Below are 60948 nucleotides of genomic sequence, written 5' to 3' on the forward strand. Positions count from 1 at the left end.
CCTCATCTCACGATTTCTTTTAACAAGACACACACAACGCACAGGCATCTTGTGCTTCTACAGATGCAGGGATTTTTCTTCCTGTCCTTGAAACGACAGCTTTTCTTTCCCCTCAAGTGTCTTTGTCGCAATGCCTGATCAACTGTTTATTTTTCCTAACAGCTTTCCTTTTTAGCTTGAAAAACAAACATTAATCAAAATCGTCCTTGTTTTGCTAAACTATTACTTGTGATGCCATCCCTGGTGCTGGAGTGCCGCCTGCTGGATATATGAGAATTAGCAGATCACAATGCCTTTGGTATGGTAGCAGATAATTGGATTTGGGGGTTATATTCTTACCACAGATGCTTCAGAAACAACTAGTGTGACATTCTTGATGTCATTCCCCCACCAAACTTCCTGCATGAGTACAGTATTCCTAAGAAATACAACATAACATAATAAAACTTTTTTATCATCTACTGAACACAAGAAAATGCCCGGACACAGAATATTTGTAGACAGAAGCCTGGCATGATGGTGTAGGCCTGCAATCCAAACACTCAGAAGGCTAAGTAAGGGACTAGAGGTGTGGCTCAAGTGGTACAGTTCCTGCTTTGCAAGCATGAAGTCCTGAGTTCAAACCCCAGTCTCATCAAAAGAAGAAGAAGGAGGAGGAGGCCACATAAAACAGGAGGATTGAGAGTTTGAGGCCATCCTGGGCTACATGGCAAGATCCTGTCTCCAAAACAAGGCATATGCATACATATATTTGTAGATAGAAATTAATATTCTGTGACATCCTTCACCAAACTATATTTTAATTGCTTACTTTTCATTTTCAATCACTATAAAGCTTCTTAAGGTAAGCAAAACACAAACAAATAGTGTCTATTTCACCATTGGGCCCTAGCTCTTAGCTAATAGGTATTCAAAATGTATTGAGGGATTAATTTGATTACATGGTCAATAGTCATCATTTTTACCACCTATTAGGTACTAAGAACTATTCTAGTATTCAACATTTTCTTTAAATGTTTTAACCTTCCCACTTTACAGACATTGAAACAAATTCAAGGAAGTTAAGTACCTTCCCTGAGATCATGAAGCCAAGAATTGATCCAAATTTGTCTGATTCTGAAACCCACACCCTTTCCATTCTATCAGCTGCCTCTCACAAATCTGAAGCCATGACTCAGATTATAAAACATTCCCTTGAAGAGAGCTCGGAAGCAACTTCTCATCCCCCACCACACACATACAGCTGCCTTTCCTCATGGTAAGTTAAGCCACACACCCACACTCACGCAAATACAGAATTGCCACAAGTGGGGTGAGAGTTTCTCTGAACCAACCATGACATGCAACCAATTAACCATTTCAGAAAGCTCCAAAGTCGTTTTTTTTTTTTTGCACTACTGGGATTTAAACTCAGGGTCTACACCCTGAGTCACTCACCAGCTCTTTTATGTGATGGGTTTTTTTCAAGATAGGGTCTTGCAAACTTTTTGCCCAGGCTGGCTTGGAACCATAATCCTCATGATCTCTGCCTCCTGAGTAGCTGAGATTTCAGGCGTGAACCACCGGCACCCCTGGCTAAGGCCTTTCTTATACTGAAGCTTTTGTCTATAAAACCCAATTCTTTTCTGAGATACTATAAAACATAATAACTTTTCCACAGTTGAGTCTTTCAAATACTTGGAATGTGCTATCGCATCCCCTAAATTTTCAAAATAGTGCTTGTTCCCAGAAAATATAAAGCAGTATAGCAGAAAGCCTGATTCTGATGTGACACCGAGCAAATGACTGCCCCAGCCTCCAAAAGGATTAGTGGCCTTATCCCAACGCTCAGCACTGTTCTATCTTGCGCAAAAGCCGAGGGACAAGTGTTATTTCCGGTAGTTACGCTTTCAGGTGGACTTAGACTGATCTATGTATCACAAAGGCAAATGCCACAGCAAGGTTTTGCCAAGACAGGTTTTGGTAAAAGCTCCTCGTCAACTGTGAACCTTCATGTTCAGGCTTCTCTGTTATCTGACACATTCTTAGCAACTGGGGATGGGGGTAAATATGATCAAAATACTTTATATGCATGTATGAAAACAGAATAATGAAACCCATTAAAATTGAAAAAAAATGTGGGTGGGGAGATAAGAAAGTAATAGAGGGGGTGAATTTGAGCAAAATACATTATAAGCACAAATGGAAATATCACAATGAAACCCCTTTGTACCACAAATATACACTGATTTAAATATCTGAGATGAGTCTAATCAAGAGATATTGTATGTACAGATGTAAATGTCAGAATGTATCCCCTCTGTACAACTACTATATGCTAATAACAATACTTGAGGTAATCAACAAGAACAACAAAAAGAAAACAGAATGGGAAGTGGAATATTTTTCTTCACTTTTTAGATCTGCACTGGACTTGAAATTTTCTTTGACAAAAGTGACACTGCATGCCCCAAGAGACTTTGTGTGCTTCTGCTCTCCTACTAAACCCTGAACTGTCATTGAATGAGCCCAAACTAGCACATGCAAGGATGAATGATCACAAAGACTCCGGCCATCCCAGCCATCCATGTTGAATCCATTATAAACCAGTCACCCCAGTAAGACCACAAGCTGGCCAAAGACACAAGAGCGAGCCCATCCCATATCAACCAAGTTCACCTAAACCAGACTGCTCCAGCTTAGCCCAGTCCACACTGAAGACTGACCTTCAGAATCATAAGTTAAATAAATACCTATGATACTATATGAATCTATAACCTCACCTACAGGGTACTGCAACCATAAATAATTAATTTCTGTTAACTCTTTAGATACAATTTCCAGTTTTCAAAAAATAAAAGGGAGCCAGGTGCCAGGTATATATATATATGCAAACTCTCTTACTTTAATGTGTTAAGTTAGAGAATGTCTTAAAAACCTTAGTGGACATTTTCCTAGCATTTCTCCTAACTTGTTCCTAAAGTCAAAACTAGTATAAAAAAAAGTTTTTAAGGATGAAACCACTGTTTTCGGTGTTTTAGCAAAGGAAGATGAGAAGTTTGATTTCATAGGTGTCAAAGTCTAGCCACATTAGAATCTGTGATGAAGGTTTTTCTACAAAGTCTGTAAATTGATCACTTCTCAGTTAAATGTTTTTAAGGACCACTTCAACAGCTGTACAATCTCATAATTCACTCAATCAAGGTAAATTATCAAAATGACCATTTTTTATCTGAAAATTCTTATTCTCATTGACAAAAGGAAGGATTTAGTAAGAACTTCTGTAAGATTCAGGTAATAAATTACCCATAGGGGTTTGAAGTGGAAATGAAAAAATATGGCAGGATTTCTGGTTTATCTGGTGTCTGGAATCATTTGGGTTTTGAAATTCATTCTAGCTAATATGTTTGGGGTTTTTATATGCATAATATTTCTGAAGGGTCTTCTTCATTTATGAACCCAAGTGTATGAGCAAGGAAAACCGGATTCACATGCTGTTCGATGTACTTCCACTCATTCATTATAGTGCCTTATGGGCTGGTGAAGTGGCTCCCATGGTAGAGCACCACCTAGCAAACATGAAGCCCTGAGTTCAAACTCCAGTAACACCCAAAAAAAAAAAAAAGAATAACATGCAGCACATTACATCTCATGAGGCTGACACTCTCTTTTTTAGGAGATATTTCTTGGTCCAAATGATTCTGAGACTAAAATTTTAGACAACTTTCTTCTTCCAGAGCCCAAATAGCCCCTAAATTTGCTAACCAAATTCATGCCTCTCCACCCAGAATATCGCATTCTTAAATTTTTTAGTTCAAACTTAAAATATTCATATGATAGAAAGACAAGTGCTTCTCCTTCCTCTTTTATCCTTGATTCTGACCCCTCTGGATAAATGGAATGAACAAGCTTTCAATCTTCTCAACAACTGATTGAGGCAGCATGACACTGGAGCATCCATGGGAAGGAAATGAAAGGCATAGTACGAATCATCTCAAGTGATGGCAACATCCAGGAGGCAGATGGAGAACTATTCGTGGTGTGGGTGGAAAACCCTACAACTGCAAATTCAGGCAAGGGTCTCACCTTTCTTGGCTTCTGCTGCTCCCTCTGGACGACGACAGGCTGTCCTTCGCCCAAGTAGTGTTAGATGAGCACTTCCTCCACCCCCGGATGTTGTGCAGCTGAGATTCCGTGCTTGGGCAGACGAGCTAGTGATTCTGAAAAAGGAGCAGGGTTTTTATTTGGTGTTTTTCTTTTGTTTGTTTGGGGGGTGTGTGTGTGTGTGTGATGGAACCCAGGACCTCACACATGCCAGACAACTGATCTACTGGTGACTCAGCCCAAGAAGCAACTTTAAAGACATAAGTGCATTTGGAGAAAGAATAGTGTTTAAGTTTGATGATTTGGGAGGAGGGTTTGCTTTCACTGGGGCTTAAACTCTGGACTTTGTGCTTGCTAGACAGGTGCTCTTCCACTTGAGCCAAGCCCCCAGCCTTTTTTGCTTTAGATATTTTTCAGATAGGATCTTGCATTTATGCCTGGGTCATGATCCTCCTATTTACCCTTCCTGTGTAGTTGGGATCACAGGTGTATACCACTATGCCCAGTTTTTATTGGTTGAGATGAGGTCTTGAAAACTTTCTGCCTGGGCTGGACTCACACTGATCACACTCCTGATCTCCCTCTCCCCAATAGCTAGAATTACAGGTATAAGCCAATGTACCTGGCTAAATTTTTAGTTTCAAAAATTCAAAAAGATGAGTGTGAATGACTATAATTTGTGGATAATATGTTACTAATGTGTAAGTGTCAAGTCTTTTCAATAACTTATTTTTCAAATATGAGTTAAAGTGGATTAGAAGTTATCCCTACAAAAATGCCACTCTTGCCAGTATTTTCTCAATTGGAGAGGAAAATGGGATTCCACCAGGGTCATGGAAATTGTTCTATTTCTATTACTGCATAGCAAAGTATATCAAACTACAAAGTACAAAATGAGTCAGGCCAGTTCTTACTTAGGGTCACACAGAGATTGCAGTCAGGTGCTGCTGGGACCTTCAGACATCTGAAGGGTCAAGCCAGCTACACATCCAAGATGGCAACCTCACCCGCCTGGCACAGATGCTACCACAGGATGGGAGCCCAGCTAGGGCTGCTGCTAACCAGAGAGCCTATCCATGGCTTCTCCAAGGCAACAGGCTCAGAGAAGCTGCATTTCCAACACAGCAGATCAAAGCTCCATCATAAACATCCCAGCAACCAAAGTGGAAACATGTGGCTTTTCATGACTTAATCCTGGAAGTCACATGATCACTCCTCTCATATTCTATTGGTCTTGAACCTTAGGTTCAAGAAAAGTCAAACTATTCCCACTCTTTAAAGGGAGGTATGTCAAGAATTTATAATCATCGTTAAGACCTGGGTGTAGTGATACATACCTATAATCCCAGCACTTCCGGAGGCTGAAGCAGGAGGATAATGAGTTCAAGGCCAGCCTAGGCAACATAGCAAGACCCTGTCTCACAACAAACAAAATCAAAAACTACCTACGTAAAACCTATGGGCAGTCCCACAGAAGTGTTATGTAATTGGAAGTCACCCACTGAGGCACACACTGTTGCTGCCCTGCCCGTGTCTGCAACCACAGTGGACAATGTCTGTGATTCCTCAAAGCTGCCACCTCAGGTGCCCAGGTTAGGGTCCTCCAGCTGCCCCTACTTTTTCATTTGTCTGACAAAGAAATCCAGAGCCCTATGACTATGACTAGGCTAGTTTTTCCAGCAGGCTTAAACCCAAGCTGGGGCCTTAAATATTTCCAGATATTAATAAACTTGTTTATCTTGTTGCCTGAAACACTGAAAGATCAAACATGTTGCTAAACATATAGAAACCCTTACCCTGAGTGGAATTCCTTAAACTCTCCTTGTAATTTCATACCTGAACCCCACACTGTGGTAAAAGCCCTTATCTTGTTGTCCATCTCTAGAACACACTACACGTAAGCTCCTCTGTACTTAAGCTCCCAAACAAATTCTTTAAACTGACCACCCTGGTATTTAGTGCTTCTTTCTTTTAAATCCCACTGACCCTATTAAAGGATGGCTTGGGGAAGTTCCTCACAGTAACTCCTCTGCTGCTGACTTTGGAGTGACTACATCTCAGGTGTAGTCAGATGAAATTCCAGATCTGTTTTTCAGCTTGGGGGTTTTCTCTAGTATTGGGGACTAACTCAGCTCCCTGGAAAAGTACCATCAGTAAGAGATGGAATCAATGGATAAGCACCCCAAATCCCTTGTCCCCTGGTGGGACAATTCTGGGGCACATGCAAGCAGTCCCCAACATGACTGAGCCCCAAGTGCCCTCAGTGGTCTCCGGCTCCTAAGCCACCCTTCTGCTTCCTGGAATCACTTCCCAGGACCCAATTTCTTATCTTCAAGTTGGGAGGACCCATACTAAAAACCCCTATAACGTGTGTTCTGGTGAGAGAAGTCTGAGTACTGTTACAGTAGAGCTCTCCAAGTTCCCTCCCTGGTCCAAGTTCCTGTTGTGGCAGTCCATTTCATACATGTGGTCACCTGAGAAGTTCTGAGACTGCAGTGAGTTCTCTAGGAAATCACAGGATAAATCAAACACTCCAACCCAGGACAGACAGCCAGTGTTTCAGCAGTTGATCTCATCTTCCAAATGAAATAAAAGTACTTCTTACACCAAAGAAAGGAGGCTCTTTTTCCCTTAAAACAACCATAAAGATCAGCATTGAATGATGATTTAAAGCCTGAAACTGAATTGAAACAAAATAAATATATCCCAGTACTGCCTAAACTTTCAGAGGCAGCAAACTTCAAGCAACTGTAATTTCTACAGCTGAGAGGGGTTTTGCTTTACTGAACTTCTCACGCATGCCTCCTTAAAGTTTATGGCAACCCAGGTTCAAGATATGCTCTGAAATCAGCCATCCCTGGCTCCCAAGATCTTTTAGAATTAGCTTTGTAACATAACGCATTCAGGTGGCTATGAGCAAAAGCTCAGAGGAGTGAGAAAATCCATTTAGAGCAGTTGCCAGAATTCCAGTGTTTCCTTAGCCTCGGCCTGCTAATTCAACTTCTTGGCATAACCCAGGATGGATTTCCTGATCTGCCAGGCTTTTCTGGCTTCCTGAAGTTGGAAATGTCTCAAGAATCTGTCTTCTGTTTCTTTGGAGCCTTCTTCTGATGGCCCACCTTAATGAACGCAATGTGGTCCCAGAAACAACAGAAGTTGGTCATTTGTCAAACCTTGAATCTGTGCTGGAGTTTATTACCACATAGATGCCAGCTACCCCAAAGCTTAACTCTGTGTTACCAACAAAAGTAACAAACTTGCAGGGGCGACAGCAATGTTACTGCTTTCTTGAAAGCCCTCCAGAGACCAGATTATACAATTTCTAACATTGGGCTATTCAGAGGCCTGGTAAACACAGAAGCCACAGAGGAGAAAGAAGGGGAAAGAGGCCAGAGCAGGAAGTCAGCTCTAACTTGGCATTCACTTTGCTCTACTCTGACTCATGACAATGTCAGCTCTATGGAAGAAAACCAAATGTGGTTTCTGTCTTTAAGGCCCAGGCAACATTGGCAATGGATAGGTTTCCATAGCAACTTGTAATTCGCCCATCTACTAAATGGAAAAGCAACAATAAAAGTCCCTAGCAAATAAAGCGTGAGACCTCTCAATCACAATTATCTGCTTTTTATGGTCTGACTTTGAGTGCTTACATAGTCTAATACGTAGACTACTTTGGTATATTTGAATGAAACAGGGCTATTTTCTTTTCAAACATCCTCAGAAAATAAGAAACAAACAAGTTTCTTCTGAGGGAGTTAAATGTCAAGCCTCTTAGGTGGTCACAGAAGAATTCTCCCACTATACAAATACCACACAAAAACAGCAAGGAAGAACTTGCCCAGGTGGCTCACACGCATAATCCTAGCTACTCCAGAGGCAGAAATCAGGAGGACTGCAGTTCAAGGCCAGCCTGGACAAAAAGCGAGTCTAATCTCAAAAATACCCAACATAACAAAAAAAAGTGCTGGTGGAGTGGCTCAAGTGGTAGAGCACCTGCCTAGCAAACATGAAGGCCTGAGTTCAAATCCCAGCACTATCAAATAAAAAAAAAAGGCAGTAAGGAAGAGCAAGAAATTCAGAAATCTGCTGAGCATACAGATAAGACCTCATCCAGTAAGTGTCTTACATCAGACTGCAGGCCATCAGGCCTATTACAGTATTAAATCCAGAGATGTGTACCTTGCACACATAAGAAAAATTAATATTATAACCCCCATAAAACATTAATAAGCCCTCTCCATCAATAATCAATCAATTTGAATGACATTAATTTTGCAAGAGAACAGAACTATAAAAGCAAGGAAGACTCAGTCTTTGACCTCTACATACTCACAAATGGGAAATCCAGGGAGGCAGGAGGGGTGCTGCCCAGGGTGCCTGCTCTAGCTGTATACATGGAGAAGTCATCGAAGCTTCATCCTGTAGATGCTAAACCATAAGGGACTCCTGAAACATGGCCCTGAGTGAGTGTCCTGGGATCTGGTCAATTCAACCAGCAGTTCTCTTTCACTGAGAAGTTAGGCCGGTTGATGAGAGGTAAAGGTGTCACCTTCCATCTGGTCAAAGGCAGAGAACTAAGGAGAGAGGATAGAAATATTTGCCCCCTTCTCCTCCCTCCAACCACTCAGTCTACTCGCCCCACCCAGGAACCACACTTTAGAAAACTAACTCTGGCCCTCCCCTCATGCCAAGAGGAAACACCAGCCTAGAACCCATGCTCTCTTCAAGATCAAGCTGCAGGTTTTCAAATGCCCTGCCTAAGCCAGGAGTGACAGTGCACACCTAACAGTCCCAGCATTTGGGAGGCTGAGGCAAGAGGATCACAAGTTCCAGATCAGCCTAGGCAACATGGCAAGGCCCTGTCTCAAAAAACAAAGCAATAAGAATTCCCTGGCTAAATGGCCCTGGATTACACAAGACTCTTCCCCTGGTCCTGCCACAGGCAGTGTGCATAGCCTAGGCCAAAGGGGAGTAAAGGCGAGACTGTGGAAGAAGGGACAGAGCTTGGATCTCAGAACTGTGATGTCCACAAGCATGTGTGAGAGGCTCAGCTCTGTGCTGGTACCAGGGGTGGAATGAGCCCTCATCTGACATTTACTGACTGGTAATCTCTAATGAGACAGGCCAGGACAAAGAAAAGATCCCGACTCTTGGACATGTTAGACTTGACATATTGTATTTCAAATTGAACGTTCTCTCTCCATCTCCCTCTCCCTCTCTGAACCTCATTTTCTATTGCAAATATGCACAGATTGTTCATACCCGAACCCTGGAACAGCCCAAAACCCTCCCCACTCACTGATTGTTGGTGATCAAAAACTGCTCAGGTTTTTCCCCTCCTATAGGTTAGTTCGAGCTTTTAAAAAAACACCTTGTAACAGAGAAAGCTTTCTCTCTGGCCCCCAGCTTCCACCTGGCCCGTCATGGCCTATTAACTGCTTTCTTTAACCTTATCATCACTCTCACAACGTCTACACATCCTGCCTGGATGCATCTATGGATGTAAGAATCTGAGATTTCTGTTTGCCAGCGACTACAACTACTCCCACCATGGCAATGCATATACCGACATGAAGTCGATGGCTTTCATGAACACACCACTGCAAAGGCCCCTCAGGCAATGAGACAAAGGCAGGAGTAGGACAAGGACAGACTGGGGCCTTCATCTGTGTTCTTACCCTGGCCTGGCATACATCAGAGGTAGGTAGGCCTGGCTCCCCACCAGCAGCATCATCCCTCTACCAACCATGTATGTTGTTGTCTGGTCCCCATTGATGGTGGCATTGAGAAGAGCTCAAAAAAGGAGGACCCTTCTTTCTTGATAGTATTCCCTAAAGAAAGCATTATTGTTGGTTGCCTGTGCAATAACTATTCCTTAACCTCTACTCTTTACAGAGGCTGCAAAGTGCTAAGTACTTGCTTCTCCAGGCTCCCTTGCAGCATGAAAGCCAATCTGGCCAATAGGAGCTGAGAGGCAAAGTCTCCAGGGACCTTCTGGGAAAGATCTCCCCCAGCTCTCTTAATAAACAAGAGAAGGGCCTCTCCTCTTCCTCTCTGGACATGGTGCTTCTTCTGCATGATGCCTGAACTGTGGCAGTCATTTTGCAATTATGATGGAAAACTGCAAACACATACAAGATGACTCTTAGGTTCTCTTTTTTTCTTTTAATTAATTGTGGTAAAATACACATAAAATTTACCAACATAACCATTTTTTTTTTAGACATAGAGTCTTGTTATGTAGCCCAAGCTGGTCACTGTACAGCCCACGGAGCCTCCAACTTCTGATCCTCTTGCCTCAGCCTACCAAGTGCTGAGATTACAAGTGTTTACCACTACGCCTGACTCCTCTTAACCATTTTTAAGTGCTCAGTTCAGTAGTGTTAAGTGCAATCACATTATACTACCAATCTCCAGAATTTTTTCATCTTACAAAACTGAAACTTTGAAACAGCTCACCACTTCCTCCTCCCCTGACTCCTGATACCACCTTTCTACCTTCTGTATCTATGAATTTGAAGACAGTAGTCCCCCCTTATCTGCAAGTGATACATTCCAAGATTCCCAGTAAATATATGAACTATATGAAACTGCAGATATATACCATTTTTCCTAAAATACACAGAATACAGTGTGTGGACAAGAAATGATTCACATCCCAGGCAGAACAGAGTGAGACCACATAAGATTTCATCATCCCACTCAGAATAGCACACAATTTATAGCCTATGAATTAGTTCTGGAATTCTCCATTTAATATTTTTGGATCACAGTTACCAACAGTTAGACCACAGAGCAAAGAGAAACTTCAGCTATAGGGTGACTACTAAACTAGCACAGGCCCTCGTGGCTCTTGTGTGACTACGTTCAGTTTGTTGGCCTGACCATTGCTCTGTGCCTTCCAGCCGACCTTGTGCTGCCCCAGAATCCTGAGACAATCTGGCCAGGGCAGCCCTGATTCTTCAGAAGGAAGGCACACATTCAGGAAAGTCACTACAGTGGGAATCAAGTTCAGAGATTCTCACTTACAGATCCTGGGCAGGGAAGGCGCAATGAGTCATGCAAGGCAGGAATGAAGAGTGAGGCAGAGCACACTTGTGGAAACTGGCCATGTATATATAAGGGAACAGGGTGGAGGTCCATCTGCAAAGGCCTGAATGGTCAGTTTCCAGGAAGTGGTGAGAAAGCCAAGCAGGAGTCCAGGCTACGAGACAGGAGAGATGCCTCAAGTTTGTAATTTAACCAGCAGCTTGGGCCCTTTGGATATAGTATTTTCTTTCTTTATCCCTCTCCCGCTCCCCCTCTGCCTTTCTAAAAAAACAGGTCTTGCTATGTGCCCAGGTTGACCTTAAATTTATGAACTCGAGTGATCCTCCCAAGTAGCTGGGACTATAGGTGGGCATCACCATGCCCAGCTTCTGTAGTGTTCTATTTCTAGGCAGCAATTTTTGCTGACAATTCCCATTACCTATATTTATATGTCTTGCTTATCTACTCATACATCAGTGACCACGGGTGGCTTCCACATTTGGGGTATTGTGGATAATGGTGCTATAAACGTGTGGACACAAGTAACCCTTTGGGATACTGCTGTCGATTTTTTTGGGTATACATCTGGGAGTTGGAGTCCTGGGTCAAAATGGCAGTTTTATTTTTAATTTTTTGAGGGCCTGACGTACTTTTCCTGTTCCACAGTGCCTGTGTAACAGGTACTTAAACTGCTCTTGCTGAGGAGCACTGGTTCCTTACTCAAGCCCAGAAACTAACCAAAAGCAATAGAAAAGCTTGGCACCCCTAACTCCATTTTTGTATCTTTGTTTTGAGCCACTCACCTGGCAGTCAACCTGGCATCCAGGAAGGTGATAACATGTTTACAAGGATGGAAGGATCAAACTGCCCCCAAGGAAGGGACAAGCAGAGCCTCCTCAGAACAGACCACCCAGCAGGCAACAAGTGATGACAGTTGATAACTTCTCTGGAACCCCTCCCAAAACCAGGGCTGAGATAATCATCAATGATAAAGCCACACTTTTGACTAAAACTGTCTAACTGTGCCCTAATTCTTCATCTATTTAAACATAAAGCTCACGTCTGTGCCCCAACGACAGCAGAAGAAGCTGAGCGCTTACTCTGCCTCTTCCCGTGACTGCCCGTGCAGTCATAAACCTCCTTTCTCTGCCCTTCACCACTGCTCATCTCTTCATTTGGCATAAAGGGACGAGTGGCCAGCCCTGACATGTGGAACCCCTGGATTTGGGACCTGGGCCCTAAAACTCCAGTTTCATCTTCACTGTTTTACATTACCTCCAACAAGGATACCAATTTCTCCATATCCTTACCAACTCTTCTTTTCTGGGTTTTTTTCTTGATAGTTGCCATCCTTATAGGAATGATATAGTTCTGTGTTTCTGATGACAGTTGTGGGCTAACTGCCCCGTCTCCAGAGGTCTCATGCTAGAAATAAATATCTTTACTGTTGAACTCCTTTTAAACAGGTCTTAAACCTCTTCTAACTAATGCACTACTCTTTCTGCAAGACCCAAAACACAGAGGATTAATTCTCTTCATGATTCAATTCTATTTCTTATGCTTTTTATATATACTGCTTCCTGCACTCTTAGAACTTAGCACAGATTCTACCCCCAGGTCAAGTCACACTAGAGTGCAACTAGGGTATTATTACAGGTTTATTCATAACAACAAACTGAAAAAGCTCAGGTATCCATTTGATAAAAGAACAGAAAAAATAAACCATGGCATATCCATAAAGTGGAATAGTATTTTGCAAAAAAAGGGAATGAACTGTTGTTACCTATGGATAGTCTCAGAAGATATCAGTTTCTTGGCTTCCCGAACAAAGAGTGGGAGAGGGACACACAGATTGCAAAGCAGCAGCAAAGTTTTATGAAAAGTGAAGGGAAAGTATACGCAGGAATATGTAAAGAGAGCAGTGGGCTCCCGGGAGATGGCTCAAGAGCCCGATCTCTTTGCTTAATGGGTAATTTATAAGTTGTAGGGGTAGGGCAATTGATGGGTTTGTTTGACAAGGTCTTCTTACATAACCCTCATGAGGCATTCTGCACAGGCACTTATGCTGATTCCTGGGTTTTTAATTGCGTGCATAAGATGCAACCAATATTCATAAAGTCTTAAGTAGGGGATTTTACCAGAGAGGTCAGTTTGAGAACAGATTTCCCTTTACCAAGCATGAGTCATTTTCTGGTTGGATGGGCCAAGAGACTTTCTAGTCTTTTGAGGAATTTACAATTGCAGTGCTGACCATAAAATGACCACAAGAGGGAACATCCAATGGCAGTACTGGGTGGGAACAAGGAGGAGTGCAGCATAGTTGACCTTTGTTAACAAGGGTTGAGTTTGTTTGTTTTTTTCCTGTTACTAGGCTGCCTTACTACCAGTAAGTGAATAACATAGATGAATCTCAAAAACATTATCTTGAGTGAAAAATTCTTATACAAAAGAGCACACAGTGCAGAGATTCCATTTATACAAAGTCTTAGAACAGGCTGTTCTAATCTATGGAGGAAAAACAATGTCTGTTCAGGTCTTCCCTGCTTGCAAAGGGCCTCTGAATACATTTCACTTAGTTTTACAACCACTTTAAGTATATTATCCCTTTTCCAGATGAGAGAAAAAAATATCTTCAGGAGGTAGGAATTGAGGGGAACATTAATTCCTGTTTTTTTTTTATTGTTTTATTATTCATATGTGCATACAAGGCTTGGGTCATTTCTCCCCCCTGCCCCCATCGCCTCCCTTACCACCCACTCTGCTCCCTACCTCTCCCCCCGCCCCCTCAATACCCAGCAGAAATATTTTGCTCTTATTACTAATTTTGTTGTAGAGAGAGTATAAGCAATAATAGGAAGGAACAAGTGTTCCTGGTTGAGATAAGGATAGCTATACAGGGAGTTGACTCACATTAATTTCCTGTACGTGTGTGTTGCCTTCTAGGTTAATTCTTTTTGATCTCACCTTTTCTCTAGTTCCTGGTCCCCTTCTCCTATTGGCCTCAGTTGCTTTTAAGGTATCTGCTTTAGTTTCTCTGCGTTAAGGGCAACAAATGCTAGCTAATTTTTTAGGTGTCTTACCAATCCTCATCCCTCCCTTGTGTGCTCTCGCTTTTATCATGTGCTCAATGTCCAATCCCATTTTTTGTGTTTCCCCTTGATCTAATGTCCACATATGAGGGAGAACATACGATTTTTGGTCTTTTGGGCCAAGCTAACCTCACTCAGAATGATGTTCTCCAATTCCATCCATTTACCAGCGAATGATAACATTTCATTCTTCTTCATGGCTGCATAAAATTCCATTGTGTATAAATACCACATTTTCTTAATCCATTCGTCAGTGGTGGGGCATCTTGGCTGTTTCCATAACTTGGCTATTGTGAATAGTGCCGCAATAAACATGGGTGTGCAGGTGCCCTGGAGTAACCTGTGTCACAGTCTTTTGGGTATATCCCCAAGAGTGGTATTGCTGGATCAAATGGTAGATCAATGTTTAGCTTTTTAAGTAGCCTCCAAATTTTTTTCCAGAGTGGTTGTACTAGTTTACATTCCCACCAACAGTGTAAGAGGGTTCCTTTTTCCCCCGCATCCTCGCCAACACCTGTTGTTGGTGGTGTTGCTGATGATGGCTATTCTAACAGGGGTGAGGTGGAATCTTAGCGTGGTTTTAATTTGCATTTCCTTTATTGCTAGAGATGGTGAGCATTTTTTCATGTGTTTTTTGGCCATTTGAATTTCTTCTTTTGAGAAAGTTCTTTTTAGTTCACTTGCCCATTTCTTTATTGGTTCATTAGTTTTGGGAGAATTTAGTTTTTAAAGTTCCCTATATGTTCTGGTTATCAGTCCTTTGTCTGATGTGTAGCTGGCAAATATTTTCTCCCACTCTGTGGTTGTTCTTTTCAGTTTAGAGACCATTTATTTTAATGAACAGAAGCTTTTTAGTTTTATGAGGTCCCATTTATCTATGCTATCTCTTAGTTGCTGAGCTGCTGGGGTTTCGTTGAGAAAGTTCTTGCCTATTCCGACTAACTCCAGAGTATTTCCTACTCTTTCCTGTATCAACTTTAGAGTTTGTGGTCTGATATTAAGATCCTTGATCCATTTTGAGTTAATATTGGTATAGGGTGATATACATGGATCTAGTTTCAGGTTTTTGCAGACTGCTAACCAGTTTTCCCAGCAGTTTTTGTTGAAGAGGCTCTTTTCTTCATCGTATATTTTTAGCTCTTTTGTCAAAGACAAGTTGGTTATAGTTGTGTGGCTTCATATCTGGGTTCTCTATTCTGTTCCACTGGTCTTCATGTCTGTTTTTGTGCCAGTACCATGCTGTTTTTATTGTTATTGCTTTGTAATATAGTTTGAAGTCAGGTATTGTGATACCTCCAGCATTGTTCTTTTGACTGAGTATTGCCTTGGCTATTCGTGGCCTCTTGTGTTTTCATATAAATTTAACGGTAGATTTTTCAATCTCTTTAATGAATGTCATTGGAATTTTGATGGGAATTGCATTAAACATGTAGATTACTTTTGGGAGTGTAGACATTTTTACTATGTTGATTCTACCAATCCATGAGCATGGGAGATCTCTCCACTTTCTATAGTCTTCCTCAGTCTCTTTCTTCAAAGAGTTTATAGTTTTCCTTGTAAAGGTCATTCACATCTTTTGTTAGGTTTACACCTGGGTATTTGATTTTTTTTGAGGCTATTGTAAATGGAATTGTTTTCATACAATCTTTTTCAGTTTGCTCATTGTTAGTATACATAAATGCTAATGTTTTTTCTATGTTGATTTTATATCCTGCTACCTTGCTATAGCTATTGATGATGTCTAGGAGCTTCTGAGTTGAGTTTTTTGGCTCTTTAAGGTATAGGATCATGTCGTCTGCAAACAGGGATATTTTGACAGTTTCTTTACCTATTTGTATTCCTTTTATTCCTTCTTCTTGCCTAATTGCTCTGGCTAGGAATTCCAGTGCTATGTTGAATAGGAGTGGGGATAGTGGGCATCCTTGTCTGGTTCCTGATTTTAGAGGGAATGGTTTCAGTTTTTCTCCATTAAGTATAATGCTGGCTGTAGGTTTGTCATATGTAGCTTTTATAATGTTGAGGTACTTTCCTTCTATTCCTAGATTTCTTAGAGCTTTTATCATGAAATGGTGTTGGATCTTATCAAAGGCTTTTTCTGCATCTATTGAGATGATCAAGTGGTTTTTGTCTTTGCTTCTGTTAATGTGGTTTATTACATTTATTGATTTTCATATGTTGAACCACCCCTGCATCCCTGGGATGAAGTCTACTTGGTTGTGGTGAATAATCTTTTTGATGTGTTGTTGAATTCGGTTTGCCATTATTTTGTTGAGGGTTTTTGTGTCAATGTTCATTAAGGAGATTGGCCTATAGTTCTCCTTTTTTGGAGGTGTCTTTGCCTGATTTTGGGATGAGAATAATACTGGCTTCATAAAATGTGTTTGGCAGTTTTCCTTCCCTTTCTATTTCATGGAACAGTTTAAGGAGGGTTGGTATCAGTTCTTCTTTAAAGGTCTGATAGAATTCAGCAGAGAATCCATCAGGTCCTGGACTTTTCTTTTCAGGGAGACTCTTGATTGCTGCTTCAATTTCATTTTGTGTTATAGATCTATTCAGGTGATTAATTTCCTCTTGGTTCAGTTTTGGATGATCATATGTATCTAGAAATCTGTCCATTTCTTTAAGATTTTCAAATTTATTTGAATATAGGTTCTCAAAGTAGTCTCTGATGATTTCCTGGACTTCCATGGTGTTTGTTGTTATCTCCCCTTTTGCATTCCTGATTCTACTAATTTGGGTTTTTTCTCTCCTCATTTTAGTCAGGTTTGCCAGGGGTCTATCAATCTTGTTTATTTTTTCAAGAACCAACTTTTTGTTTCATTAATTCTTTGTATGGTTTTTTTGGTTTCTATTTTGTTGATTTCCGCTCTTATTTTTATTATTTCTCTCCTATTTGTTTTGGGATTTGCTTGTTCTTGTTTTTCTAGGAGTTTGAGATGTATCATTAGGTCATTGATTTGGGATCTTTCAGTTTTTTTAATATATGCACTCATGGCTATAAACTTTCCTCTCAGGACTGCCTTAGCTGTGTCCCATAGGTTCCAGTAGGTTGTGTTTTCATTTTCATTGACTTCCAGGAACTTTTTAATTTCCTCTTTTATTTCATCGATGATCCATTGTTCATTAAGTAATGAGTTATTTAGTTTCCAGCTGTTTGCTAATTCCTGTTATGTAATGAATCATCAACTACAAAAAATTTCCCTTTTACCCATTCCCAAACAATCCCATAAGATGAATTTTACTTGCACAAATGTAAAGCCAAAATACACTTACTCAAAACTACTCTTACAAGGAAAATGCAAGACCAGTGCTCCTCTATTATGAATTAAGGGAAAACTCTAGAGGCCAAACATCCCAACCCTCCACTTAGTAGCTGTGGAACCTTGAGTAGTTTACTTAAACTCAAGGCCTTCATTCAAATTTATCTAGAAAACAAAATTGCCTCTTGAGGTGAAGATCAAATTAATTAATGTATGGGCATGGTGGTATACTGGTAAATGTTTAACAGCTAGTTTACTAGGGAAAACAAGTATATATTTAGTAACTTTATGGAAAAGATATGCAGCATACAAATTTTTAAAATACACAATACAGTCAACCATTGGTATTTGCTAGTATGTTGTTCCAAGGAGACTCAAGACTCTTACCTCCAAAATAACCACAGGAAAATGGGCTAGAGGTGTGGTTCAAGTGGTAGAATGTTTGCTTTGCAAGTGCAGAGCCCTGAGTTCAAACCCCAGACCCACTAATAATAATAATAATGTGTGCATTAAAAAAATAAATAAACCATTAGTCCATTCCTCAGCAATCTTGTTAGATATAACAGCTTTGAAAAAGACCAGCCTGATCCAAGATGGTGGATTAGAAGCAAGCAGAACTTTCCAAGCTGCTCAGTGGCTCTGAATGGAAACAAGAAAGCAGCTTCTCAGCAAGAGAAGCTTAATATAAGATATAAGATAGACTTGGAGGCACAGACACTCGAGGATTGAAACGGCGCACACACACTGGGCCCACCATGGCACTGGCCGTGAAGAGGGAGGAGTGAAGAGAGAGAAAAAGGAAATACCATGTAAACCTGGCAGAGAATGGTGCAGACAGAAAGGCAGCCTGACCTGAGCTGATCTGGGAGCTGCAGCTCAGGGGTGCTTGGGAAGAGCTCCGTGTTTCCCCACATGGTGGTGCTGCCCAGTGGCCATCTTGAGAAGGTTGTACCCAAGTTTGCTGCTTTGGGAAGCGGTCCCTCCATTTCCTTTTCCTTGGAGTTCGCAAGGCATTGCCACACTGTCCTGGCCAGTGTATATCCTGTGGTCCAGTGTGGCCCTGACAGGAACGGCACTGAGCCAAGTGATTGAAAAACATGCAGAGGGAGTTGGTACAGAGACATGGATGGAGACAGCTTGCTTGCAATTTAAGGCAGTGCCTGGACACCCAAACAAAGTGAGGAGACAGAGCAGTTGTGTGGGGGTGGTGCAGGGCCTGTACTCACAGTCGGGGGCTGTGGAAGGCAGGGGACTGGCTGTGCCCCTCTGTTAGGTCTCTGGCATTCTTGGGGCAGGCAGAAGGTCCCAAGGCTAGCACCGAAACCAGACCCCCTGATTTATGACCACTTACCAAACCCCGTCTGCTTGTTTCTCTGATTGTTTCTCGGCTTGCAAAACAACTCAGGAACTTCCAGTTACTCAACTAACCAGGCATGTTGATCTGTTCCAGCTGGTGATCACATATAATCAGAGGCCAGAGACTCTCTCCCTCCCCCATGGCTTGGCCCCTCCTAGAAAGCCCACTATCCATTTCAGCCAAGCCATTGCAGTCCTGCAGTCTGGTTCCTAATAAATCTTTCTTTTCCACATGTGTTGTGGTCTTTATTCTGCAGTTCCTTACACCCTCCACCTTGTGCAGTTTGTTACCCACCCTCAACCATGGCTTCACAAGATACCTGAGATCTGGATGCACAGTGGAGTGTAGTTGCATTGGGGCCTGGAGGTGCGTTGCCAATCTGTCCAGGATAAACAGTGGGGAGCACGTTGGTTCCATGCTACCTGGAGGAGCCAGCAGGAAACCAAGCTTCTCCAACAACTCTTGTCTCTATGGTGCCCACTGAGGACTGCAGCCATGTGCACAGGGAAGGAGAGAGACTTATCTCCTGCCTTTGCTCCCTTCACAGGGCAACAGCCCAACAGGACACAGAAAGAAGTGCAGATTGGCAGGGCAGAGTGCACCTTTTCTTGCAAGACCACCCCAGCAAAGATAAAACTTTTATTAAGACTTTATTTATTTATTTTTGCTGACTGATTCATACACACACACATAGACCGTTTTCCTTTGTAATATTTTCCAATAACAAATGCAACTTTTTGTTGTTTTCAGTTTTTGAGACACCACACTCAAACTTCAGAAAATACTTTAATTCAAAGATTAGGGGGCATAAAAACCCTCAGCTACTGAGACCAGGCCCCAAGTAGGCACAGCAAGAAGGCTGTGCTGGTCATCCAACCCTACATCAACAGTGGGGAGAAACAACAAAAGTACTGGACACTGTAACTGCAAGGGACAGTGCCCTTCAGAAAATATACTGTTGACAATTCCAGAGTAGTAATTACAGTGTACCCCATTTACTCTGCTGTCTATGATACATCTGCCTGATTACTACAAGTGCCCACTTTTATGAGACCGAGAAAGTAATCAAGGCTCCAACACAATATGCACTGTCAAAATACACCCCCATAGAAGTAACAGAGAACCTATGCTACAAAATCCAGTTGGAAATATATTCATTGTTTCATAACAATCCAATATCCCAGGACAGACACACCATCAAGAGAGAGCTGTTTCTAAAAGGGCTGTCACATAAAAGTAGAAGAGATAGCCATTCGAACAAATGCATAGATGTCATAGAAATATAAGAAATATGAAAAGCAAGGCAATGTGATTCCTCCAAAAGTTCGTAATTCCCTAGCAACTAACTACAAAGATACTCAAGTGAATGAAATACCGGATAAAGAATTCAAAAAAATGACTTGTTTAAAAAAGATCAATGAATTCCAAGAAAATATAAAAACAATTCAATGAATTAAAGAAGACAATATAGGACATAGATGAGAAGTTCAATAAAGAGAGATTTTGAAAAGGAAAAAAGATTTTGGCCAAAAGAAGTTCAGTAAGCCAAATTTTAAAACTCAATGGCACTAGGCACCAGTGACTCATGCCTGTAATCCTAGCTATTCAGGAGATAGAGATCAAGAGAATTGCAGTTTGTAGCCAACCCAGGCAAATAGTTCATGAGACCCTATCTCAAAAAAACCCTTTCCAAACAAAAGGCTGGTGGAGTGGCTCTAGGTGTAGGCCCTGAGTTCAAAATCCAGTACTGAAAAAAAAAATGGAAAGCCTCACCAACAGAATTTCAGGGCTTGCGGACAAGGTTGATGAATTAGAACAATCAGCAATAAAGAAAAAAAATTGAGACACTATGAACAGAACATGCAAGACCTCTGGGGCGCAATTGAAAGACCAATTTGGTGTCAGAGAAGGCATCAAGGCACAAAGTAAAGGCATAGAAAAACTAATCAGTGAAATCACAGCTGAAATTCCCCAAATCTTGGGAAACATGTAGACATCCAGGTATAGGAAGCATTTAGAACCCCAAATAGACATGGCCAGAAAAGAACCTCCCCATTTGTATTATATGTGAAATGTCAAAAGTACAGAACAAAGAAATATTCAACCGAAAATCTGTGAGAGAAGCACCAACTCACTTACAAAGGCAAACCCATTATAATAGCATATTAGAATAAAGCAAACCCATTAGACTAATAGCATAACAGAATTTCTGAAGGTCAGGAGAGTGTGGAATGATGTATTTCAAGCCCTAAAAGAAGATAACTGAAACAGATGGTAGGAAACCACCTCTCCCTGGGGCACTGGGACATAAGTTAAGCATTGTGAAAGCACTGTTAAATATAGTTAAAGCACTATTACTGATAAACCTTAGTTGTAAGCATCCTTTTGAAAATTTACTTTTTTTCCTTTAAATTGCTAAGATGTTGGAGGCTAGGGAAACTAAACTCCCTAACTGACAGCTGCTGGACACTTCTCCAGGACCTGGCTGCCTTGAGCAAAGAACTGCCAACATCCAAAGCAGGAGACACTGTGCAGCAAGGAGCTTGTAATGGACTTTGGCCCAACAAAAGACCTGTGACTGGTGCAAACACACAATCCCTCATTTGCATAATGGTGCAAACACGAGGGGTCTACTATGATGGATGCAGACTTGCTTTTCCTCTCTTCCTTATGGTTATATAAGCTCACTTTGAGAGCAGCTGGTAGACACCTTACTCTCTTTGTTGCCCCACTGATGTTTTAACAGCGGGTCCCAAAAAAGACTTTCTCTTCAGTGATCTTGCCCACCTTTGCTGAACTGGTAACATGAAGGAAAAGAGAAGCAGCAGTAGTGGCAGGAAGAAACCTGCCCTGTCAGCAGTGAGGCTGGCAAGCTGAGCAGCCCAGGGAAAACTGAAATGAAGACTATAAAAGAACAAAACAAAGAGTTCATTCTTTGAAAAGATAAACAAGATTGGCAAACCCTTAACCAAACTAACCAAAGGAGAGGGATGACCCAAATAAATAAAATGAGGGATGGAAAAAGGGGACAATACAACACATACCATTGAAATCATTAGAGAGTATTTTGAAGACTTACAGTCCAAGAACTTAGAAATCTAGGAGAAATGAGTAACTATCTAGACCCATATTACCTATGAAAATTGGCCCAAGAGGATATAAACAACCTAAACAGGACTGAGGGTATGGCTTAAGTGGCAGAGTGCTTACAAAGCAAGCACAAGGCCCGGAAGTTCATCCTACAGTACTGAAAAAAAAAAAAAGTAAATATAATAAGCAATGATAAAAAGCAGTAGTAATTGCCTCCCAACAAAGAAAAGCCCAGGACCGGACGGATTCCCTGCCGAATTCTACCAAACCTTTAGAGAAGAATTAATACCAATGCTACTTGAAATATTTCATAAAATAGAAAGAGAAGAAACACTACCACATTCATTCTATGAAACCAGAGTTTCCCTGGTACCAAAACCAGACAAGGACACAGCCAAAAAAGAAAACTAAAGACCACTATTTTTGATGAGTATAGACAGAAAAATTCTTTAAAAAATACTTGAAAACCAAATTCAACAAAATATTAAAAGATCATACACTATGACCAAGTTGGTTTTTCCAGGCATACAAGGACAGTTCAACATATGCAAATCAATAAACATAACACAGCACATAAACAGAATCAAGGACAAAAAAATGAAATGATCATTTCAAAAGATGTAGGAAAAGCATTTGCCAAATTTGTCATCCATTCATGATAAAAGCCCTGAAGAAATCAGATACAGAAGGATCACACCTTAACATAATAAAGGCTTTGTATGACAGATGCACAGCCAAAATCATATTAAATGGGGAAAAACTGAAAGCATTTCCTCTAATATCAGGAATGAAACAGTGACGTTCATTCACTGCTCTTAATAAAGTACATGAAATTTTAGCCAGGCATACAAATAAGGAAGGACAAAGTCACATTACACCTACTTGCAAGGATTATGATCCTGTACTTATTATGATCCTAAAGACCTCACCAAAAAAAACTTGTTAGAGCTGATAAACAAATTCAACCAAGTAGCAGGACAAAATCAACATACAAAAATCAGCAGCTTTTTTTTATACACCAATAATGAATTCTGAGAAAGAAATGAAGAAAACCCCATTCACAATAGTCTCTGTTTGTTTTATTTTGATGGTGCAGGGATTTGAACTCAGGGCCTCATGCTTGTTAGGCAGGCACTCTACCACTTGAACTACTCTGCCAGCCCCACAATAGTCTCAAAAAGAACAAAATACCTACAAATAAATCTAATCAAGGAGGTGAAAAACTTCTACAATGAAAACTATAAAATACTGTTGAAGTAAATCAAATACACTATAAAACACAGGACTTTCTATGTCCATGGAACAGCAGAATTAATATTGTTAAAATGGCCTTATTACCAAAAGCAATTAACAGATCCAATGCAGTCCTCATCAAAATACTAGTGACATTCTTCACAGAAAATCCTAAAATTCAAATGGAAGCACAGATCTCATGGCCAGTGTGAGCATCCCTTGACCTGACTGGGAGTGACTGGGGATTGAGAAAAAAGACACAAAGACAGACATAGAGAAAAGCTTGGGACCGGGCGGGTCCAGCACTCCTGATGAGAGATGCTGGTGACCCCATTCACCTACAAGCGCATTTATTTATTCAGCAAGTGTGGGAAAGCAAGGGAAGTGCAGGTCAAGTTCTCATGGGTCCAGTTGCGTAGGAGGCAGAAACAGTGCAGCTGTATACGTTGTTATTTACTGCAGACTATCCTGACTTCATCAACATGCCTTGTTTTCCCTGCAGGATGCCTTGCTGAACCTTGCCTCCCCTGGGCTGGGTCAGTGCCTATCAGCCAAGGGACCCTTTGACAGAGCAGTACTCATGGCAAAGTCTATCTCCATTGCCTCAGTCTCCCTACTTGCAAGGCAGCCTTGCTGAGCCTTGCTCACCTCCTTTGCGCTGGGGCCTTGCCTTCTCAGAACAAAGGTCTTTGACACAGCCTTGCACATGTCAGAGTTCTTTCTCAGTCTGTTTAGTTACTGGTCTCCCACACGCAAAAGACCCCAAATACTCAAAGCAATCCTGAGCAAAAAGAGCAATGCTGAAGGTGTCACAGTACCTCGTTTCAAATTATGCTGCAGAGCCACACTAATAAAATAGCATAGCATTTGCATAAAAAAGACATGTAGACCAATGGGATAGAAGACCTAGGAATAAACCCCAAGTATCTACAGCTATCTGATCTGAGGCTGTTGAGAAAAGACAGCCTCTTTAACAAATGGTGCTGGGAAAACAGGACATCCACATGTAGAAGCCTGAAACTAGATCCCTATCTCTCACCCTGTACAAAAACCAACTTAAAATTGGTCAGACCTTAATTTAATAACTGAAACTAACAGAAGAAAACAAGGGAAAGTACTTCAAGACCTAGGCATAGCCAATGACTTTCTGAAAAAAACTCCAATAGCTCAGGAAATAATAGCAAGAATTCACAAATAGGATTACATCAAACTAAAAAGCTTTTGCACACACACACAAAGAGAGAAACAACAAAGCCAAGAGACAGTATACAGAATGGGAGAAAACCTTTGCCAGCTATCCCTCTGACAATGAAACAACAAAAGAGAAATAATCCAATCAAGAAATGGATAAACGAACCAAACAAGCACATTTCAAAAGAAGTACAAGTGACCAATACATACATGAAAAAAATGTCCAAGGTTTCACCATCAGGGAAATGCAAATCAAAACTAAACTGAGATCCCAACTCACCTAGTCAGAATGGCTATCATGAAAAAAGACAAAAAACAATGATTATTGGTGAGGATGGTGGGGGAGGTATCCTTATACACTATTGGTGGAAATGAAAATTAGTGTAGCCCCTAAGGAAATCAGTATGGAGGTTCCTCAAAAAACTAAAAATAGAACTACCATATGATTCAGCTATGTCACTCCTTAATATACACCTAAAGGAATCTAATTCAGCCTGTGATAGAGATACTGCACACGTTTATCATGGCACTATTCACAGCCAAGTTATAGAATTAGCCTAAGTGCCTTCAATGGATGACTGGATAAAAACTGGTGTGTGCATGTGGTGTGTGTGTGTGTTTGTGTGTGTGCACATACACATAGACATATATTATTCAGCCAAAAATGATAATGAAATCATTCCAGATGGAACTGGAGATCATCATGTTAAGCAAAATAAGCCAAACTCAGAAAGACAAATATTGCATGTCTTCTCTCATATGTGAATCTAGGAAAAAATTTAAAAGTCATCAAAGTAGAAGGGGGACTTTTAGCAGAAGGGAAGGGGATTTCGAGGGGAGGGGGATAAAAAAGGGTAATGGCATAAAAAATGTGATCAAAGTACATATATGAAAAGGTTACAATGAAACCCATTATTTTGTATAATTAATATATGCTAATAAAAATATGAAGTGAAAAACAACAGCCATTATGGGGATCAAAATGTTGATCAAAAGAAAATGAAAGCAGGTGCTTTCCACTTTGGAAACTACCCCACTTGTATTTAACTGCAGAACCTGAAAAGGAAAAGAAATGGCTATTACAGGAGAAAATGATAGATGAAAATTTACAAGCAAAGCAACAAAGTCATAGGGGGGCACTGCTGAGGTTAAGGATAAGGTGTTGAGAGAAAACTGAGACAATGGAAAAGAAACACACAGACATCTTACTTACCTCGGAGACATGAAAAGACCACATTCCACTCTCTGCATACTCCAGTAGTAAAAATAGGGGAGAAAGTTTTAGGACTATGCCATTCACCTGTGTATTTTGTACTTGAGCCTCTTAAAACCACTGAGCCCACTCTGCAGCAATGTACATTAAAATGAGAGATGCTAATTCTGAGAGCCCATTCACATCCGGGGGTTCACATTCTGGGGAACGTGTTCACAGTAAAGCTGTGGAAAGGGGCTGTGCTCCCTCACCCACTCAGCATCTTGACCCCATACTTGGGGTCTGAAAATCACCATACAGCACCAACTGTCACACAGTGAAGAACATCTCTGATGGGGCTATGAGAACACATCATAGCTGCTTCTGCACCTGCAGACAAACTGAAAACTAAGAAAAGCAAACATAACAAACTGTAATACACACGGCCCAACTGAGTGTGAAAACTAAAATGAGATACATGAACTGGTTATCTTTACTCATTCACTCACAGACAACAGGTCCAAAATTGAGCAGGAATTCATTTGTTTTTATCAACAGCATATTCATTCAGAGCTGTTTTATTAGGTTACCCAAAGGAAGGGCTACAAAATTAATGCAAATTTGTACACAGCCCACCAAATTTGACCAACGTCCTAAACAATACCCAAGTGGGTGTAAGATTAACAAGGATTTTTTCTTAAAAGCACAACTTCCAAAAAGAAAGGTGTGGTGGAGGGTGGGGGAGTCGGTAATATTACTAGTGGATCAAGTCTGGGGAAAATGGCATCCCAGTGGCCCCTTCTTATGGGAGTCATGATGCTCACTAGAGAAAGCTCTGGCAAAGGCATCTCAGTAACCTTCTAAATTTATTTGACCAAGGAGCCCATTTCTCCTATCCAGCATCAACCAGTATCCAGAATAGTAATTACTGCATTGGGAAGCACCACAGAAAACACCAACTTCAGCCACTGCCTTACTTAGCCAGCACAGGTTCACACCAGGAAAGGGAAAAGAAGGGAGTCCTGCACTGTGCACCATTTATGGCCAAGGCCAACTCTCTCACCATCTCTTTTCCAGGAAGACTACAATATCATATATCGACATTACAGACAATGGCAGGACTGGAGTTTGAACCCAGGACCTTGGGCTTGCTAGGCAGGTGCTCTACCAGTTGAGCTGCACCCTCTTTTTTTCAGTTATTTTTCAGATAGGGTCTCACATTTTTTGCCCTGGCCAGTTTCAGACCACAATTCTATCAAATGCCTCCCTTATAACTGGGGTGACAGCATGTGCCGTGAAGCCTACCTTATTTGCTGAAATGGGGTCTCACTAACATTTTACCGGGGCCACAATCCTCCTGATCTCTACCTCCTGAGTGGCTGGGATTATGGACATGAGCTATAGCACTTGGCCCAAAAAAGCCCTACATATTAAAGTTTGTCCATTCTGAAACAGAGGTGTGCATAAGACATCCTGCTGTGATCAGAGGAAAGATGACCTGTAGTAAATGAAACTAAATTATAAATGGTGTTAGAAAAACCTCAAGGTAGATAAGACACCAAACTCCACTCTTCGTCAGAAATAATATTTATTATCCCCTTCCCCCATGTATAGATAACTTCTCAGAAACATGAAGATATTATCCATGTCATCATCAATTACAGTTTATAGGAAATAAGCTTAATTAATATCCTGTTAGCAATATATTTCTATCATTTTTTTAAACAATAGCCATTTTAGTTTTCCATGTTAGTTCAAGAATGGGTTCAAGTTTTAATTTTTGGATCAAATCAAGACCATCTTGTTTATAGGTAACAACTTCACAGAGCCCCTCCCCCCAGCCCCTAAAAAAAAAATCTATGTCCTAAGTGATAAACTTTTCTTGTACATTCAGCAAACTTTATACTGGAAAAAAGCAAAAGAACAGTTGAGATACGTATTTTCTCTCGTGCACAGTAATAAATCTAGCTGAGCTTCTACACCTGGCTTTGCAATGATGTTTACATAAAATAAATCATCTCTTACTGAGTTGCAATGTAATTTCTTGAAATGTAGATATGAAAGCTACGTACTTTAATCCACTGAAATTTCCTTTTAATTTTTTAATCTGTAATTAAACCATCACCACAAGGATAAGATCCATTTCCAGATGCTTCTCCTTACCCTCAGCTATCTCTCTGAAAGCTGGAATACTCTCTCGGGTCACTAAAGAGATACATTAAAAGCACAGGAAAAAAAAAAAAATGTTTTAGCTTCCTGACATAATGCCCTTAAGTTTGCTGACATAATGCCCATATTTTAACTTTAAAATGTAAAGTCAGAGTTAAAGCATCACTTAATTCATACAGTACATTATGAGTTAATCAACAGTGTCTCGCCAACTCAGAATCTGGTGGTCTTCTTTGCCTTTGTAACCACAACTCAATCAAAGAATGTGCTTGTAATAGGCTGCTAGTTTAATTTTAGAATTAGAAGTTTCATATTTGGGCTATTTTCAAATACAGAAATACTATGAGTGGCATATAAACTACTAATTTTCTTTCCCATCACCTACAGGAAGAATTTATTCAAATAAAATAATATGCAAACAAGACAATATGCAAACCTATTATGCCTATATATGGATGTATACATGTATATACTGAACCTAACTAAAGTTTAATAAGCAATACTAACATAGTTCTGGTTACATATTCCTAAAGATGTAACTGTTTTAAAGATACATATTATAAAGACGCTTAGACAAAAGGCAAAAATTAAGAATCAACACCATGTTTGAGGTTTTCAGTATTACTTCAGAAAGCCATTTCTATTTGCAATTGAAGAAAACTATGCATTTGTTATCAGGAAAAAATTACAAAAAGATAATGCTATCATGTAAAGAATTCACAAAAACTATAACTGTATAATCCCATAAAAGTCATACCTACTTAAGGTAATTCACAATTACGGTTATGTTGTATCACAGACCTCATAATCACCTTTCCTCTTTTTCAATTTAGCAAGTACCACAGAAATTCAAATCCCAGTAGCAACAAGTTAAAACAAGAGTACAAAATAAGGCATTCTGCTCATGTCATGAAAGTAACAGGCTTAGTATATTAAAGCAGATCTTAGTGTTTCTGCAGCTTTATATAATCCAAACATTATATAGAACTAGATCTTTACCAGAAAATCCAATTAACTTCTGGTTTCCAGTGAAGCAGGAAAAGGTACACAAAACCCTCAACTTTGGCTCTTTCTCCTACCTACTGCCATAAATGGACGCTGATCTTATCTATTTAATAAGGCATACTATTAGACACATGGATGAGGTCTTCGGCTATTACATTTTTAAGCCTGTAGGTCACACACTAAATGATTTTTCAAATTATAGATTAAATCTAATTTGACAAAATCCCTGTAGTGTTATCTAGGGGAAAAGTGGACTCAGAATATACACACGTGCACAGCCCTGTGTATGCACACGTGCCAACAGTCATGAACAAATTCTACAAATTAAAATTCCTTATCATCAAGTTGCAGCACTTGTATAACGGGCAGCTACACAACCTTTCTTAGCTCAAGGTAAGGATCTGAATGAGCCTTTAAAACACCAGTATCCTGAACCAAAGATCTTACCAAGGATGAACTCTTAAACATTGTTTGAAATTTGGACTTTACTGCCTGTTGCACTTTTACAGTAAGTGTTGCTTAAATAAACAAAACTAGAGCATAAATTCATATTCTACTGCCTAAACATTTTAAAGCAATGATTACATCATCACCAACAGGTAAAATGCACCTAATTTGGGTCTTTTGAATACCCCATTTTAAGTTTATTGTGTAAGTTCTTCACAGTTTAAAATATTGTGAAGAAATATATTTATGTATAGCTGTATTCACATACGTACTATGTACAAATACTGTGCAGCTGACAGACCCATGAACTTGGAACCCTGAATAAGAGATTGGTATGGACTATGAAATGTTTTCCTAGAAATGCTTAGAAATAAGAAAAGAATGCTACTATGAGTAATTAACAAAATTTACCTTATTTACATAGTGCCTATGGTAAATATGCTTTATGGACATTTTTTAGTATCTCTGTGAGGTGGGCCTTTGGGGACACTATCACAACCAACTCACTGTCCACAATCATACACCTCGACAGTGGCAGAGCAAAATGCAAACACTGAGATCTCCCAGATCCCAACACCTCCGATTACCAGATCTCACTGTTTCCTGGTGATACCAAGATTTCCATCATTCAACAGAAATTCCACCAAAAAGTATTAATTTCTAAGTCCTCCTGTACTTGTGACTGTGCATTATATTTATACCACAGGGAGATCAAAATGGTGTTTGGTTTTGGCAGATGAAAAAGTCTGACATTCAGTGTGATTATAATTCAGTGTGACTTCTCCAGTCTAAGTGCAACACAGCTGCTTGGTCTACTGGGGAGTGTGGTCAACATCTAACCACGGCTGTAGAGTTCTTGATCCACACAACTAATGCATGATTATAGAGACAGTCTACAGTCTGGTATTGTCTTAAAGGTCTTTTCTACCTCCACATACACTATACACATATAAATAAGCATTTTAGCACAAAATGTACAGTTAGCATCAGTTCATGTTCAAATAAGCAAAGGCCTTAAGGGTGAACTTTAAAGGCCAGGAGCTCCTCAGAGTGCATGTTGTTTAAAGATCGAAGATCTGGCAACTTTAGAAGTAGTTTTGTAAAAATTGAGGCCTCGTTTGGGTGGTTTTTCATTATTAAGGTCCTTAGTGCGCGAATGAGAGTTTCTTGCAAAGCCTCCACAGAGTTGACATTTTCAATTCCAGACCGATCTGACACGTAAGAACAAAGAAACAGGAAAGAGAAGACATTATTAACAATAAATATAAATGTAATTCTTGTTCATCAATCTGATGAATTTAAAACAAGGTTTCGTACATAAGAACAAAGGTAAAGGTAATTGTGAGAATTCAAAAAATCTGATGGCAAGCTTCCTAGTGATTTATTATAATGCAGATACACAGCACAGTACATTTGCTAAATCAAAATCCTTTAGCGCTTTGGAATCTTTGTTCACAACAAGCTAGAGGTTATGATTTTTTTAATTAGATGCCATCTGCTGACTAATTGCTTCTAACTTGCAAGATAAAATAATGTACTATAGAAACCTAATTTCCCACATCTGGACTACATTTCCTTTTGGTGTTATAACGCATGGTGGCCAGCAGCCTCTAAATTGGCTTCCAATGATCCCCTCACTTGGGCATTCACATCCTGCACAATCCCCTCCTCTTGCATGGGCTACATTTACTGACTCAAATATGGAAGAAGTGAAAGGATGTCACTTCTGAGGTTAAGTTCCTCCAAAAATCCTGTGGCTCCTACCTTGCTTAGGTACTCTCTCTCACACTTTGAGAAAAGCCAGCTACTGGGTTATGGGCTGCTCTGTGTACAGCCCCCAGAGTAAAGAACTGGGAGTGGCTCCAGCCAGCAGCTCACAGGAACTGAGATGCTCAGCTCAATAGCTTGCAAGGAGCTGACCCCTGCCAACAACCACATAAACCTGGAAGCAGATCCTTCCCTACTCCTGCCTTCATATGAAAGCACAGCTTCAGTGCAACCACCTAAGAGACTTTGAGCTAGGAGTATGTCTCCAAACCATACCCATATTCCCAACCCTGAAACATGCAGCATTTTTAAGCCACCAAGTTTTGAGGTGACTTTATTATGCAACAATAGGTAACTAGTATACCATGTGACTTGATTATGCTACATATGTTACATTACCCTATATTCACTTTCATTTAGCACAATGTGTTTACTAAGCTCATACAAAATGTTAATAAATTATTGAGTTCACAATAGCACTAAAGTATCTTAAAATCAGCCAAACCTTGTTGCCCATGAATTTTTTCATCAGCAAGGGTTATTTCCTCCCTTTACAAGAGGAGTCAGTAGTTCACAAGAAATATGCAATGGCCCTACTACAGGGAATAACAACAACAACAAAAATCTTTTCTACAAAGAACCAAACTTCTCTGGCCACTCATGTCCTTTCACTTTTTACAAGGACATCAAGAAGGCTTTCCATTATAACTAGTATCCTTTTTTAAGGCCATTTAGAACAAGGACAAAACTTTAATATCAAAAGGCAAAAAGGAAGAAAATGTAATTAAGTGCAGAAAAACTACGAAAACAGGCCTATTTTATACTTAACAAAATCGGATTGTGCTAATTCTTAGAGAAAAAGAAACAAACTGAATACTAACTATTTAGTTTGGGGAGTCATAATTTTTTCAGACAAAATTTTCTCTTGATATTTGTCTTTGTTCAACTGGGCAGAAGGTTATCTTTGCAAAGTACTTAAAGCCTTTCCAATGCTTCCAGGAGGCTTTCTTTCTCACCTTTGATATTGAAATAATTGGATCCCTACCTCCTCCTTGCTGGAGACTGAACGTGGGGACTTGTGCATACTAGGCAAGCATTCTACCATGGACTTACATCTCCAGTCCTTGCTTTTTTGAGACAGGATCTCACTGTGTAGCCCAGGCTGGCCTCAAATTCACAATCCTCCTGCCTCAGGCTCCTGAGTGCTGTGATACAGATATGTGCCACCAGGACAGACTCAAGAAATTAGCTTTTAAAAACATCTTGCAATTCATTAAATCATCCAAACACTTAATGGATGTATTGAACAAAACAAAACAAAATTCCTTCCTTTAAGGAGCTCACATTTTGGCAGAAGGAAGTAATTATTTATTTACATACCAAAAAGTAAGAAAAATGACAGTGACTCCCTTAAACAAAATAATTTGGATGGACAGAGAAAGAAACAAATGCTAACTAAGGAAGGACACTCGAGTGGGAGCCAGCATCTTAACTACGATGGTCCTTTGGTGAAATGTGGTGTTTAGATGTTCTTTCTACAACTCAGAACCTCAGGAGAATGGATGCCTATACCTGAAAATATAAATCATATTAATTTTTTCTAAAGCCTCCATTTCTAAAACCCTAATCTTTATGATTTCAAAGCCAAAGAACCCAGTTACACATCTGGCTGGATCATAAACAACAAGGTGCTAGAGACTGTAACACTTCAGTGCCTTCAGTGCACTGAGTTAGCTACTCTACTACAGCTGGACACTTGCATCTCTGCTCCTCTGCTGCCTCTTCCTCTCAAGCCTGTTCCTCCCTATGCCTTCTCTATGTGTATTCACTTTCTCCAGAATGCCTTTATACAGGCAAGTGAGGTCCATCTGCCAGGCCCTGACCTCATACCTGCACACCAGTCCCTCATTTCCAGCTGGAATGATGGCTGTCATCTCATACAATCAGGATAAAACTCACCTTCAGGTATAACTCCCCTTCTATGGCATCAGGAGTCATCCAAACTCATAGGCTACAGGTAGGCTGACTTCACTCCCTAGCAGCTAGAGCTATTTTCTTCACAAACAGTATAGACGAAAAGCTTTGAAGTCATACTAGTGGGTGTTCAAACACCCAACTTAGCCAATTATTAAAAATGTGACACCTTGAGCAAATTATCTGTTTCTCAAAACCCTTGCCTATATAACTGATTATAACACGTTTCAGCTCACATGAGAGGTCTGCTGTGAGGACAGTTATTTACTGAGATCAAGAATTTGCCTAGCATTTCTTCCAACAAATAAAATAAATATTTTTAAAAGGTAACTATGGATTCTAAGGAAAACTAAATAATATACAAAAAAAAAGAGCGAACTATAATGTTCCTTAATTCTAAGCAATCAATGGAGGATATGAATACACAATCTACTTGTCAATTTATGCAAGAGACACCCTCAGGCTGCAGAAGTTTAAGCTGAGGCACTGCCTTTGCTACCATTTCAACCTCACTGTGTGAACCCCTCTGTGGACACTGTGGACACAAGCACAGGACTGCAAACATGGTTTTTGACATTTCATCTTTGAAACTGATAAATGAAACATGAAAGACAGGTATAGAACAGGAGATACATACTTTAATTCCTGATTACATGGAGGCCATGCATAGGAAAAGAGGCCAGGGTGTGGACAAAGGAAGATGGAAGATACCGTGTCTCTACAGAATGAGGATATTCTACCTCAACTCTCCAAAGGAGGTTATGTGAAAGTAAAGGATCAAAATGGGAGTATATTAAAATTACAAATAAAACCAAAACATCAGTCATACCTACTAAATAAAAAGAGGCAGAAGCATTATATTAAGTTGGTCAACCATCAGGAAACTAAAAAGAAAATTAGAAATTTAGTCCTCTGAGGAGCAATAAGGTTGGGAGTAGAGGAAGGACATGAAGACTTCATTTTATGCTCTTCTTGTAGATTCTGAGTTTTATTTTCCTGACTAGATACTGCTTTAAAAATATAGCAGATGTAGGCCAGGTGCAGTGGCTCATGTCTGTCATCCCAGCTACTTGGGAAGCAGAGACAGGAGAATTGTGGGTCCAGACCAGCCTGGGCAAAAACATAGCAAGACCCTATCTCAAAGAACAAGCCAGGTATGATGGTATACACCTGAAATCCTAGATATGTGGGAGGCAAAGGAAGAAGGACTGCTGTCTGAGGCTGGCCCAGACAAAAGCACAAGACCCTATCCAAAAAGTAACTGAAACAAAAGGGCTGGGGAGGTAGCTCAGAACACTTGCCTCACAAGCACAAGGCCCTGAGTTCAAAACCCCAGCACTATCAAAAAATAAAAAAGTTTTAAAAAGCAGGTGTACTTTAAGTAGTAAAAATTTTAATGTGACATGAAAAGTGTGTTTGTGTATGCTTGTTATCTTCATATAGGCATAACAAAAATGAGAATGCACTGTATTTGTTTATTATCGGGCTTTTCTACTTAGTATTCAAAAAAAACCATGTTTTGCTTTTTGTTTTTTGCAGTATGGTGTTTTGAATTTAGGACTTTCCACTTGCTAGGCCAGTACTCTACCACTTGAGCCATTTCAGCAGCCCTCTTTTAATATATTGGGTATTTTTTGAGATAGGGTCTCACAAACTATTTGCCTGGAGTTGGCTTTGAACCACAATCCTTCTGATCTCTGCTTCCTGAGTAGCTAGGATTACAGGCTGAGCCGCCAGTGCCCTGCTAATATTTCAAAAATTTTTAATACATCACGGATCAAAAAATAGATGAATGGAGAAATGGATGGATAGGTAAATGGATAAAGACCCTCAGTGCTAATACTGATCTTTTAGCTGGGTGTGGCGGTACACACCTATAATCCTAGCACTTGGAAGGCTGAGGCAGAGAGATCTTGACTTCAAGACCAGCCTCGGTTACACAGTAGTGACTCTGAGGCCAGTCTGGGGTACATAGTGAGATTTTGTCTCAAATAAACAAAACAAAACAAAAAACACCTAATCTTATTAGAAAGTGATATTATCACCTCTATTTTAATCTTAATATTTTCTGAATTTTCAAATAATTTATATTAATCTTATAATCAAAAAAAGGGTTTTCAAAGGGTGATTAAAACAAAACAAAGTTGGGCCTGGTGGTGCAGGCCAATAATCTCAGCACCTGGGGGACGGAGGATGGGGGAAGGGGGACTGAGGCAAGAGAAGAGTATTTGAAGCCAGTTGGGGAAATATAGCTAGATCCTGTCTCAAAAATAAATTAAAAAAAAAAAAAAGATGTGCCCAGTGCCATGGAAAATGAGGTTAAGAGTTGGCTAGTGCTCTCTACCCTTTGGCCTATTCTCTGAGCTATCTCTGGAACATCGTCCCCTAACTTACTTCAGGAAAGTTCAATCCACGACCTCATACCAGTGTCATTTCAACAGTCTCTAAACCCGCCTCTCCAGCTCCAGTGGCTGGCCCGTCTAATCCACACGAGATAAAAACTCACAACTAATGTTAAACACCCCTGTGGTCATGCTCGATCATTCAACTTAAGAAGTTATACTGGCTCTTCATTGCCCATAGTTCAGTAACAAGGCCCTGCCTAGTTCTTATGACTGTTAGCCAGTGAGCTGGACCTCCTCTAACTTCTGAGCCTGTCCATGACTCCCTGACAGGCACGCCACAGGTCTGGCCTCCTGCACCTTCCCAAACTCATGCTTTCCATCGTCTCAGTGCTAGGAAAACTTACTAATCCAACCTTTGAGTTCCAGCTCTACTCCTCTACTCCCCACAAACTTCAGATGACTCCATCTTCCCTTCTGTGACTCCTGCTTACCTCAGTGAGGGCTACAGTGTAGCACCATAAAGCTTTTCATGTTTTCTCTTCAAAGAACATACACACTTTGAGAGTAAACTTATGCCTGAAGGCTTTTGTCTCCCTGAGTACCTCTAGCACATAAGGCAATTGATCAGAAAAAGAATTTAGCAGGAACTGGTAGAGCGGCCCAAGCAAGCACGAGGTCATGACAGGGAAACTGGGAACCACGATCTGTGACTCATGTAAGTAAGCACTGTATGTCAGGACTCAGAAGCCCTGATCACTCATTCACAGTGACTGACCCCACACTCGGTTCATATACGGCAACCCGCTCCTCTAACAGAATGTGGAAACTGAGACCCAAAGGATAAAATCACTTACCCAAGACAGACAGAAAAACCAATGGCAAAGCTGGGCAAAAGCTACAACTTAGCTACAACTTGCAATAAACCATACTCTTGGTACATACATTTAACATTTTCAAGTGATCCACGTTGTAATTAAAAGTTAAGATTTATATTTGAACCACATACCTGAAGATACACAATGTTCCAAAAAATAAATCCATTTTTCTTAGACTTAAGAAAAATTATAAACAAAAGCTAAAGACAAGTGGAAAATCTGAGGCCCTGATTTAATCGTGATTTGATTACAATAGCACCTTGATTTGTACTGCTGTGATTTTCAAAAATTTTGCAAAAATGATAGGTTTGCATACTTCATCATTCTCGTGAAGGCCTTATTCCTTCTACATGGCTTGCTAGAACCTAGTTAACTGCCACCTTCTTCTCAGTGGGTCTCTATATTCAGATGCAGCACCATTTTGAAGCAGCTTGCTCACCTGCAGATACCAGGACTACTGCGGTGAACAAACTCATCTCCTCATCACTGAGCTGGAGGGCATTGAGCTTCTCGCTAAACTCGAACATGGAGTTCAGCAGATCCCCTGCGCCCATGGAGTGTAAGTCATCCACACTGTACTTCTTCCCACTTAAAAAGGTGACGGTGCGCTCCTTTGCGTCAAATAAAGATGCAAACCGTACCATTAAAACCTGGGGAAGAGAAAGGCTTAAATGTATTTGCAGAAGTTCAATGGCAATACTAAGAAATAATGCAGCATTCAAGTCAGTTAAGAAACATCCCACATGTAAAAGAAAAACTGAGTTTATTCTAACCTAGAACCACTTTCTTAAGGCAAATTCTCTACCAAAGCAATAAAGGAGAGTATCAAAAGAAATTTCAGGCATCAATGGCAAAACACTTGACTCATGAGATACTCGGAAATTCTAGTCACAATGATTCTTAAATGCAATTATAAAATTAAAGCAAGCAATAATTGGCAAGAAGTTTAGAAATGGCCCCTGGCCAAGAGCATTAAAGAAATTCTTTAGGCTATCACCCTATATCAAGATTAACTCAAAATGGATCAAGGATCTTAATATCAGACCACAAACTCTAAAGTTGATACAGGAAAGAGTAGGAAATACTCTGGAGTTAGTAGGTATAGGTAAGAACTTTCTCAACGAAACCCCAGCAGCTCAGCAACTAAGAGATAGCATAGATAAATGGGACTTCACAAAACTAAAAAGCTTCTGTTCATCAAAATAAATGGTCTCTAAACTGAAGAGAACACCCACAGAGTGGGAGAAAATATTTGCCAGCTACACATCAGACAAAGGACTGATAACCAGAATATATAGGGAACTTTAAAAACTAAATTCTCCCAAAACTAATGAACCAATAAAGAAATGGGCAAGTGAACTAAACAGAACTTTCTCAAAAGAAGAAATTCAAATGGCCAAAAAACACATGAAAAAATGCTCACCATCTCTAGCAATAAAGGAAATGCAAATTAAAACCACACTAAGATTCCACCTCACCCGTTAGAATAGCCATCATCAGCAACACCACAAACAACAGGTGTTGGCGAGGATGCGGGGGAAAAAGGAACCCTCTTACACTGTTGGTGGGAATGTAAACTAGTACAACCACTCTGGAAAAAAATTTGGAGGCTACTTAAAAAGCTAAACATTGATCTACCATTTGACCCAGCAATACCACTCTTGGGGATATACCCAAAAGACTGTGACACAGGTTACTCCAGAGGCACCTGCACACCCATGTTTATTGCGGCACTATTCACAATAAAGTTATGGAAACAGCCAAGATGCCCCACCACTGACGAATGGATTAAGAAAATGTGGTATCTATACACAATGGAATTTTATGCAGCCATGAAAAAGGACGAAATGTTATCATTCGCTGGTAAATGGATGGAATTGGAGAACATCATTCTGAGTGAGGTTAGCCTGGCCCAAAAGACCAAAAATCCTATGTTGTCTCTCATATGTGGACATTAGATCAAGGGCAAACACAACAAGGGGATTGGACTTTGATCACAAGATAAAAGCAATTGCACACAAGGGAGGGGTGAGGATAGGTAAGACACCTAAAAAATTAGCTAGCATTTGTTGCCCTCAACACAGAGAAACTAAAGCAGATACCTTAAAAGCAACTGAGGCCAATAGGAGAAGGGGACCAGGAACTAGAGAAAAAGTTAGATCAAAAAGAATTAACCTAGAAGGTAACACACACGCACAGGAAATTAATGTGAGTCAACTCCCTGTATAGCTATGCTTATCTCAACCAGCAAAAACCCTGTTCCTTCCTATTATGGCTTATACTCTCTCTACAACAAAATTAGAAATAAAGGCAAAATAGTTTCTGCTGGGTATTGAGGGGGTAGGGGGGAGAGGGAGAGGGTGGAGTGGGTGATAAGGGAGAGGGTGGGGGCAGGGGGGAGAAATGACCCAAGCCTTGTATGCACATATGAATAATAAAAAAAAGAAAGAAAGAAACAATAAATAGGTAATAAATATGTACAATGTTTCTGAAAAAAAAAAAAAGAGCATATGAATAAAAACCTAAGAGATCAAGAGAATTCAAACACACAGGTGACCAAAATAAGGAAGAAAATGCAGAATATACAAGAGGAAATCAATAAAGATAATAGAAATCCTAAAAATGACCACTTTTAAGTGAATAGTTCAATATCTCAAAATAAAATCTCAATTGAAACTTTGGCTAAGAGAGGGGAGCAAGATGAAAATAGAATATCAGGACTAGAAGCAAATTAGAAGAATTAAATCAATCAGTTAAAACAATGAAAAATGCTAAAAAAAATGAATAGAACATGCAAGACATCTGGGACTCCATCAAAAGAACAAATCTAGAAATGATGGGTGTAGAATAAGCGTTACAAACTAAAGGTAGAGATAACTTATTTAGTAACATAACAGCTATAAACTTCCCTAACCTAAAGAGAGAGCAATATACAGGTACAGGAGGCTTTCAATACATCAAGCTGGCAGAACCAGAAAAGAAAACCCCCAGACATATTATAACAATCAACAAACAGAAAAACGTAATATTGAAAACTGGAAAAGAGAAATGACAGTAACATATAAAGGCAAACCATTAGAATAACAGCAGATTTCTCAACACAAACTCAAAATGCTAGGAGGTCATGGAAAGATGCAAAAAAAAAAAATTAAAAAATAAATAAATAAATAAAGCAAGCAATAATTGGCAAGAAGTTTAGAAATGGCCCCTGGCCAAGAGCATTAAAGAAATTCTTTAGGCTAACAAGCACTCACATGTTCTCTGTGCCCCCAAGTAAAAAGAGCAGTATGTCAATGCAGCAATGCTTGAAACATCAAAACACCAAATGCAGCTAAGGCAAACAGCAAATGAACTCTTCTATCTAGACTACTACAAGAAGCCATTACTCAAGACAGACTATACTCAAAGACAACTATCACAATAAATTCTCTAAACAACTACACTGTAATTGCCATTCTAACCAAATCAGCCAACAGTTAGTTACCTTACCTACAGCACTCCCTCCATTATACTAACTGATGACATCCATGTCACACATTTCTCTCAACATCAAAGCAGCACAGAATAAACACCTTCCTTTTGCAATGCTCCCAAGCAAAGACTTGTTTTGCTCAGGATGATCCAAAAGACAGTGAGCCTTCAACTGAAACTATGGTTAACCCTAGAACACAGCAGCACCAACACAAATCACAAGGTGGAAAGAATACAAATCTGGAATCCAGGATTTATGTCCTAATCCTGTATGTGTTTTGAATTTACCGGTAATCCAAGAAGTCTCCACCTTTTTGGGCCAGAGATGCCTCTCCTAAACCAGTAATCTGAGCTTCATTACTGACTTCTTTGGCTTTAAATCTTTTTTTGTTTGTTTGTTTTGGCGGTACTGGGGCTTGAATTCAGGGCCTACACCTTGAGTCACTCCACCAGCCCTTTTTTGTGTGTTTTTTTTTTCAAGATAGGGCCTCATGAACTATTTACCTGGCTGGCTTCAAACCACAATCCTCCTAATCTCTGTCTCCTGAGTAGCCAGGATTACAGGCTTGAGCCACCAGCACCAGCAGGCTTTAAATATTAAGTAAATGTTTTCCTTTTTAAAATGAAAGACCTAACCTGTGCCACTCTTAATTATTCTACAGTTGTTGTATTTATGAATAGGGATGCTTCTCTGTTCTATTCCAGGTGCTCCAGAAAACAGAGCCTAAGGCAAAAACTTTTACAGGTTGTGCACTGGCCCTTGTGAAACAGGAGTGAGGACACAGGAAATGAAACAGCACAGGAGAGTGAGCAGATGCTAGGAGTACATTATGGAACAGACCATTACTTAACATCAAAACTAACTGATAGTGCCATCTTGTAGGGTCATCCAGGAGGAAACAAAAATATATGGCTGGTCCCTTCTCCCATTGATGGAAGGCTCAAAGATCTAGCCCACTAGACATCAACTTTCGACCACCACCCCAAATTTCAGAATTATGCTTAAGTAAGCTGCAAGCAGGTCTCCAGGCCTCTTGTCCTGGGGCAGACAGGAAATGATGGGCACCTGAGGAAGCACCAGGAGAGCCACCTGCTAGTTGGTCTTAATAAGGGGCAAAGTGACTGTCCCAAGCCCAGGCAGAATGCATTTCTAAAAAAGAGCCAAAGGCCAGGCATAGTGGTACACATCTATAATCCCAGCATTGAGGAGGCTGAGGCAGGAAGATCACAAGCTTGAAGCCAGCCTGGGCTACATAGTCAGCCCCTGTCTCAGAAAAAAAGAAAGCAAAGAAAAGAAAAAGTAAAGGAAAAAGAAAAAGCAACCAAGCATCTTGAAGCAAAGCACAACTGGGAGGATTGGCAGTGGCATGGAAATGTCTGCTGAATCCACCAAATATCCTATGATCTCCTAAAAACAAAACCATATTCTATTCTCCTTCTTATTCTGTACTGAACATAGGGTAGACTCTTAGGTGTGTAACACTCTGCAGAAAACACCAAGTCCATGCCTGAAAACAACACTAGAGTTGTAGTTCACACACTGAGGACACAGACCACCTATACCTCAGGTCCTAAGTAACTGTGGATTTGCCTCATCTCTTCCTAAAATTCTGGCATAGTTACTCTCTTATTGGTAGTTTCAGAGTATGAACTATGAACACTTATTTAGAAAAGAATGAAAGCACCACAGAAAATACGACACTACATGCCCTGGCCCACTGTTGAAGATAAATAAAACCTACCTCGAAAGTCCCAGCCTTTAGCAGGTTGACCTGGTCGTGCTGAGAGAGGTCTCGGAAGCCTGGAATGCGCTTGGCAAACTCTACCACCTCCTTCACAGCTGGGGTGAAGCTCAGAGAGAACTCCTCCCAGATTTCATGCCCCGACTTATGTGGGTCCACATATGGAGACTTACTCATTGGACAGACCTAGTACACACAAAACAGGAACACCCTGTTAAACTGCGGGAACAGAAAGAAATCCCCAAAACAGCATCTCAATCAGTAGACACCCCAATGTGAAAAGAATTCCCAGGTGCAAGGACAATCTATTGCCTTTAGCCTTCTCCATTGCTGCTCACCTGAATGTAGGAAGCTTCACAACAATATATACAATTACATATTGTCAATGTACAGTACAAAATAAATGCTAACCAACGAAAGGTGTACAAACATTTGCAAATGGAAATATTATAACGTATGTTACATTCACAAAAAAAAAAAAAAGAAGAAGAAAGCCTCATGGCAACCTAATTTTTTTGGAGGTGCTGGGAGCAAAACCTGGTGTCCGTCACTTGAGCCCTGCCCTGAGTTCCTCTGCCTTCAGTTTATTTTCCAGATGAGGCCTTGCTAACTTTTTTGCCTGGGCTGGCCTCAAACTGTGACCTTCCTATCTCTTCCTCCTGAGTAAATGGAATCACAGGCATAAGCCACCACACCTGGTCCACAACCTAATTTCAATAGCAGTTAATTTACTATAAAAGAAGGAACCTACGGAAAAATGCCTCTGAGCTATTTTTCCTTAAACCTATTGTACAGGTTTAAGAATTTATTTTGTAACACAGCTACCACCTTAAGCTGGTATGTAGTGTTTTATGATCTTCAAAACAAATACACATGTATCTGTTTGTTTCTCAGCCCTATTAGTTTGTGGCCAGTTACTATTTTTTAATTTTGCTGTGCTAGGGCTGGAATCTAGAGCCTCATGCACTCCCACCACTGAATTGCACTCCTGTCTACAACAATCACTTCTTAGATGAGGAAATGAAAGGCATGGTGACTTACCCAAACACAACTGAAGTCACAGGCCTAGGACCCAAACCTGCATTTACTTAATATTTCAGAACTCACTTATTTCTAACCAGGCAGAAGAATAATGCTGAAACTACCAAGAGGAAAGATCACTGACCCTTTACTTCATAAACAATGGTGTGACCACTGACCTCCACTTGTTCAATTAGGAAACAATGACTGCAGGTACAAGCTGCACCTTCTAAATGTGAATTGACTGAGGGAGGGAAAAATAGGAAGCCGAAGAAGCTCTAAGAATGCTAAAAAGGCTAAGCACCTGTGGCCTGTAATCTTAGCTGCTCAGGAAGCAAAGATCAGGAAGATCCCAGTTCAAAGCAGCCCAGGCAAATAGCTCCCAAGACCCTATCTCGAAAACACAGAACAGGGCTGGTGGAGTGGCTCAAGTAATAGAGAACCTGCCTAGCAAGTGTGAGGCCCTGAGTTCAAAGCCCAGTACCAAAAATAAAAAAAAACTTAAAATGATAATGAATCAGGAGGCTGTAGCAGGAGGATCAGGAGTTCAAGGACAGCTTGGACTACCTAGCAAGATCCTGTCTCAAGTAAATAAATATGAAAAAAATTGTAAAACATGTACCATTGTACTCTATTAGTAAAACCAACCTTTAATTTTTCATTAAACCCAAATGAGATCCAGGAATGAGATGACTCTAAAATCATGGTGGCTTTCATGAAATCAGAACCTAACTGCTTACAGATTTTCCCTGCTAAAGGAAGCACAAAGCCTAACAATATAGAAGGTCAGCTTTCAGATCCACAGACTCAAATGCTTGCAGGGGACACCATATTGAACAAGACTCAGGTAGAGTCAACTATTTTGAAAATGAAAAAAGAAGACTGTAATTACCTGGCAGTAGAAAATACCAAGCACTATCAAAGGACCTCATGGTTTAAACTGGAAATGGTGCTGTACTGCTGTTTTTGATGAAAGTTTGGTTGAATACGAACATTGTATTTTCATGTAGAATGTTGTATTTGATGGAAAAAAAAAAACTTGAATGATATAACATTAACTTACTTCAAAGGATGGAGTCTGAGAAAATCCTTAGAATTAAAATATTCTTAAATTCTCAAACAATATAACTACTATTTCTATATTCAAAGATCCTTTTGCATCATTATGTTTAAATAACCTCTCTCTGCTAGGTACATTGGCACACACCTAAAATCCCACTAAGCAGGAGGTTGGGGCAGGAGGATCGCTTGAGCCACAGTTAGGCCAGCCTCAGCAGCACAGCGACACCCATCTCAAAAAAAAAAAGAGGCAACAAAACCTCTCTCCACAGAGAGCAAAGAATTTCTGATCATGGCAAGCTAAAAGATTAGCACTTTTGAGAAAAAAAATTGCAAAGCTAATGAGGTACTATTAATCATAGTACTTAAATTTTAAAAAGGATTTCCATGAGTTAAACAGCCAATTCTGTATGAATCATATTTTATATAAAAATCTTAATTCCAATCACAGTATCAATTAAACTACATGCTTTTCCTAACTGTGTGTGAAATTAGGTTATTCAACAAATACAGCTTATTAAAATTATTTCACCTAAAACACTATACAAAATTGGTTCTGGAAATCTCTTAGACTTTCTGAACCACCTCCCTAAATAAAAGAAAACCTTCCTTGATACAAGGTGAGCAAAAAATTGATCTCACTATACCAGATGCATCCTCCCTCCAGTGTTGCACATGTAGTTATTCTTGTTCTCATTCTGAGAAAATCCATCTATTGGAACTCTATCACATACTCTTTGAGTATAAGCATTGGAGAAGTTCATACAATGTCCATTTGCAATACAAATGGCATGCCCATTTGGGTAATGCATTATGTTCCTCCCTTTATACTGTCCGTTGAGGTGTTGCTGGCCCTCACTACAGGGGAAGTGGCTGTTAAGCCCACTGCCACAATGGTCATGGTTTAAATTATACTGCTCCATGTTCTTGGGAATCCGCTCTCCTCTCTGGGGCTGCATGCCCTCAGCTGGGTTTTCTCGTGGCTCTTGATTGTACATAAAGGTATCCTTGTGGGCTCTGGTCACCATGCCAATCACTTCTTCCTTTGCAAAATCACAGGGGGGAGGAGAGCTCTTGATGTTTTCTTGCTCCAGCTGGGGCTTGGGTCGCAGCTGGTCCTGGGCTGCTAAGGCTGTCTGTTCATGATGCTCTGCTGAGGCATCATTCTGCAAGTGACCGCTGAATTGGCTGTTCATCATGGTCTTCATCGCACTCTGCATTTCAATTAGCATCCTCTGTTTTTCACGCTTAGGAATACGGCCAAACCGAACAGCTATTGAAGAAAAAGATATTTAGATCTACATTCTAAATAAACCTGTTTGAACAAAAGAGTAACATAAAATTATCAGATAGCTGTGGCCTGAATGTCTACAAATCTCTGGCCCAGTTTTCCGAATTTGCAGCAAAAGAGGGAGAAAGGGAAAGAAAATTTTCCATTTTTCTCCCAACATGGCTACAAAGATTTATTTTGGGGGTATTGTATAAGCAAAAGTGAAGAACAAAATGTTAAATTGTCTAATGAAACCTGCAGTGTGAAGCAGCCCAGCACTACGACACAGCACCTTAACAAAGCTGAGGGCTCTGTCCTCAAAGGCAGGCATGGAGGGTCCAGCCACACACATCCACACCCTCGCGGAACCCAGCAGTGCGCACACTCCCTCAACACCTGAACCATCGATTCAGTTTTGAAACCTCACTCTCGAGACACTAACAACTAAATTATCTGCTCTTTCTTTTTCCTGAGTTCTTAAAAAAGAAAAGAAAATATCTTTCAAACACACATACACACAATCAATAGAGATACAGTTACTGGAAAATAAACGTTGGAATGTAATTAAAATCAATGAACTAAATAAAAATGAGATCAGGTGTCCTCTACTTTTAGAAGCTAGTCTTAAAGGGTATCCTGTCTCTAATAACACTATCCTTGAGGGAAAGAAAAGAAAAGCCACTTTCTGCTCTCATGATTATATAGAGATAGTAAAATTTCAATACACCTACCCACCAAGAAAGCCTATTAATCCAACTGTAGCCTCTGACAACACCATTATCAATGACAAACAACTTATCATGCTTTGTACTTTACCTCCACTCCTTCCTTCACCAACCAAATGATTGTTGGTTTTATTCTTTGGAGTAAGCACTATCCATCCACCATTTTAATAGCACTAGTCAGACTAATGCTACCTATATAGCAAAAAAAATTCAGGCAACAGATAAAAGGAAACATTCATTGCTGCAATCTCTTATTCTAAAAACTCCCTATTGCAATAGTCTATTTCTGTACCAGCAAGATACTAGAGTAACCAAAAGGATTGCTTAAGACCTTTTGGTTTTCCCTAAACAGTAATTCATGCTTAGGAATTCTTAACACTACTAGACCAGTCTCTATAAAAATTTCACATCCCTCATTTCCCCAAGCAAAACAGAATGGCCAAATACTCCAATGATGTCATCCACAGATAATACTAACAGTTCCACAAATTACAGCAACTCTTCTTTTGTATGGGAGTGGATCATGCCAGAAATGAGCAACCACCTCCACTCCAACCCTAATCTTGTATCTCCTTTGCACATGTTCTGAGCCTGTGCCCCAAAAAGGACATTAGCATCACCTCAAGCCAATAGTGAGACATAATTCACACCAAAAATTAGCTCCTCAGCAATATTAAGAAATAAAGAATTAAACTATATTAAGAAAAAGTCTTTTTTAGGAAAAAAAAGTCTTCAAATTATATAGAAAAAAAGAGGTTATGCCAAAAGCTGTTTCTGAGATGATGTTGCTAAAATTTGACTTTGATGAATTTAATCTCCTATAAATCAAAATGTGCTTTTTGTAATCTGCTTCACCTTAGACACAAGAGGGCCACTAATACTAACCACAGCTCTGGCTTATGCTGAGGAATAAATGCTGCATACATTTTTAAAACAGTCTTTAAACTGGGAACATACCATCTCTTGACATTCCCACAGACAGACACTTCTTGAAGCGACACTGCTGACATCGGTTCCTATTCATTCTCATGATAGAACAGTTCTCGTTCTTCAGGCACTTCTTGTATTGGATGTTTTGCTGAATACTTCTCCGAAAAAAACCCTAAGACAAAGGAAGATTTATCCAGCCGTTTAAAAACTTCAAGATGAAGTCCTCGTAAGCACTGCTAGTGTGTGTAGAGCTATTGGAAAAACTAACACTGACCCAGGACAGAAGGAAATGGAATACTGACACACAGAGTTTAACTGGTATCAGTAAGTAGGTGCTACACACCCTGGCCAAACAAAATCCCTGTTCACTGTGAAGACTCTCTGTGCTGGCCCAAAGCACCCCTCACACCGCACTGCACTGCACTCCAGTTCCAGACAGTTATACTTTTAAGTTCCAAAACTCTTGACATGTGAATGGCTGACTCTTAGAAAGTTGACAGAGAAATGTGTTCACCAGCTATAATTCCCTTCCTAGAGCCCTAAGATACATTGGAAGAGCTTGTTCTTTGTTCATTACATGCTAACACCAGCAAGGCACTCACACATGCCAGATGTTCCTGGCCACATGTCAGCAGTCTGTGTGTTTTAAGTCTTTATTGAGCAGCCAGGCAGGGCAGTGCATGCCTACAATCCTAGCACTCAGGAGACTGAAAAAGGAGAATACAAGTTTGAGACCAGCCTGGGTTACAAAGTGAGTTCAAGGTCAGCTTGAGCTACATACTGAGACCCTTTCTCAAAACAACAACAAAAAAGAGATTGTGGGATATAACATTTTTGTATTTCATTACTGAGCTATTATACCCTTGACTTAAACACTGCAAGAGCTAAGGTAAAGACATTTTAGTAGGATATGGAGAACTGGGGCTGTAGCTCAGGAGTAGAGTGCTTGCCTGGCATGTGTGAGGCCCTGAGTTTGATTCTCAGCACCTCAAAAAAAATAAAAGAAAGAGATTATAACTGGGCATGGTGGTGTACACCTGCAATCCCAGCACTCAAAGGAGGATCTGGAGTTTGAGGCCTCTTGAACTACATCGAGAGAGCATGTCTCAAAAAACAGGGGGAAGGGAGAATTGAATTGAACAGACATGTGTATTTATCAAGCATATGCAATTCACCTCATTCAGTTTGTGCTTTTATTTCCTAGCTATAAAGTGAAAACGATGCCTACCTCACAAAATTTCACACTTGTACAATATATACATATATATGTATTTATCCCATTTTTAAAACAGTAGAAAAGTGCTATATCTATGGAACATACTGACTAGTTTTGTAAAGTGATTTAGCCATAGAAAGCTATCCACTCATAGTTCATTCAGGTCCACCCCAAAAGGATTTTCTCATTCATCATGTGTACTCATTACCTTGTTCACCCCTGCCCCACATCCTGCCAAGTGATTCCTGCTTACACCTCAAGTCAGAAAACAGCAAAAACACAGGTCTTCACCATGTACATGTTTGATAACAGGAGAAGGGATGTGTCAGATTTAAGAAAGAGAGAAAAAGACAAAGAGATGGACTGGTTCCCAGATGTAAGTGGGAGGCAGAGACTATCTCATTTGGAATTATCTGACCAACATTCCAGAAGAGATAACTAAGAAAGAGTCAGCTAAAGTTATAAATTAATCAGAGCCTTCTCAAGTGCTCAATTTATATTCAAAATTATTTTACTCACTTAACCTTATTTCTTAAGACATTACATTTTTACAAGTGCCTAGAATTACTTCCAGCAACCTGTACTGGACATGTGAGGATGTCAAAGTGTCTGATAAGACCTGCTATGGATTGAATGTGTCCCCCAAGATTCGTGTGTTGGAAACTTCCCAATGCAACAGTGTTGAGAGGCGGGACAGTGAAGAGGCGAGCAGACCCTGACACTCTGTGTCATGAATGCATTGTTGTTACTGTGAGAGTAGATTTGTTAGGAGTTCAGCCCCTTCTTATGTGCATGCCAACATGTCCATTCTCACACATGCAAGATGCCTTTCCTACCCCCTCTCTCCATCTCTATCCCTCTCCATGATTCTTTCTAACACGTTATCATACAATAAGAAAGCCTCAGTAGATGCAGTCCCTCACGCTAGGACTTCCCATCCTCCAAAACTCTGAGCTAAATAAACTTCATAAATTACCCAGTCTGTGGTATTCTGTTACAGCACTGAACAAACTAAGACAAGACCCAATTCAAAATTGGTTTAAACTTTGGTCCAAGTAGGTAGTAGCAGTGCTTTGTCTGTTTTGCATTTTCTTGTTTCCCTACCACCTAGACCTGTACCTGACCCATCAATGAATGAGCACTTGTTTAACTGAGAGAGCAAATTTATGTGGAACAAAATCTTAAAAGAAATTAAGAATTATGAACTTATGTTCATATATTACATAAAATGCTTAAAACTTAAGAGGAGCAGCTGACTTCTCCCCTCTTAGATTTTCATCTGTGTAAATTCACAAACCTAACCCCAACTTTTTTAACCCCACAGTTAGTAGTTTAAGGAAACAAAAGCTTGCTTTACCTTACAGCCTTCACAAGCATGAACTCCATAGTGGAATCCTGACGCCACATCCCCACAGACTTTACACAGTAGAACCATGCCACTAAACTCTAGGGCACAAACAGACAGGACGTGAGATGCTGGAAGAAACACTCAAGTGTTTTTCTTTCTGATTGAATATTTTATTTCACTCAACTTGTAAGTGCCTTAAAACCATAAATACTTACTTTTATATTACTACAAAAGAAAAATCTCTATACCAAATTAACAAAGAAAAGAAAATTATATTTTGTTTTAAACACAGCTTATGGAATTACCAAAAATACCTCAAAGAGCTGAGCTGAAGGGGTTTTTCCCCCTTTTTTGATGATTTTAAACATACACCAAAATGTTGTAAACTTATAGTTGCTTTACACCTATGTGCAACCAGAACTAAGAAAACAACTCTCCTGGATAAATATTAAGAATTCAGGCAGAGAAACCAATCAATAAAAGATGCAAAGAGAACTGGGGTGTAGCTCATAGCACTTGCCTAATGTGCAGGCGTCTTTGGGTTTGATCCCCAACACAGCAAAAAAGAAGAAGAAAAAAAAAAAAAAAGACGGGAAGACGTCTCCACAGGCAGCTGTGCTTGTTCAGTTTTGCAACAGGAGCCACACAGGTCTCCTTTGCCCATCCCTCTTCCAGTTACTTCCACACTCCCTCAGGAGTCGGATCCCACCACACATTGGTTATTCCAATATTGCTTTGTTTCCTAATCCTAACTCCAACTTCATGAAAGCAAACCCCTTCCACAATGAGTCAGCACTGTGCTCCAGAAACAAGACTCAGTACCAAGTCCAGAAGAAAGGTGACTATGAACACATGCTAAGTGAACACCCTAGAATAAACATGGCTGGGCAGAATGTATAACCACAGGACAGCCCCCAAGCCTGAAACTTCTAAAACCATCACTGATGTCTTCCCCAACTACTGACCATACTACCCAGAGTGGAAAAATTATATTCTGAAAATTATATTCAGAAATATAACAGTCCCCAAATAAAAAGCTACTAAAATAAGCCCACCTGCAAATAATGGCAGTGACCTACAAAATACTAAAGTAACTTACTTGTCACACCACTGTGACTCTTTGTTATGCTGGGAGCACTTGATTTGCTTGTTTTCATAGAACAATCTATTCGATCATTCTTCAGGATGCCTTCAATGCTGGAGAGATCACCATTCTTGGGATTCCCATTGGCATCGGAATTAGCACTGTTTGGAGAAGATGGAACAGAAGAGGAAGACTGGAAACTATTCTCTGAGCCCTCGCTGTGACAAGAGGCGGGGCTGGAGGCTGAGCTGGAAGAGCTGATGTAGGCAATCACACCTCCTAGAAAATGGTGAGATGAGACGATTAGATACAAGATAGATATAAGATGTTTACTTTTGCAAATCTGAAAATTCACTCCATTATTAGAAACATCACTAGCTGAATAATAAAAGAAAAATGAAAAAAAAAAGAAACATCACTAGCTATAGAAAGAGGCTGCTGACATTCAATGTTTGTTTAACGCCAAAAGTAAAAAGTACTTTAAATGCATGTTAACTCCCACAGATTTCAAAAGTGGGAAGATCCTCACTAGTTGGTTATTTGAACACACACAGATGCAAAACTAAAGCTTTTCATTTTCTAATCTTTTCCTGGAAGGAATGAGAAACCCCCCCAGAGTGACTTCATCGCTCATGGTAGGCAAACTGTTCCAGCTGTGAACCAATCTGGTTCTGATCCTCTCTGCCTACTCCATCATTCCTTCATCTGACATAATCTTAGGAGCAATCACTTGCCTCCCCAAGTACTTGCTGAAACACAGGTTAAATGGGAACAGATGGAACATCTGAAACTCTAGAAAAAGCTGATGCTCCTAAACCTTTTTGTTCTGACGCTCTCTGAAGAGGTGTCCACTAACATCTTGTCCTATCCCCTCCCTTCCATCCCATCCTGCTACTGGACTCATAGACAGGCTCATTTCTAAGCACCTGGTAAGGAATTCAGACTCCTCACTTGTTCTGATTCACTAGTTCTAGCACTTCTTAAAGAGGCTGGAAGAACACAAGCTACGAGAGAGCAACTGGAAACAGCCAGAAGCTAACCCTCTCTTCCTTGGAACAACTTTCAAAACAGGGCTCACAAGTTCATCAACATTAACTCCAAAACCCCACCAAAACACCTGCACCTCTTAAAGGCTATAAATCTCCTTTGCTAAGAAATAGCATTTTAAATTATTCTTGGGCATAATTTTGAACTTCTTTCTTCAAAGAGATCACATACTGCAAGAGTAACCTCAATGCCAGATGCATTATTTTCCCAAATCCCAGGCCAAACAAGTAATCCTCATCCTCTCTGATGATTTATTTCTTCTTCCCTCCATCATCAGCAAATATTTATTGGCTTTCTCAGTGTGCAGCATATAAAATATACAAAAGTTAATTATATCTCTCCCCTCACTGTGCTGAAATCTTATTTAAACCTATTGTTTGCCTGTTTTTCAATTAGACATAAGCACCCAGGTACACAGGGTTTTAATTCTCTGTACATGCTTTACAGGTAATAAGGCTGTTGTACGTATTTTTTGAGACCTACTTCTCTGCCTTTGGGAAGTCCACATCTAGTAGCAGACAGATTCCAAGCAGCGTAAATCCTTACAGTGTAAAGCCACACATGAAACAGACACTGCTCTCTGGACCATGCAAAGCACTAGGTGGAGAATTTTGCACCTTCCCAAAGTAAGAAGCGCAACTTAAGCATTCGCTCTGAAATAAAAACATCCTCTGATAAAGAAAAATGGCTCCTGATCTTATGTTTTTTTAGATAGGAGCCATGCTTTGTATAAGTAAATAAACCACACAGCAAAATGTTGAGGCCAAAACAATTCCAAAGAATAGAAAAACATTTCCATTTACAGGCAAAAAACAAACAAACAAACAAAAAAACCCCCAAAGGCATTTAAGCCACTTGTAGTCTGTTGTGTTGAAATTAGGTATCAAACATGTATTTAGGCACCAATTACACGCATCCAGGCTGAGAAACCTGAGCAATGAGATACACTACAGCTCCCAAGGGGTTTAGAACAACCCAGAAAAGAAAAGAATAAAGATGCCTAGTCTGCCAAGAAACACACAAACTCAATAAGCCAAATTCCACTACATGCACTTCACTTTTGAAGACAAAAAATACAGTGTGGACAAGTTCACCCACTCAGACATCGCAAAGCCTGTGCATGGCATGGGTCTGGAGGCTAAAGGTATGACTCTGCTCTTCCATTCATATGCTGTGCATCTCAAGCTGCCCAGAGGGAAGTTAGAACTGATATGTGATCCTTAACCAACCAATCGCCAAGTGTGGTCCCTGGATCAGGTGCATCAGCCGTCACCTGGTAACCTGTGAGAAATACAAATGTTCGGTCCCATCTCAGATCTGCTGCATCAGAACCATCTTACCGAGCCCTGGTGGGGATTCTGACAGGAACACTGTCACAAGCCAACTACTACATCTGTAGTGAACTGCTCAATGGCAGTGTGCCACTAAAATGTAAAAGCACCTAGAAGCCTAAACAAAAGGAGAAAAAACTCCCCAACTTTAAATTTATTTTCATCACCAAAAGAAATGTAAAATACATAGCACCAAAATCACCTGGTACTTTGTCAAAATGTTTCCATGGCTGCTGAGACTGGAGAAGATAGGCTCAGAAATGTGAGTTTTTTAACAGGCTCTTTGTATACTAAAGCTTGAAAATGGATGAAATCAATTAATTCAAACACAAACCAGCAAGCCGGGTTTGGTAGTGCACACCTATAAATCCCAGCACTCAGTAGGCAGAAGCAGGAGGATTGCAAGTCTGAAGCCAGCATGGGCTACCTACCGAGACCATCTCAAAAGAAATAAAAAATAATAACAGGGCCAGAGGTGTGGCTCAAGTGGTACAGCATCTGCCTAGGAAGTGTGAGGCCTTGAGTTCAAACTCAGTAAAACAAATAATAGTAATAATAGCTGGGTGCTGGTGGCTCATGCCTGTAATCCTAGCTACTGAAGAGGCAGTGATCAGGAGGATTGTGGTTCCAAGCAAGCCTTGGAAAATAGTCCCGATCTCAAAAAAAAAAAAAAAAAAAAATCACAAAAACAGGGCTAGTGGAGTTGCTTAAGCAGTAAGAGCACCTACCTAGCAAGCATGAAGCCCTGAGTTCAAACCCCAGTGCTGGCAAAAATAATAACAAACAAATGAAAGTTAGTTTTTAAAATTTTTTAAATTGCTCCATAGTTGTAAAGGTTGGTGTCTGCTTGCCATAACTATCCAAATAGCTTACGTATCCTGTGAACTCAAAGAGAAGCCATTTTAACCTGGAAGCCTATCTAATGTCATGTTAGTGAGTAAAACCAATGGACATCTGTCTTTATAATTCTTTATGAGATCTCAAGTTCACAATAGAAATTCTAGGTATTAGAATTTCCCAGCGGAATATCTCACAGCTATTTGTCTTTTCTAAAGAAGAAACTTGGATACTAAATTTATACCTAACTTGCAGGAAGAGGAAAGATAAGAAAATGATGTTTTTCCTTGAAGTGAGATTTTCCTAGGGCCAGCATTCTGAGTCAGTCACTTATGTTCACAATGTCTTTGACTATCTCTGCTTAGAAATAAACTTTCAGCATCAGGAGTGACAGTGCCCACCTGTAATACCAGCATTCAGGGAAGCTGAAAAGCAGGAAGACCTTGAGTTCAAGGCCAACCTGGGCTACCTAGCGAGACCCCATCAGAAGAGAAGAAGGAGGAGGAGGAAGAGGAGGAGGGAAATAAACTTGTAGAAATCAGAGCTATCCAGATTGCTTAAGAACTGGCTGAAAGCACTGACTGGACAATGGAAAGCATTATAAATTACCGAAAAAACAACTTCTGCAAAGCTCCAGAGTCAAACCCAAAAAAATTACTGGGCTATTACCAATCCAGACCGGATCCAATTCCTATGTTCAGAGAGTTCAAGCACTTGTACATGGCACCAGAGTCAACAAGCATGACCCACCTAGAAGCAGCTGCCTTCTCCCAGCAAGACCTCCAACAAGAGTTGAGCTGTCCTAGCATCCACTCTTGCTACCAGACAGCAAGCTACCAACCAAATGGGTTAAATCTCACTTTCATATAAGGTCAGGAGTACATGGGATAGTTTCTCAACCCAGCACAGAAAGGGAACTAAAACTTTAAGTCATCTCACCCCTATGGGACTCCAACCATAAAGTGACATGACATCTTATCACATTTAATCCTCACATAAACCCTGGGAACTAACTTCCAATAACCCATTTTGTAGATGAAGGACTCAAGAGCTCAGAGTTCAGCGAGGTTAACAGAGCTACTAGGTGGCAAGGCTAAGTTGAAAGTCAAGGCTGTCCAAGCCAGAGAACACTTCTTACTGAGAAGACCTGAGCAAGCAAGTCACTCTCTGTCTCTTAATCTGAGTCATCGTCCATAAAATCAGAGTATCTGCCAATTCTAAGACTGAAATAAAATAGCTAAAGGCTTTCTGCACACAGTTTTGATGATAAAGCAAGAAAGATAAAAACGCCGAACCACCAAGTCCCAACACCTCCAGAAACAGGCAGAATGTACTTCTTAGAGGCCTTGAGCTAAAATTAGCTCAGGCAGAGTCCTCTCCATTTTTAGCTGAAAGGGACCAGTGGAGCTGAGCCAGGTTCCTAGGCTAGGGCTTACCCAGTGGTCAACTTCAGGCAAGCCAGGGTCAAAATCCTTTATACTGCTGGGGGCACTGGTCCTATTATGGAGGCTGGGGGGTGAAGTTCCTGGCCCCCTTTCCAGGCTTGTGCACCCTCCTAAAAAGATGTTTCACACTAAGTCACGACTACACTTTTTTTGCCTGTGTGTGTCTTAGAACAAAACGTCTTTAACTAACCACCAGGGAGGTTTTGTTTTCTCATCTGAAGACTGGGTTAGGAATAGTTTCTCCTCACAAGATGGTAGGTTAGATCTAACTAAAGCACTGAACTTGCAACTGTGACCTGGGTGCCAGAGCTCCAAAGAATAGCCCACTAACTTCCCTAAGAAGCTTCACAGACCAACAAAGAGGCACCTACAGCAATGTGAGCAGCATTTCACACAAAAGACTGCAATGCTGAGGGTCTCAAAAAAGCACTGAAGAGGGCACTCAATAGATACTGTGACTGTCATTCTGCCACCATTACACTGGACGCATCCAATCCAAATGGCACAAACAAAACTAACCGCCCCCCCATCCTTTCTTCTTTCCTTCATTTTAATGTGTCACATGAACCCAGTGACTTACTTTGCAAGTTACTTCCACGTTGCCTTCCTAATCCCCAAGTTTGGAACACAGAATACAAGTCTGCAAACATTAATAGACTGTGGAGAAATATTTTCCTAAATATAAAAATGTGAATTCTAGCCATGGATATGAAGTGTATGCAATGACTCCTCTTTACTTTACAGAATTGGGCAAAATGTATAGAATCAATTTCCCATGTGTTAGCGACACTGTGTGTCATGAATAACAGGACAGGAAGATGAAAGTGTGTCAACTAATATCAAGCTAGAGGGAAGGCCAGACAGATGCCACAAAGCACTGAGTTGGGCCGCACCCTGGTCAATGTTTACAACATTCTGAAGAAGTTAAAAAGAATTCTTATCAAAGGATTCCTCTGACAGACACAGCAGAATGATTAATTTATTAAGTGACACATCTGAGCTTGGGGATGAAATGAACAAGAGAAAATTCAAGAATGAGAATTGCAGACTCCCACACTTCAGAGTCAAAGCGATTGTCTGCGTAACAGATGAAACCAAGCTTCAAAATACTTCATATGAAAAGGGCCTACCTAAGAGCAACATTACTATGAGTCAGCAAAGCAAAATGCCAAAAATTAAATAAATAAGAAACCTGACAAAGAACTGAACTCAATTGCAACAAGAGAGAAGATTAGAACTTCCACAATAGCCTATTCACCTCTGGGTGCTACATCCCGAAGGACAAGGATGATGAGTGATCAGAAAAACTGACACTGAGCAAAGCCCCAGGGATTAGAGAACTGGAAAGAGAAGAACCCAAAAGGATCGGGGGAAGGAGTTGTCAACAGTCATCTAGAGGAATTTTTATAATTTGCAGCCCTCAAAGTCAAGACTGACATCACTAGTAATGTTCCAGGAAAGCTCAAACCAGAGAAAAACCCACCTGAACCCGCCCTTATTAAATTGCAAAGCATGCCAAACGTTTATAACCTCTAAATTCCTATGATATAAACACTTAACGCCACAATAAATTTACTGAATAATGTTTAATACCCTCAAAGTCTACTAAGTGTCTGTAGCAAACAATCCAAAAACCACTTTATTTTTATGACTGGTTGAAAATTCACAATACACTTGCTATCAAAGCATGATTTTCAGAGGTGCATAGAACTCAAAAATAAATAAATCAACACCCGAGCCCTCTGCAACCTCACCTCCTTCAACGTAAGAACTATCATTTGTTTGGGGTAGAGTAAAGCGGGAGGGGGAGAACTGCTCGATATTATTCTGTGACAGTGTAGCAGGAAATGCAACATGGAAAAAATTTATAAATATCGATTTCAGGTAAGGTCCTTGGACCACAAGTTTAATTTTCTGAGTGTGGTACTGGGATTTGAACTCAGGACCTCAGGCTTTCTAGACATGCGCTCTACCACTTGAGCCACGCCACCAGCCATTGGTTTAAATTTTTTTAATGCAAATAAAGAATACTAGTTTTGCAGACGGTCACCTGAGTCATCCTGAAAATAGTTAACAACCCGGCCCCAGGGAACACTGAACCGTTTTTCAGACTGGGGGTGCCTAAGCTAGGTCGTCCTAGGGGAAACATTTTGGTGGCGGGGGTGGGAGAGGGAAAGTGTCAAAGTCTAAGTGGCATTCTAAGGGCGGGCGCAGTCCAGGATCCCGGCGCCCGGATTTTCCGGGGGAGGGGGGTTTCCCTCGGGGAAGCCCCACGCTTCCTAGAGGCACTCTTTTGGGCAGTGCGGCGCGCGCCTGGGGCCGGCACCGGTTCCGCAGGGTCTGCAAAGCGCGCGACCGCAGCAGCCCAGGCTCGGGGGCAGCGATGCTCCGTCAGCGCCAGACCGTGCGGGCGGCGGCCGCGCAATGCGACGCGGATGTCCGGGCGGGGCCTCCCTGCGCGGGGAGCCCAGAGGGCGCACAGGCGCGGCGGCCTCCGCAGTGTGCAAGCCCGCGGGGGAGGAGGGAATCGCGGCCACGTCACAGCCCAGAGGGCTCCGAGGGGGCGGGGCCTCCCGGGAGGCTGCGGCGCTCCCCGCCGGCGCGCGCACCCGCCCCCACGTGTCCCTGCGGCCCCGGGGAATGTGGGTCACAGAGCCGAGAGGCCTCACGTGTCCCCGCCCGCCGCCGCCGCCTCAGCGCCCATTATGTAATGCCGCGTCACGCGCCCGCCCAGCCAACCGGAGCTCGCGCGCCGCGGAACGTAAACACAGCGCGCACGTGGCTCGCGCGGCCGGGCCATGTGAGGGGGGGGCCGGGCCGCGCTGCGGCGTTGTGGGGAGCCCCGAAGACCCGCGCGAGGTGTCTCGAGGGGCAACGGGTGTCCAGCCAGAGGCGGACACGCGGCGCGTAGCCACCCACCCCGCCGGCCCTCCCGCCGCCCTCCCGCCACCGCCCCTCGCTGAGGCGCCCCCCGCGAGCCCCCGGGCGCCCCTCTGCCGTCTCCTCCCGCTGCAGTCCGGCTCTTACCCGCATTCACCTCCATAGTGCCCTCAGGGAGGGGGCCGAGGCCGCCCGCTTCCCACAGAGGGGCAGCGTCGCCGCCCCCTCAGCTCCGTGCCGCCCGGGGCCGCAGGCAGCGGTGGTCGCGGGGCCCCGGCATGGGCAGGGCGGGCGCGCGCGCCCGGGGACCCAGGCCCACCCGCGGGGCGCGGGTGCGGGGTGCGGGGCACGGGCGGCGAGCGGCGCTTCTCGCGGGGTCCCTGACAACAAAGCGGCGGTGCGGCGGCTTCCTGCAGCCAGCGCACCGCGGCGGCGAGGGCGGCTGACGGGGAGGGCAGCGGCGACCATGTGACCCGCGCACACACCCCCTCCCTCCCTCCCTCCGCCCGCCCCGGGCCGGCCGCTGTGGCGACTCCGCCTCCCCGCCGCGGCTTCTCCCCTTCCTCCTCCCCACGGCCGTCCCTCCCCCAACCGCCTCCTCCCGACTGACCTTCCCGCCTGGTGCCGGGAACACCCCCGCCACCTGGTGACTCCTCGGGTGACCTCAATGGTGACCGAGCCCAGGTGCGTCCCAGGACCCCGGGCCGGACCAGCTCGCTCAGCCCTGACCTCCTCCCGCTGACCTCTAAAGTCTGGGCTCAGGGGACACCTACCGTTTCTCCTCCCTCTATACCCTGGAGTGTTTTCATCCAGTCTCATAGTTTGAATAAACCTATGTTTTGATGATTTCCAAATTTGTAATTCAAGCAAAGACCCCGCTCAGCTCCTGGTTCCCACACCCAGCTGCTGGTGCCCCCTTGCAGCTCGATTCCAGGTGCGGGCAGGGGTGTGCATGCGTCAGGTAGAGCGAACATGCACTGAAGATCTGTGCGCTTCGCCTTGCATGTGAATTGCAGATCAGAAGAAAAACGGAAACAAATTAGAAGCGTGCTGGGGTGAATTCGGGGGGAACTGCTTTGAGGTCTGCAGTTTAAATGCATCGCAAAAGTAAGGTTGGGCTGATGCACGGATAGAGGCAGAGTAAGATGGAGAATTTAGGTGGTGGGTGTAGGGGTATTCATTGTAAAATGTGTTCCAGCTTGCTCTGGAACTTGTCAGTATAGAATGAGGAACGTATCCCATAAGACATATTTACACGTGCAATATTTTTCCATCCGCCATCTCTTCCCCCGCTCCTCCCCCTCAAAAAAAGTTCCTTCACTGTATCAACCCTTACTATTTTGGTAAATCTGCCTGTTCTGGCCAGCAAATGCTAGGTCTCTAACATTCTCTTTCACTGCCTTTGATACTCCATTCAATCCATTAACAAATCTGAACTATTCTACCTTAAAAATGTCTCCAACCCCTGCGCTGCTTTCTCACTGAATGGCATTGGCATTAGCGGAGCAAAGCACCGTTAAGTATCTGCCCAAGATACTTGCCTAACGCGAAGGCTGCTCCTTGGGTCCACCTACAGTCTCCTCTCCCTAACAGTGGGTTATTTTGGAAATGTAAATGAGTTCTGATTACTCTGCTAAAAACCCTCCAATGACTTCCTGTTACACTTTTAAAATATCCAGCGCCTTCCCCTAATCTGTATGGCCCCGCCCAGACTCTGGGCCTCGCTTCTTTTTTCAATGCTTTCTTGCCACCCACCCTCTCTAAACACAGTGTCTGACCTCAGAAGTCCCCCTTTCTTCCCTTCCTCAGGGCTTTATCTCCCCGTATGATGCTGATGCAGGCTATACTTTGTAACTTGCTTTTTCATTTTATGTATCGATCACCATCCACTTCCACACAGGTAAAATGAGGTTAATCTGAACAGTCTGGAAGACAGAAAAAGAAACCATAAAAGAGGATACTACTCTGAAACAGCTACATACCGTATGATATTAACTGTATGACATTCTGAAAAGACAAAATTGTGACAGAAAAAAACTCAATGATTGCTAGGCATTAGAGGAGAGGGAGAGATGAATACAACTGAGTACAAGGGATTTGGTGGGCAGGAAAACTATTGTGTAAGATACTATAATGCCAAGTTCCTGTGTATACATTTGTCAAAAGCCGTAGAATGAATGTCCAACACCAAAAGCGTAAACGCTAATGTTAACTGTCAGTATAGGTCCATAGATACACAAATGTACAGCTGTGGGAATGATGGTGAAAGTGGGGTAGATTGTGCATTTGTGGGGACAAAAGGAAATTTTGAATGGACAAAATCTCCATTCAGTTTTGCTGTGAACTAAAAACTGTTCTGTTTTAAAATACACGAGATTTCCACCATTTAAATTTGAAGAGACTTTAAACAGAAAAAAAACCTTCAAAGGGTTTAAGACCCTCTTTTCAGTGATAACGTCTATAAAATAAAATCTGTGTCTATGAGCCTCAGGGTTTTTAAAGACTACCTCCTTCACATGAAGCTGTGCAAGTGGCTAGCAGAGGACATAAAGGTATGACCAAAGTCGGTCACCAGTCACACCTCTTGCCACTAGAAACTCACTGGGCTCCCCAGAAGCAGAGGGGGATGCAGAGCGGCATCCACACTGGACTACCCCCAGAGGGCTGTGGCTGCAGTGGAAACTACCTTTTCATGCTGTCACTCCAGGGAGTCTCATTTGCTAACCCTGTGGTGTCCATGGCTCAATCAGTTAAAATTCTCAAGACTGTACTCATGGTGGATTATTTATACCTCCTCCACCTTCCTCGTTCTTCTGACTAAAATAATTGCTGAATGATTTGACTTTCTCTTCAAATATTGTTTTTTAAATGCATGATCATAGGGCACATTTGGAGTACCAGCTATTCAGGAAACTGAGACAGGAGGATAGCTTGAGTTCAAGGTCAGCCTGGGCAGCACAGACTGTGTCTCAAAAAAAAAAAAAAGGAAAAAAAAGAGAAAAAAAATCAAAATTATTTCCTGGAAAAGTTACCTCGATTGCCCTATACACAGCTAACAGAGGCCTTTGAAGCACAACACAAGGCATGTCAATCTGGATGTGAATAAGAAAGTGAAGAGCCTAAATATTAGCATCCTCCAGTGTCATACTCTAGTAAAATAACTCAATTGGGGCAGTACAGTGTGAGGACCCAGAGGAAGGAAGTGGTATTAAGGAAAAGAAAAAAAAATGGAGTTTCCTCAAAGATAAGTTCATTTCTTCATTTTTAAATGTCCCAATGAAGACTGTGAGGTCCTAATGCCATTACATTACACTTAAACTTTGCCTTTTCTTTGCCCCAGATCAATTTCTCAAGCATTTTAACTCTTTCATGCTCTTAAAATTATTGGAGATCATAAATTGTATTTTCTGTAGGCTATATGAATCAATACCTACCTA

General features: G+C 41.2%; 1 protein-coding gene across 1 annotated transcript; it reads right to left on the bottom strand.

Moving 5' to 3' along the window:
• Positions 1-27095: 27095 nt before the first annotated feature.
• Nr1d2 (nuclear receptor subfamily 1 group D member 2) lies at positions 27096-57811 on the bottom strand. Its single transcript, XM_020184845.2, has 8 exons — positions 57659-57811; positions 49987-50250; positions 48897-48985; positions 46351-46495; positions 44046-44671; positions 41320-41505; positions 36546-36756; positions 27096-30356 (listed from the first exon to the last, which is right to left on the bottom strand). The coding sequence occupies exons 1-8, from the start codon at positions 57672-57674 to the stop codon at positions 30160-30162; spliced, it is 1734 nt and encodes a 577-aa protein (XP_020040434.1). The 5' UTR covers positions 57675-57811; the 3' UTR covers positions 27096-30159.
• Positions 57812-60948: the final 3137 nt, after the last annotated feature.

This window comes from Castor canadensis, chromosome 10 (genome assembly GCF_047511655.1).
Source record: "Castor canadensis chromosome 10, mCasCan1.hap1v2, whole genome shotgun sequence".
Lineage (NCBI taxonomy): Eukaryota > Metazoa > Chordata > Mammalia > Rodentia > Castoridae > Castor > Castor canadensis.

What these genes read in the sequence shown, in the direction of transcription:
- Nr1d2 (XM_020184845.2), bottom strand. An exon ending in ATGCTTGTGAAGGCTGTAAG is followed by an intron (nt 46,496 to 48,896) that starts GTAAAGCAAGCT and finishes CCTTTGTCTTAG; the next exon opens with GGTTTTTTTCGGAGAAGTAT. An exon ending in AGTAGTCCTGGTATCTGCAG is followed by an intron (nt 30,357 to 36,545) that starts GTGAGCAAGCTG and finishes CTTACGTGTCAG; the next exon opens with ATCGGTCTGGAATTGAAAAT.